Raw genomic sequence first — 72,089 nt, forward strand, 5'->3', positions numbered from 1 at the left:
CATGTGTGTGAAGAATTTTCTTCGAGAGCTGGGTGCCAACAGATATCCTATTTGGGGGGTCAGTCTGGCAACCGATGTCCCGGGAAGGTGCCGGTGGGCGCTGCAAAAACAAAGCTCTCTCACTCTGTCTAACACACACACGCATACACACGGACACAGTGTTTGTACTAAGTAACGTTAGATTTTCTTGGCGTAATAAACAGAGCTAAGATAGCTAACGTTAGCTGGCTAATTACGACATTTGTACTTACTGATTCGATATTTTCTTTCGGGTCCCGAATACTCGGTACAGCTCCCTTCTTTAGTAATATCCTGGAAATCATCCCAGCATTATAAAGTCCTTGATTCTCAATGTCCTCCTTGCAAAAGTGTGCGCTACACACCCGACTCAGAGCAGTTTGGGACAGCATTCGGCGGTCCAAAACGGGCCCTTTCGGTCTCCAAAAACAAACTTGGCCCATTGCTGGCGGATCACGACATCATCAGGAAATGAATGCCAGGCCATATTCGCTGCTTGGCAGTCAGGAACAGCACAACTGAACATATCTTGCCCGTTTTACTCATAACGTTTTTAAATGCTAACCCAATGCTAACTCACTGTTAAACTTCAATTCCACGCGTTTGCTTGCGTACTGCAATCAATAATGGTTGAGTGTGGGCTACAACCATAGAGGGGGCGTAACTATGCAGATGAGAATTCTTCTACGTCAGAGGTACGCGTAAGTTTCAGAATTACTTAGTTCAGCGGAGGAGGATCTCGTGACATCTGAACTGGAGGAATGCACGAAAATGAGAATTAGAGACATAGACCCCATTGATACAAACCCACATTGCTAGAAAACAATGCTAAACACTGGAAAAATGCCATTTATAAGATAGTTCCCCTTTAAAAGGTATACTTTATTGTCTTCATGAGTGAGTGGGTGAGTGAGTCTATGAGGTGTTTCGCATTGAAAAATATATAAACATAAGATAACATGGTTTATTTTTGTCTGTCAATTATGGAAGGAACTACCAGCACACACGGAATATAATTGTATTGCATGGGCAGCATGAGCTTGAGTACTGGTAGTTCTTTCTATTATTGTATTCTTCAAGACTGTGCACCCGGTAAGAGATTGTTTAAAATAGTTTGAGTTGTGCTCGCACCCACCTTAATCTACAAATAATTTTTGTCTGTCAACATGAAGCCGCCACCATGAGTACGGACGCAGAGATGGCCGCTTATGGCAAGGCCTCCATTTACCTTCGTAAGCCAGAGGCTGAGAGGCTTCTGGCTCAGACCTCACCCTTTGATGCTAAGTCTGCTGCTTACGTGGCTGATAAGGATGAGCTGTACCTCAAATGTACCATCCTGAAGAAAGACGGTGCCAAAGTCACTGTCAAAGTGCTTACCACTGAGGAGGTAAAGTAGGCTGAAGTGTTTCATACAGAATTCAAAGCAATACAACTTGCAGATGAGTCGGTAAACTGAAATTGTGTTTCTGTATTTCAGGAGAGAACCGTTAAGGAGGACGATGTTCACCCTATGAACCCTCCCAAGTATGACAAAATTGAGGACATGGCCATGATGACCCATCTCAATGAAGCCTCTGTGTTGTATAACCTCAAAGAGCGTTATGCCGCATGGATGATCTATGTAAGATATTCTCAAATATGAGTCAAAGGTGCAATATTAAATAATCACCCTTAAGATAGCCTACTGTAAATATTTTTGAATCTCTTTCCCCCTTCAGACCTACTCTGGGCTGTTCTGTGCCACTGTGAACCCCTACAAGTGGCTCCCAGTGTACGACCAGGAGGTCGTAAATGCCTACAGAGGCAAGAAGCGTATGGAGGCCCCACCCCACATCTTCTCTGTCTCTGACAACGCCTTTCAGTTCATGCTTACTGGTATGTCCTGGTCATGAAAATCCTATGAATTATTATTTTTGGTTTGGTTAAACAGATAATAAATATGTATTTGCTTTACCTTTCACAGATAGGGAGAACCAGTCTGTTCTTATCACGTAGGTTTCTCATATTGTTAATCAAAAATATCAATATAATCAAAATGATTGCAATTAGTTTGTGAGTTTCTCTTAATTCAATTATCTATACACAGTGGAGAATCTGGTGCCGGAAAGACTGTGAACACCAAGCGTGTCATCCAGTACTTTGCCACAATCGCAGTGGGTCCTGGTGGAGAGAAGAAGAAAGAATCAAAGATCCAGGTAAAATACTGAGAGAATATACTGAAAATGGAAACCACAGACATTTGAACAAAGAGTGGATTGTTAAAATGTGAAAATGTAACTATAGGGCTCACTGGAGGATCAGATCATTGCAGCCAATCCCTTGCTGGAGAGTTATGGTAACGCAAAGACCGTGAGGAATGACAACTCCTCTCGCTTTGTAAGTTGAATCTTTTCTTTTCTATAAAATATAACTTGGGCATTACTTGGTTAAACAATAATAACACTGTTGTGTTCTTCTGAAAAGGGTAAATTCATCAGAATCCACTTCCTCCCAACTGGCAAACTGTCGAGTGCTGATATTGAAACATGTAAGTATAACATTTACTTACCAAATTAAACAAGTGACATTATTAGTAGGCTAGATATTTATTATGACCAAACCTCATAGATCTGCTGGAGAAGTCCAGAGTGAGCTTCCAGCTTCCAGATGAGAGAGGCTACCACATATTCTACCAGATGATGACCAACCACAAGCCTGAGCTGATTGGTGAGCTGAATAACTGATAACTGATATAACTAACCCCTTGAATGGCCCTTCTAAGGTTTTTCTCCTCCACACTGCCTGTGGAGCATTTTTCCCTATTGTTAGGTTTTAGTGAGTTTTTCCTTACCTTCGCGTGGGGTATGTCTGGGAGTGCTTGCATTCTTTCATTTATTTGCATTTATCTTAAATTTTTTGGACCTTTATGGTGTTCTTGTTCTGTTCTTGACTTATTGTTATGTTTTCTTCTTGACTTGTTTAAAGAAGACCTGTACGGCCCATGGGGACGTTAACGTGTGTTGTCGGGCCTTATAAATAAATTTGATTTGATTTGATAATCTTAATTGTCAACAACAATTGTCCATAATCATTTGACGGAAGCAGATCCAGTCTAACTTATTTGATTCTATGTGTTTCCACACCAGAAATGTGTCTCATCACCAGCAACCCCTATGACTTCCCCATGTGCAGTCAGGGTCATATCACTGTGGCCAGCATTGATGACAAAGCGGAGTTGGATGCCACTGATGTGAGTGATGTGTAGTAATCTACCTACAGATGTTCCAACTTATTATATTATTTTATATGTTTAAATGTTAATTTAAGAATAATTACATTACATATTGCAGTTTCTAAAATTGCCATACGATGGTAAATGATAGAGATGTGTTACTATGAATTAACCTGACCCGTCAGATGGTTTGTTACACAGAAGAACCATCTGGGAAGTAAGTAGTTAGCATGAATTTTCAAGATGAAAAGCAAGTCAATACATTGCATTAAAGCAACAGCAATGATCGCTTATCCACTTATACAAAACATTTGAATAAAGAAACCTAGTTGGCCTGAAGGAAGCACTAATGGAGCTTAAATTTAGAAGGTCATTTCCACACCACAATTCTAATTGACAAGAAACGTTGCTGACATATCCATCTTTCTTGCTCTACAAGTGTGCCTTTAACCCCCTAGTCCACAATAAAGCTCTTGGTCACTTGTGTGACAATGTGGTTGACATTCTTATATATTTTTTTCTTTTACTTATTTCAACCTCTTTTCATACAGGATGCTATTGACGTTCTGGGCTTCAATGGTGATGAGAAGAATTATATCTGGAAGCTGACTGGTGCTGTGCTTCACCATGGCAACTTGAAGTTCAAGCAGAAGCAGCGTGAGGAGCAGGCTGAGGCTGATGGCACAGAGGGTGAGTATTAAAACATAGGTTCACTATTTTTCAAACCAGCCCTTATGTTGCTTCCCATCATTTACTGTATAATCATGCATCGCAAAATCTCACTGATAGATTTAGTGTTGAGAAACATACACTGCAGCTTCGCTGTGGACTTATTTACGTCTCAGTCCAATTGGGCTTTAGTTTTATAGTTTAGACCTTCAAAAAACACGATAAATCTACTTTTTGAACGTTTGACTGAAATACAAACCATGCTTTCTATCAGGTTATTGACTTAATATTGTAAATCGATTCCCTTGGCTACATCCATGCAAGAAGCAAACATTGTGTTCCTACATTTTTCTCTCCAAAGAGGAAAAACTATAGTTTAATCGAAGGAAGGAAACATTTACAAACTTTTTAGAATTAGCCGTAACTCCAATGGAATACATACGAGACAAGATACAAAATCACACTCTGTTAAGTCAAGGGAAAGTGTTCAGCCTGGTCATGATATTGATTTGATTTGATATTTTTTATTTTCGTGTCTTACATACAGATGTATGCCCAGCCCATATGGGCTTACAAGACACATAACAATAAGTATATAATAATATACTTTACCAATTACTTAACAAATGACATAGACCAAGATGGCCATAAAAAAATACAAGAAAATACAATAAAACGTAATATAACACAAGCTGTACTCAATGTAAATAAACAGAAAAACAAGGTGAATTCAAATACAATTATATAGGATACAGTGTGTTTTGTCTCAGGTGCCATGCCTTCTCCAAAAATCCTGCAAAACCGAACAACTCAACATACAACTCTCAGACTGCCAAAACAAATCTGGGTTTACAATTTGAATTTTCTCAAATAAAGCCCTCCTCAAAGTGGTGTACAAAGGGCAATAAAAAACAAAATTATATTCATCCTCCACCACTCCCAGATCACACAGAACACACAACCACTCCTCCTCAGGTTTACCCTGGAATCTACCCACTTCCACCGCCAATGGGTAATAAATGATAAATGGGTTCAGATTGGGCAATTATTGGAGGATGCTGCTTATACCTCAAAAACGTACATTCACAATCCATTGTGGTAATATTTTTCATCTTGTTCTAAAATAACAATATATGATCGTTTGATCAAGTAGGCCTATCATGCAGAATTTTTGGAAGAAAACATTTTCAGTGATACAATCCTGACTTTCACACAGGCACAATTGCCTTGGGCTCTGTTTTTGTTCAAGTATTATATTCCATATTTTGCTTTGCTAGTGTAACTCTATGGCATCATGCTGTCTCTTTTCTATGCTGAACCCTAGGCATTATGCTATCTCTTTGCTATGCTAGTGTAACTAATAATAATAATAATAATAATAATAATAATAATAATAATAATAATAATAATAATAATAATAATAATAATAATATTAATACATTTTATTTATATAGCGCTTTTCAAGAACCCAAAGACACTGACAATAAGCAAAACAAATGAACAGAGAAACAAAGAACCACATGGAATAAGCAACAGTATGAATATGCAAGCCATAAAACCACGGGTAACAAGTAACAAAATAAGTCCAGTAGGGGAACAATCAGGGAAGTAAGGAAACCGAGGGGAGATGGAGATAAAGTACGGAAGGGGAAGGGGAGGTGGTAGGTTGGAGGAGGGTGGTTATGGGTAGGGAAGGTTGTATGCTTGGGAGAACAGGTAGGTTTTGAGTCGGGATATAAAGGTGGAGAGTGAGGGAGAGTCTCTGACAGTCTGAGGGAGGGTGTTCCAAAGTTGGGGTGCAGCTCATGAAAATGCCCGGTCACCAAAACTTTTGAGTTTGGATGATGGGACAGTGAGGGAAGCAGTGGAAGAGGACCGGAGGGAACGTGTGGGGTGGTAAGGGAGAAGGAGGTCAGACAGGAAGGGCGGGGGGACCATGCTATGCAGGGCTTTGAAGGTGAGGAGTAGTATTTTGAAGTTTATGCGTTCCTTGATCGGGAACCAGTGGAGAGAGTGGAGGACAGGAGATTTGTGGTGATGGGGCCGGGTGTTGGTGAGGAGGCGGGCAGCTGAATTTTGGACCATCTGGAGTTTATAGAGGGAGCGGGAGGTGATGCCAGTGAGGAGGGAGTTGCAGTAGTCGAGGCAGGAGGGTATGAGGGATTCAGTGGCAGGGGGGGAGGCAGTGTCTAATTTTGGCTATGATGTGGAGGGGAAAGTAGGACGTTTTGACGATGGAGCGGACATGGGGGTCGAATGAGAGGGTGGGGTCCAGGATGACACAGTGGTTGCGAACTAGGGGGGGTGGGGGGATGGTTGAGTCATTAATGGTGAGTGTGATGGGTCCGGATCTGCTGAGGGTGGTTTTGGTGCCGATGATGAAAAGTTCTGTCTTGTCGCTGTTGAGTTTGAGGAGGTTGTGGGTCAGCCAGGTTTGTAGTTCTGATATGCAGGACTCGATGTGACTGAGGGGTGGGTAACTCTATGCCTCTATGGCATTACACTGTCTATCTATGTCTTTTTACTATGATAGTGAAACTCTATGGCATTATGCTGTCTCTTTGCTATGCTAGTGTAACTCTATGGCATTATTTTGTCTCTTTGCTATGCTAGTGTGACTATGGCATTATGCTGTCTCTCTGCTATGCTAGTGTGACACTATGGCATGAATCGTGAATCCAATATTCCTGGATATTTCTCTTGAATGCGTTTTATACAAATTTCAGAGGCTGACAAAATTGCCTACCTTTTGGGCATTAACTCTGCTGACATGATCAAGGGTCTGTGCTACCCCAGAGTGAAGGTCGGAAACGAGTATGTCACCAAGGGACAGACTGTGCCTCAGGTGAGCAAGATACATTACATCCTTCCCCTTCTATGTATTTTACACACAGGTCACAGCAAATATGTTGCTTCACATTTTCCTGTATACACTATTAACAGAATTTCCAAAGTAACATTTTGGAGAGTGTGTGCAAGTGGCAGACTGACAGCATTGGAGTGCTAATGTATGTATATACATGCATTTTAATTAAATCAAATCACTTTTTTCAGGTCTATAACTCTGTTATGGCCCTGGCCAAGTCCATCTATGAGAGGATGTTCTTGTGGATGGTCATCCGTATCAACCAGCAGCTGGACACAAAGATGCCAAGATCGTCTTACATTGGTGTGCTGGACATTGCTGGTTTTGAGATCTTTGATGTAAGTATGCAATTATAGCAATATATGGACTGCCTAATTTCATGGAAAGACATTTCCTCAAGTAATGTAGATTAGGCTAATATATTTCCCCCCACTGACAGTACAACAGCATGGAGCAGCTTTGCATCAACTTCACCAATGAGAAACTGCAACAGTTCTTCAACCACACCATGTTTGTCCTGGAGCAAGAGGAGTACAAGAAGGAGGGTATTATCTGGGAGTTCATTGACTTCGGCATGGACTTGGCTGCCTGCATTGAGCTCATTGAGAAGGTAGGCTACACCATGACGTTGTGACTTATTAAAATATTCCTTAGAATGCCACAAGGTGTGTCTAAATGATCTGTATATCTCTTTTCCACTTTTATAAAGCCCATGGGCATCTTCTCCATCCTTGAAGAAGAGTGCATGTTCCCCAAGGCGTCTGACATGAGCTTCAAGAACAAGCTGTATGACCAACATATGGGCAAGAACATAGCATTTGAGAAGCCTAAACCCGGCAAGGGCAAGGCTGAGGCCCACTTCTCCATGGTCCACTATGCTGGAACTGTGGATTACAATGTCACTGGATGGCTGGACAAGAACAAGGATCCACTGAACGATTCGGTGATGCAGCTTTACCAGAAATCTTCCGTTAAACTGCTGCCTGTACTGTATCCTGCTGTAGTTGAAGGTACGTCATTATGAGAAATTAACTTTTAAGTGTAATTATTAAAATTCTCACTTTGATCTAAGAGACAATTATCTCAACTTCTAAGTACCCTCTGTCATACAACATGTATTTTCAATACTATCAATTAAATTACATTGTCCAACAACTAGCATAATTCGATTTAGATAATAATGTTGAATCTATAAACTGATGATGTATTATCAAATGAATAGAGGCTGCTGGCGCAAAGAAGGGAGGCAAGAAGAAGGGTGGCTCCATGCAGACTGTGTCCTCCCAGTTCAGGGTAAGATCTAACAACAACACTGTAACTTTTTGGAATTAAATACAAATAATTGCTTTTCATGAATAATATTTGTTTTTGATATGTATCTACAGGAGAACTTGGGCAAGCTGATGACCAACTTGAGGGCCACCCATCCTCACTTTGTGCGTTGCCTGATTCCCAATGAGTCAAAGACTCCAGGTACACTAACAGTTAACATAATGTTTGTGTCTTATTATGATGTGCTTTAGTGATTTAGTGTAGTGTAGTGGTAATGAGTCATTACATTGTCGTAATAATCATGAAAAAATCTTCTCTGTAGGTTTGATGCAGAACTTCCTGGTTATCCACCAGCTGAGGTGTAATGGTGTACTGGAGGGTATCAGAATCTGCAGAAAGGGATTCCCCAGCAGAATTATCTATGCTGACTTCAAGCAGAGGTATCCATTAACTCTCAACAAACTTTGAAATGTACAACTACAACTAAAGTGCTGAACATGACCATGAACTCTTTCACAAAAGGTACAAAATACTGAATGCCAGTGTCATCCCTGATGGTCAGTTCATGGACAATAAGAAGGCCTCTGAGAAGCTGCTTGGTTCAATTGATGTGGAACACGAAGATTACAAGTTTGGGCACACCAAGGTAAAGAAAATTCTAAATGTTATTTAACTTCCTTTGATAGCATAGCCTGAGATAAGTCTCAATACTGACTGTATGGAGGGTGTCCAGTATAACCTGATAACCAGATAATTACATATCAATTATTTTCTTAATATATAAAAAAATCGTCGTATTTACATGCCGAATCCAATTAGACTAAGACATTTCTGAGTCGGGTACAGCCCTAGTAAATGGACTGCAATAATATATAGCGCTTTTATCCAAAGTGCTTTACAATTTATGCCTCATAAATTATGTAACCAGACCAAGGGCAATCACACCAGGTTTGTTTAGTCCAGTTTAATGGAATGCTGGATAATTTACCCCCTTGATTCATTTGGGTTGGTGTGAACACCGGAATCGAACAACCGCATCCTGGTCCACCTGTTTGAGGTGGTCTCAGTCTGCTTCCAAGGAAACCCTGAAGTGGTTTGTTTGATGTGTGAAAGCAATCGGAAAAATATACCTCAAAAACTGAACATAATAAGCTGATTGGACAGTTTTCCATGTATTTCCAAATATACACTAATCACAATGTTATTATATTATTAAAATAGCCATATAATGCTGTGATACTAAACCTTGCATGATTCAGATCACAGTATTGTATAATTAATCACCAAAATAAATGTGTCTGATGAAAGCAACAGTGGTGATTGGAGGGTCAGGAAAGGGGGTGAAGGCTGAAATCCATGCCTGCGTTTTATTAAAAAAAGCTGGCATTATCCCATGAATAAAAACCCACAAAGTCATATATGAATATGTCATTTATCTTGTCTCTTATTCAGGTGTTCTTCAAAGCGGGTCTGCTGGGTGTCCTTGAAGAGATGAGAGATGAGAAGCTGGCTAGTCTGGTCAGAATGACTCAATCTCTTTGCCGTGGTTTCCTTATGAGGAGGGAGTTTGTGAAGATGACGGCGACAAGGCATGTTGAAAACAGCCACATTCTAAATACAGTGTTACGTTAAAAAAACATGTTAACATGCTTTTATTAAATAACAATAACTGTTTATTCACAGGGATGCTGTTTATACTATCCAATACAACATCCGCTCATTCATGAATGTGAAACACTGGCCATGGATGAAGGTTTACTACAAGATCAAGCCTCTTCTTGTCTCTGCTGAGACTGAGAAGGAGCTGGCTAACATGAAGGAGAACTATGAGAAGATGACGACAGACCTGGCCACTGCTCTGGCTAAAAAGAAGGAGCTGGAGATGAAGATGGTGTCTCTTCTCCAAGAGAAGAATGATCTGTCGCTGCTAGCGGCATCTGTAAGTAGACTTCAACTGTTTAGAAACTGTTGATGTAAATTATAAACTGTCTCTCTGTTTGTGTGATATAGAGAATAATATTATCATTATTATTGTGCCCTAGGAATCAGATAATCTGTCAGATGCTGAGGAGAGATGTGAGGGACTTATCAAGAGTAAGATCCAGCTTGAGGCCAAACTCAAAGAGACAACTGAGAGACTGGAAGATGAGGAGGAAATGAATGGTGAGCTGACTGCCAAGAAGAGGAAACTGGAGGATGAATGCTCTGAGCTCAAGAAGGACATTGATGACCTGGAGCTCACCTTGGCCAAAGTGGAGAAGGAGAAACATGCCACTGAGAATAAGGTTAATAAGTATTCTCTCTAGCTAAATGATCAAACAATAACAAGATGATCATTCATTTTTGATAACATGATTTGTTTTCCTTATTCAGGTGAAGAACCTGACTGAGGAGATGGCCGCTCAGGATGAGAGTGTTGGTAAGCTGACAAAGGAGAAGAAAGCCCTCCAAGAGGCACATCAGCAGACTCTTGATGACCTGCAAGCAGAGGAAGACAAAGTCAACACTCTGACCAAGGCCAAGACCAAGCTTGAGCAGCAAGTGGATGATGTGAGTTATGAGTTCTATCAAAATGTTGAAGAAAACAAGCAGGACATTTTAGATGAGCTGTCACCAATTTGTCATCAGGAAATGTTACATTTACAGTTTCTTGCTGCCTGGAAATACTTTAACCTGAACACTGGCCATTATCTTTATGCAATTATGTAATTGGCGGACCAGTGTTGTAGACTAATGATAGCTGGATATATGTACAAAGACCTATGTCGAAGGGGCTCTGGAATGTACAATGTATGCTTTTCAACGTTGAACATTAGCGGTGATTGGTGTGATATTTAGAGTGAGTAATTGCCACATCAAAATGTTTGTGGCAAATTTAACCTCTTAACAATCGCCCCCAAATACTTATAGCAGATGCATGAGCCTGGTCTCTTTAAAAAAATGACATTCTGAAGCTTCTGAGACAATAAAGAAAATTAACTTTTAGTGCTAATGAAATAGAGTAACATAGGTCTGAACTTGAGTTGTAGAAAAACTTGTTACTTACGTTTTTCTGTAGTAGTTAGTAGTCCAGAAGTAGGATTTCCAAAAAAAGATTTATGGCTGAAAAAACACCCTGGGTCCATAGCCTGAAGTCTTGTGTAGTACATGTCCAAATTTCATAGAAATCCATTGAAAAATTAGTGATTAGAAGCGGTTTTGGTAAAAGGTGAGAGAGCTCAGAAAACGATTTTCTCATAGACTTCAATGCATTCGATGGAGAATTCTCTTCCTGTTTTGGCTCATGACTTTTCACCTAGATCCCTGATTTTCTCATTCCCACGTGGGGTACCATTGGAAATCCCTACTCATTGGTTACAGCCCTGTCCAATAATGTTCAAGATTGCCAAATGTTTGACGGAGGTAGAGGCTCAGGAGTTGGGAGTGGTATTTGAAAGTCTGCTGTGTACTTCTGCCGTGTACTTCGGCTATCGACAGGCAACAACTAGGGCTTTAATTCGATATAGATATTGTACTATCATAGAGCAAGCAAGTGTCAAGTGTGGTGTCACTTCCTGTTTACAATGACTTTTTCCAAATTCGATTAGGAGTAGCCATCATACAGAAATACCTAGAAACTTTCAGAAATACACTTTTCAAGAAGCTGTGTTCTAGATGCCACACAGCAAGCATTGTGAGAATCAAGTGAATAGTCAGTCTTGGAGGAGTAGGGGTAATTAAGATTCTAAATGGCAGAAAAGGCAATATGGCAGACATGGGTCATCCTACTGGTGAAGTTGTAGAAACGGGATAGCTTGGATGAACACAAAGTCTAGTGTCAATCAGATTTACGGTGTGTATCTTTGAATGTTTGGCCACGATCTGATCAACTGGCATGAAATGTGATGTGATGCGTTGACACACGAATATCTATCATTATGTCTTGGCGAACTATTTATTAACATTTTGGGACGGTCCAACCAATAGACAATAGACATAGCTAGCTGCTTGTTGCATCTACAAATCCTATTGACCAATTTCTAAACTTAAATTCACAGCTTGAAGGTTCTCTGGAGCAAGAGAAGAAGCTCCGCATGGACCTTGAGAGAACCAAGAGGAAGCTTGAAGGTGACCTGAAACTGGCTCAAGAATCCATCATGGATCTGGAGAATGACAAGCAGCAGTCTGACGAGAAAATCAAGAAGTAATATAGATTGGGTTTCACTTATATACTGTACTATATATTTTCTCATGCATGACATAATATACTGTGTGTGAAGATGAGGTAGATACACTCAGAAATATGACTATACTGTTTTTTCTTATGAATCGTATAGGAAGGACTTTGAAACTGCCCAGCTGCTTAGCAAGATTGAAGATGAGCAGTCCCTGGGTGCTCAGCTTCAGAAGAAGATCAAAGAGCTGCAGGTGAATATGATTATATTTTACCTTTTTCGTACAACGTATTCACCAAACATTCGATGGCATGAGTATGGCATTTATTAATTGGAACCACCAAAGTAGTGCCAATAAGTAGTTGCTGTTCTGAATCAATTCCGAAATTTACAACACAAGTTCAAGTTCAAGTTCAAGTTCTTTAATAGTTGTCATACAGAAGTACAGAATACTTTCATACAAAATGCTTCTTACTGTTACGCTCCAGAGACTGTGCTAGACAAGATAGTATCAAATAACATAATAACATAATATAGCATGAATTTAGAAGAAGAAAATGAGGTCACAGTGTTCGGTATAGACATATGTACAATGTTCTGAGTTACCATATAATATACAATACACAATACTATGCAGTGTACTAATGTACAGTACTATCTAGTGCAAAGCAGAAATGGGATGAGGTACAATTTTAGGTACAATTTACAGTAAGGTGTACGAGTTGTAGTGCAATCCTTCATCCATAAATATAAAGTGTGGGGAGTGGGTGCTACAGTGTGTTTGTTTAAAGTGGGTGTGTGCTATAAGTGTGTGGAGTGGGTGCTACAGTGTGTTTGTTTAAAGTGAGTGTGTGCGTGTGGATTTGTGTGCTATGTGCGTTTGGTGGTTGTTGTTGTGTAGTGTTCATTCATTGTTCGTTTAGCAGCCTGATGGCCTGGGGATAGAAGCTTCTTCTGAGTCTTTCTGTGCTCGCCTTGAGACTCCTGTATCGCTTGCCTGACCGCAGCAGTTCAAAGTTTCAAGTTTCAAGTTTCAAGTTTCTTTAATAGTTGTCATACAGAAGTACAGAATACTTTTGTACAAAATGCTTCTTACTGTTGCGCTCCAGAGACTGTGCATGACAAGATAAGTATGAAATAAAAACATAGTAAAAATTAGAAGTAAAAAAAGAGGTCACAGTGTTCAGTTTAGACATATGTACAATGTTCGTAGACGTAGTTACCATACAATATACAATACTGTGCAGTGTACTAATATACAATACTATATAGTGCAAGGCATAAATGGACGAGGTGCAGTTTAGGTACAATTCACAGTAGGTGTACGAGTTGTAGTGCAAATCCTTTATCAATAAATATAAAGTGTAAGTGTGTTTGTGTGATCTAAAGTGTGGAGAGTGGGTGCTGCAGTGAGTTGTTTGTTTGAGTGAGTGTGTGCGTGTGGGTGTGTGTGCTGTGTGCATTTGATGGTTGTTGCATAGTGATTATTGTTCGTTTAGCGATTATTGTTCGTTTAGCAGCCTGATGGCCTGGGGATAGAAGCTCCTTCTGAGTCTTTCTGTGCTCGCCATAAGACTCCGGTATCGCTTGCCTGACGGCAGCAGTTCAAAGAGGCAGTTGTTCGGGTGGCTCGAGTCCTTAATAATTCTCTTAGCCTTCCCCTTGCACCGCTTGTTGTAAATGTTCTGGAGGGTGGGAAGCCCCCCTCTAATTGTGCGTTCGGCTGAACGTGTCACTCTTTGTAGTCTGCTACGGTCTTGTGCAGTGCTATTCCCAAACCAGGAGGTGATGTTGCCGGTCAGGATGCTCTCTATTGTACATGAGTAGAAGTTCCTAAGGATCTTCTGACTGACTTGGAACTTCCTTAGGCGCCTGAGGAAGTAGAGGCGTTGTCGTGCCTTCTTCACAACACTGTCAATGTGTGTGGTCCATGTCAAGTCCTCGGATATGTGGGCTCCGAGGTACTTGAAACTGTTCACTCTCTCAACTGGTGCCCCGTCGATGCTGAGGGGGCTGTAGTCCTTGACCCCCGTCCTCCTGAAGTCCACAATCATCTCTTTTGTTTTGCTGACGTTCAGGGAGAGGCAGTTCTCCTGACACCACTGTGACAGGTTCTCTACCTCTTCCAGGTAGGCCCTTTCGTCGTTGGCAGAGATCAGGCCCACCACTACTGTGTCATCAGCAAATTTGATGATGGTGTTGTTGTTCCGCTGTGCTACGCAGTCATGTGTGTACAGGGAGTAGAGGAGGGGGCTCAGAACACAGCCCTGGGGGGCCCCTATGTTGAGCGTGATGGATGAGGAGGTGCAGTTGCCGGCTCTTACCACCTGGGGTCTGCCCGTCAGGAAGTCCAGGACCCACTGGCACAGGTCATAGTTCAAGCCCAGGTCCCTGAGCTTGGCTATGAGTTTGGAGGGGACTATGGTATTGAATGCTGAGCTGTAGTCGATGAACAGCATTCTCACATAGTTCCCCTGCCTCTTGTCCAGATGTGATGCTGCTGTGTGCAGCACATGGGCTATGGCGTCCTCCGTGGACCTGTTGGGGCGATATGCAAATTGCAGAGGGTCCAGGTTGATGGGGAGGGAGGAACAGATGTAGCCCTTCACTAGCTTCTCAAAGCACTTCATGGCTATGGAGGTGAGGGCTACAGGGCGGTAGTCGTTGAGGCAAGCGGGCGTAGATTTTTTGGGTACAGGGATGATGGTGGACTTCTTCAGACAGGTGGGGATGACGGCCTGTTCCAAGGACAGGTTGAAGATGTCAGTGAATACCGGGGCCAGTTGGTCGGCACAGACTTTTAGGACGCGGCCGGGGATGCCGTCCGGTCCTGCTGCCTTCCTGATATCCACTTTTTTAAAGATCCGTCTCACCTCATGCTCTGTTACCCTGAACACTGAGTCTCCATCAGCAGACCCCCCCCCCCCATTGCCGTGGTTTGTAGGCTGGTGTTGTTATTCACAGCCTCAAACCTCGCATAGAAGGAGTTGAGATCATTTGCTAAGGAGATGTCACTGTTCAGTTTGAGGGGGGTTCCTTTGTAGTCTGTCATTGTTCTGAGGCCCAAAGAGGCAGTTGTTCGGGTGACTGGAGTCTTTAATGATTCTCTTAGCCTTGCCCTTGCAACGCTTGTAGTAAATGTTCTGGAGGGTGGGGAGCCCCCCTCCAATTGTGCGTTCGGCTGAACGTGTCACTCTTTGTAGTCTGCTTTGGTCTTGTGCAGTGCTATTCCCAAACCAGGAGGTGATGTTGCCGGTCAAGATGCTCTCTATTGTACATGAGTAGAAGTTCTTAAGGATCTTCTGGCTGACTTGGAACTTCCTTAGGCGCCTGAGGAAGTAGAGGCGTTGTCGTGCCTTCTTCACACTGTTAATGTGTGTGGTCCATGTCAAGTCCTCGGATATGTAGGCTCCGAGGTACTTAAAGCTGTTGACTCTCTCAACCGGTGCCCCGTCGATGCTGAGGGGGCTGTAGTCCTTGACCCCCGACCTCCTGAAGTCCACAATCATCTCCTTTGTTTTGCTGACGTTCAGGGAGAGGCTGTTTTCCTGGCACCATCCCGCCAGGACCTTGACCTCTTCCAGGTAGGCCCTCTCGTCGTTGGCAGAGATCAGGCCCACCACCACTGTGTCGTCAGCAAATTTGACGATTGTATTGCTACTCCGCTGAGCCACACAGTCGTGTGTGTACAGGGAGTAGAGGAGGGGACTCAGAACACAGCCCTGGGGGGCCCCTATGTTGAGGGTGATGGATGAGGAGGTGCAGTTGCCTGCTCTCACCACCTGGGGTCTGCCACAACTGATTACTATCGATTTTCAATTATACTTTACCCTTGCAATGACATTCATAGCAAGAGAGTGCCACAATCTAAAGCTAGTCAAGATACAAGATACATTATTATTGCCACAGTGTTGGTACTAATCATTTTGTTATGATGTGGTAGCTATGTCCCAGTCCAAAACCACCAAGGCAAAATGTGTAGTACTTTGATTGCCAGCAGGGAGTGCGCTATTTATCGCTTGAGTGCCAGCGCTTTAATCAATGAGAGGGCGAGCACATTTGCAAACGCATAAACTATATCTTAAATTATGGCTATGTGTCTAATACGCCCGACTTGCTTGCAGTCAACATGTACGAAACGTATTGTTTTTTCATCAGTACATTTCCGTTTTATACCGTTTTGAATATGAGTATAGTTTTAAAGATTTCTAGTAATTCCAGAAAAATCCGCGGAAATAGCCATTTACTGGAATACACAAAACACGTTGTAATTTTTTGCCCTATTTATGAATCGTTTTCAAATAAACGCTAGATTATCGATAGTATATGTGTACTTATGCACGCTAGAGAAGCGGGCTGAAATTATCGATTATCCATGACCTGGTCAGCGCTAACGTCATACACGCACACACAGCCACACACAGACACGTTGTGAAATATGTGAAAACATCTGATTACCCCAAAACTGGTAAAATAGATTCCTTACCTCAGATCAGATGTTCTGCAAAAATAGTATTCCAATTCCTGATCGCCATTCCAAATATCGATCGCGTTTATTGATCCAACGTTAGACCTCGAAACAGATAATCCACGCTGCTTTCGTTTGCCTCAATGAATACAATAGTCTCAGGTTACATGCCTGAGAAGTAAAATGTGGGATCCAGAGTTTTTTTTTCTCATGCATTTTCATTGAGTCCATTCCAATGGGTGCAATACCATCCGGGAGAGGATAGGGGGCGGTATTTGCCCTTTTCGAGCTCAGAGACAGTCCCAATGATAACGTGAGGCTGGATTGATGAAAAATGTATGGATATTGCTAATAAAAGAAATAACGAGATTTCTCGTTGTTAGCACTCAACGCATGGCGGCCAACAACGAGATTTCTCATCGTTGGCACTCAATGTGTTAAGATAAGATAAGATATTCCTTTATTGATCCCCTTGGTGAAATTGCTGGAACATTAACAGTAAATAATGTTTCCATTGCATAGGCATCTAATGGTTATGACAAATTGTGTTCCATACATTAGTTAGATCTTTAGGTATTGCCAGGAAAACAGAGATATTACTACGATTTAATTTTCCAAAGTTAAAAAGACCATATTTTCCAGGTTTTTGTGGAAATTATATTATTTGATGATAAGTGGTTGTATGAAAAATGTACTGGGCCCAGGAGTTACAATTGAAATGCCCTTTGTGCAGAGTGTAATGTGTGACACCTCTGTGTTGTGACATTAAAGAGTGCTACACCTGGCTACTCCTTCTTTTTCCTCAATGAACCTATTGTCAAACGTATGAATTGTAATCATTCATCATATGAATTTTAAATCATTTAAAGGCCCGTATTGAAGAGCTGGAGGAGGAGATTGAGGCTGAACGTGCTGCTCGTGCCAAGGTTGAGAAGCAGAGAGCTGACCTCTCCAGGGAACTGGAGGAGATCAGTGAGAGGCTTGAGGAGGCTGGTGGAGCCACTGCCGCTCAGATTGAGATGAACAAGAAGCGTGAGGCTGAGTTCCAGAAGCTGCGTCGTGACCTTGAGGAGTCCACCCTCCAGCATGAAGCCACCGCATCTGCTCTCCGCAAGAAGCAGGCTGACAGTGTAGCAGAGCTGGGAGAGCAGATCGACAACCTCCAGCGTGTCAAGCAAAAGCTGGAGAAGGAGAAGAGTGAATACAAGATGGAAATTGATGACCTCTCCAGCAACATGGAAGCTGTTGCTAAGGCAAAGGTATACTAATCTACACAGTACATACATATACATTCATCTGTAGAACACATGTCTGAAAAAATTACACAACCCATTTAATGTGATTAACAGGGAAATCTTGAGAAGATGAGCCGCACCCTTGAGGACCAACTTAGTGAACTGAAGGCCAAAAGCGACGAGAATGTGCGCCAGTTAAATGATATCAGCGGTCAGAGAGCAAGACTCCTGACTGAGAATGGTGAGGTTATTTTTTTACTCTAGCCTTTATTTTTTACTCTATTGTATCTAAAATAAATCAAATTTCAAAACCAGGTGAGTTTGGTCGTCAGCTTGAAGAGAAAGAAGCCCTTGTCTCCCAGCTGACCAGAGGCAAGCAGGCCTTCACTCAGCAGATTGATGAGCTGAAGAGACAGGTTGAGGAGGAAGTTAAGGTGAGGAGAATCTTCTTAAAAAGGTATGACAGATCTTTTTCTTTGAATTATTATTGTCTCTAATTAAATTGTACTTATTTCAATAACCTTTTTAGGCTAAGAATGCCCTTGCCCATGGTGTTCAATCAGCCCGCCATGACTGTGACCTTCTGAGGGAGCAGTTTGAGGAGGAGCAGGAGGCCAAGGCTGAGCTGCAGCGTGGAATGTCCAAGGCCAACAGTGAGGTAGCCCAGTGGAGGGCCAAGTATGAAACTGATGCTATCCAGCGCACAGAGGAGCTTGAGGAGGCAAAGTAAGTCAATGTTGTAAATTTTTACACTCCATCTCAACAAACATAGTTAATTACATTTCATAACATTGTTACATTTAATAACTGTTCACCAGGAAAAAGCTGGCCCAGCGCCTTCAGGAGGCTGAGGAGCAGATTGAGGCTGTGAACTCCAAGTGTGCCTCTCTTGAGAAGACCAAACAGAGACTCCAGGGTGAGGTGGAGGACCTCATGATTGATGTGGAGAGGGCCAATGGTCTGGCTGCCAACCTTGACAAGAAGCAGAGGAACTTTGACAAGGTACATTGATATTAATTATAATTCATTTTTTGGATACATTTATTTAATTTTATTTGTATACACAAAACAAGACAAACACAATACAGTAACAATACCACAATAATAATAAAAACAATGACATTAGCAATAACAAAAATAATAAACACAGAACATAACATAAAAAAATCAACTTATACTATTACAGACACCACAATAGACACCACAAAAGACATTTCCTCCCCCACCCCCGGACCCCCGGACCCCCCAGGACCAACACCCCGACCCCGCTCCGCCGCTAGACTGTCTTTAACTCTCTCAGCCGCTGAGACCAAAAGTTCAATGCTGGCCTGTCCAACCCCACCCGTGCAGTAGAGATTTCGATAAAAATAATATCCAGCCGTGTCAGAGACCAATTAATCATTGTGAGTTTCTCAGGTTCTTTCCACCTCATGGCTATCACCTTTTTGGCTGCAATAATGATTCCCGCCAGAATGATTATTTGTTGTTGTATGGATGCCGGTAGTAGTGATATATCATTTAGGAGTAGTGTCGCTGCTGTCAATGGGATTGTCCAGTTACATATGTTTGAAAGTGTAGTTGTTGGATTTACAAAAACAAGCTACTGTTGGGCAATCCCAAAACATGTGCATATAAGTGCCAGTGGTCCCCAGAGCGCACAAAGTGCACCGGGAGTCGGCCACCAGTCCGATAGCATACAGCTTCCTAGGTGTGAGATACGTCCTATATGGATATAATTTAAATGTATTTGCTAGTGATTAGGTTTGCGGGAGGCTAATGTAACTAGTCCAAATATCATCCCAGTCAAACTGAGGGTCTAATTCCAGGATGTCCCCTCGCCAGACTGTATCCAATGATACGTTTTTATATGTGGATTTGATTAAGAGTGTATACAAATCTGAGACAAACCCCTCTTGAGGTTGTTCTATCCCTAATTAACCTCTTCCGCCTGTGCGGTCCGGGGGTGGACCGCAAATGACATCACGTCATAAATCAAGTTCTCCAGACTGTCTGACAAAATTATCGTTTCTTTTTTCAAACGTATTCAAGTATAAACATCATAACCATGTCACAACAGCAGTTATAATGTTAGGTTAAAGGTTAAAGTGTTACTAGATAGATTTTAGTTTGAGTTTTTCTGTTGTTTTTATCGCGAAAGTCGGCCATGTTGAAAACATGTCTGTTGGTAATTGTTGTTTTATTGACGCCATTTTGAAGAGGACATCGAGAGCTTTCAATGAGCGTTGGAATTGTCAAAAATGTGAAAAAAAATTCAAAAAAAGCAAATGGATTCTGTATGATTTTTTTTATATATCTTATTACTCTGGATAATATACCACAAAACGTACTGTCATATATTGGAGCACAGTTCGTTTGTCTCCCCTATTCTTAGCATTGAGCAACAATCAGATTTTAAATCAGTTTAAAAATGGCGTCACTCTGGCCAGAATAAGAAACCTACTGTAAATACAGTAGATTTCATTATCTGTTCTTATGCACGCCTGGTGCTACTAAATCCAAATTGAACTTGGGCATTTGAAAGATAAGATTTGGCACAATCCATAAATGTGCAAATTGGCTATAATAAGGTCATTTATAAGCCTGCTATTCTATAATAATATTTCAAATTGCATTGGTCCGGATGGGAGAATTCAGTTCTGTATCTACAACACCTTCTGTTTAATCATCTTCCCTTTATTCATATCCTTAGCTTTTTTGTACACATGATCTGAAGAAGGTACTGAACGAGATCAGTGGCAGTTTTCATGTCTCGTAATTTTTAGCATGGTGTTATTCACTGTCAATATGCAAAGAAAACAATTAATATTCTCCTTTGTTTCATCACAATTTAAGCAAGCCTAGTAATAGACACAATATTTCTGACACTGGGAATACATTCACTGAGGTCCATATATGTCCCTACTGTAGATACCAAGAACATGCAAATGGGACTTGGAGAAGTAGAGCAATATTCCATTTACTTAGGTATGTATTTTAGGTGGATTTTCAGAAAATAGGGCTCCGGGCTTAAGAGGTTAATAAAAGGGTGTGGGTGTAGTGCTTGAGCCCACGGTACCCCATGCGCCCTGAGTGCCGACCTTAGTTGTAAGTAGATAAAGGACATGCCGGGGAGATCGTAAAATTCTCTTAGGTCCTGAAACGCGTGAAGGCCGGATTTATCATATATATCTCCCAGAGTATGAACTCCCCTCCTCTCCCATTGAGGAATATTAACGGGTTTGTACCCAACAAGTAGTTGTTGGTTATGAAAAATTGGAGAGTCGAGGTGCCATGGGCATTTGACAGCACAAGACGTCTGTACATTACGCTATGTTTGTCACATGAGATATTATTGGTCCATATCGTAATTGGCATTTTGATATAGGGGTATTGGAGTATATTACATCTTGTAATCTTTGCGGTGAGACTGCTGCTGCCTCTAAGGAACACCACAATACAGCAATTTCAGGGTCAAACCAGCTTATCAGGGGTCTCAGCGAGAAGGACCAGAATTACATCTTAAAATCTTGGATTGCCAAGCCCCCATCCTGTTTTCTATGTTGAGTGGTGGTTCTTTTGATTCTTGGGCGTTTGTTATTCCAAATACATTTAGATATCATACTTTGTACCTTGCGCCATTGGAGGAGGTAAGGGGAGCATTGAGCTAACAAAATGTATCATGGGTAGTACGTTCATTTTGACTATGGATGCACGGGCCTGTAATGAATTAAGAAGGCTCGACCATCTATTTAATACTTGGTGTATTTTATTATATGTGCCTGTGAAGTTATATTTAGTTTTCTGATTTAGTGTGGGGAAAATCTCTATGCCTAAGTATTTAAAGTGTTCAACTATGGGGATGTCAGCCGGTAGTTGCACCGCTTTGGCCGACTCATTAAGAGGTAAACAAGCTGATTTGGGCCAATCCATTTTGAAGCCTGATAGGATAATTGATGAATTTTGTAAACTAAGTACATTTGCGGTTGATTGGGATGGGTCTTTCATAAAAATGTGTAAGTCATCCGCATAAAGAGCAATTATGTGTGGTGTATCATTGATTATTATAGGGGCGATTTCTTCTGATTCGTCTTGTAAATTGGGCTAATGGTTCTAGGGAAAGCACAAATAGTCCGGGGCTCAGAGGACAACCCTGTCTAGAAGACCTAGTGACCGGGAAGAGTGTGGAGCATATTTTGACTGTCATTATCATTGCTGAGGGTGAGGCATAATGTACAAATTTCTTTCCAAGTCTCATAGCCTCCAGCACCGTCCAAAGATATGACCATTCTAGCCTGTCGAAAGCCTTCATGGCATCCAGAGACAGAACAGTGGCCGGTGTTATATTGTCTTTACTGTTGTCAATTACATGCAATAATCTTCTAAGAGTATCTGCGGCTAAGCGACCCCGAATAAATCCGGTTTGGTCACAATGTACCAGCACCGTCATATACTTCTGTAGGCGGCGGGCCAGTACTTTGGCAAATATTTTAAGGTCGGCCCGAGAAGACTCAGGGGCCTATAGCAGCCACAGTCATTGGGGTAGTAAAGAAATTAAGGCCATATTTACATCTCTCAAGAATCCCCCCTGTTCAATGGTGTGTTCAATCATCTCAAGCAACAATGGGCCCATCTGGTCCTAGAATGCTAAGTATAATTCAGGTGGAATCCCATCCCAGCCGGGTGCCTTACCCCTCTGCATCTCAACAACATTCATTCACACTCATCAACTAAGGACATGTATTCAGAATGTTAGCCTCCACATACTAGGTTACATTTCTTTAAATTGCTTTTCAGGTCCTGGCAGAGTGGAAGCAGAAGTTTGAGGAGGGCCAGGCAGAGCTGGAGGGAGCTCAGAAAGAGGCTCGTTCTCTCAGCACTGAGGTATTCAAGATGAAGAACTCCTATGAGGAGGCTCTGGATCAGCTGGAGACCCTGAAACGCGAGAACAAGAACCTGCAGCGTGAGTCCATTAAGTAAAATAACTGTCACTTAATACCATGATATATGTAGATGAATACACTAGCTAGGAAAGCTGCAATGTAGTATTTCTAATCCATGTTTTGTGGTATCTACAGAGGAGATCTCAGACCTGACTGAACAGATTGGTGAGACTGGAAAGAGCATACATGAGCTGGAGAAGGCCAAGAAGACAGTAGAAACAGAGAAATCAGAGATCCAGACAGCCCTTGAGGAAGCTGAGGTAAATATTATCTTAGATATCTCTACATAATAATAATAATGTTATTTTGTTTGTAAATTTTGTTTTTATAGTTAATCAAAGAATGTATATATATATATATATATCCAATATTACATTCGGAAGTGAACCAGGACTATCTATATATTGGATGTATTTTTAGGGAACTCTGGAACATGAAGAGTCCAAGATTCTGCGTGTCCAGCTGGAGCTCAACCAGATTAAGGGTGAGGTTGACAGGAAGCTGGCAGAGAAGGATGAGGAGATGGAGCAGATCAAGAGGAACAGCCAGAGGGTGATTGACTCCATGCAGGGCACTCTGGACTCTGAGGTCAGGAGCAGGAATGATGCCCTGAGAATCAAGAAGAAGATGGAGGGAGACCTGAATGAGATGGAAATCCAGCTGAGTCATGCCAACCGCCAGGCTGCTGAGGCCCAGAAGTCGCTGAGGAATGTTCAGGGACAGCTCAAGGTACTGAATGAGGAACTTTTTAGTATTACGCTGTCACAGTATAGTCCTCTATATGCTTATTAACACTTTCGCGGCCACTGGGATGCGTCTAATATCACTCTAGACGACCAGCATATGTAAACAGACTTGGGGCTGTTTGTAGAGCTAAATCTATACTTTATAGTATTGCTATCTGTCCATTCTCATTGTCAATTGAGACCATAAACCGTCCCTTCAAAATGGCTTAAAGAAAAAAATAATCATCAATACGTTCTCATTTTATAGCGCCGTGAATATAAACGTTATACGTGATTCCGGCTAGGATATTTCCTGGAAGGCGAGATAAAGGGCTAATAGCTACTAACGTTATATCCAATGGCATTTCCGTTATACATAAGCTACAGTTAAAACTCAAACTGCATATGATCAGCACGATCCTCAAGCATGTATGCAGGAAAGGGGGGGGGGGGCGGGGGACGTCGTTTCTTATTATTGATTACCAATAACCGTGTTCGTCTAAGTAGCCACATACGCTGGCCGCCTGGTTGAGTATCATAACAAGGCCCGATTGGGCTGTAATTTACGTGAAAAAGATCTTACCATGAGCCGGTTGGATCCGCCCGAGCATTTCCCCGTTATCGATGGCCATCTGGTAGATCGATATGTCCATTGGCTGATGATAATTCCCCTTATTGCATAGTGAAATCCGCGATCCAAAACGTATTCCAAGCTACAGGCTGTACATCCAGAATCCAGCTAACTGAAAGCTGCATTGAAAGTCAAAAAAAAGAATGCACCATTCAGCCACAGGGCACACTGCATTATCGCGACAGTGCCACTAAGAGGATCTGGCCGGTAATGCACTTTGTCGAATTCAAAGAGTAGGGTACATCTGCAGTGCAGCTCGGCGACCTTGAATAGGTTATTAAAATGGAATAAAAGCCAAAACAACTTGCCACGGATATATCCGTCCTTCGGTCCTGTAAGCATGGATTCGAAACACAGATATATACGTGGCCCGTCCCGATTGTGTTAATCCGTGATCCAAAATATGAAAGGTTTATATGTATGGCATACCCTTAATTGTTGTTTATATGTAGCCACATTCTGATCTTTTGTGATGATTTCAGTCACCTATGTCTTTTAAAATCAGGATGCCCAACTGCACCTTGATGATGCTCTCAGAGCACAGGAAGACCTGAAGGAGCAGGCTGCCATGGTTGACCGTAGAAATGGACTCATGGTGGCTGAGATCGAGGAGCTGAGAGCTGGTCTGGAGCAGACAGAAAGAGGCCGCAAAGTGGCTGAGCAGGAACTGGTGGACGCCAGTGAGCGTGTTGGACTGCTGCACTCTCAGGTAAACAAACAACATTATCTGATCATGTGTTTATTTGGGTTATGTGTGAGCCATCCTTGACACTCTTATCTGTATGTCTGTTTTTCTTTTAGAACACCAGCCTTCTGAACACCAAGAAGAAGATTGAGACTGACCTTGTCCAAGTCCAGGGTGAAGTAGATGACAGTGTTCAGGAAGCCAGGAATGCAGAGGAGAAGGCCAAGAAGGCCATCACTGATGTGGGTTTACATTTCATATGATAGTTTCTTTATGGCCAAGAAGGCCATCACTGATGTGGGTTTACATTTCATATGGTAGTTTCTTTATGGCCAAGAAGGCCATCACTGATGATTTGCTTTCTTCATGACATTTCAGTCAACAATGTGACATTTTCTCATGACATTTCTAGTGAATACAAATTATTTATCTTATAGGCTGCCATGATGGCTGAGGAGTTGAAGAAGGAGCAGGACACCAGCTCTCACCTGGAGAGGATGAAGAAGAACCTGGAGGTCACAGTCAAGGACCTGCAGCACCGCCTGGATGAGGCTGAGAATTTGGCGATGAAGGGAGGCAAGAAACAGCTCCAGAAACTGGAATCCAGGGTAAGAGAAAATAATAGCCACATGTCAAGATATATATTGTTGAACTAATGTAGTAATCTGTACAATTACAGAGAAAAGTGGATTCTTAATATTTGATTAAATTCTGAAGGTGCGTGAGTTGGAAGGAGAGGTTGAGGCTGAGCAGAGACGTGGAGTAGATGCTGTTAAAGGTGTCCGCAAATACGAGAGGAGAGTGAAGGAACTCACCTACCAGGTATGTCATGTTCACATTCATGACAAGTTGGTCATCATTAGTGTTTCTTTTGACTGGAGGAAAATATTGAACTATTGCTACCTCATTTTGCTGATTCATTTGAATTCCTTGCTTCCATTAGACTGAGGAGGACAAGAAGAATCTTGCCAGGCTGCAGGATCTTGTCGACAAGCTGCAGCTCAAGGTTAAGACCTACAAGAGGACGGCTGAGGAAGCGGTACGTTGTTTTAAGTCAAAATGCTCTACTTGTCTTTCTTCATGCTTTTCATTCTACTCTTAGTATTCCTAAGTAATACTGATCTATGAAACTTCCACAGGAGGAGCAGGCCAATGGTCACCTGTCCAAGTGCAGGAAGGTTCAGAATGAGCTGGAGGAGGCTGAGGAGCGTGCTGACATTGCTGAGTCCCAGGTCAACAAGCTGAGAGCTAAGACCCGTGACTCTGGCAAGGTAAATGTGAATATGTTATCTGTGAATATTCCTACAGTGAATTTTAAGTATGATAAGACTCAAAACCTTCCATTGGATATTGTCTCAATATCTTTATCTTTTACAGGGAAAAGAAGCTGCTGAATAAGCCTCCTACTCTGGAACATTGAAACCATGTTATATGTTGTACAGTAATATGACAACATTATCTACTGTATTCCAATACATGTTGCTTTAAAATAACTTTGTTTATCCTTTGTTTCATTACCATGTCCAACCACACATTTTCTATTTTCTTTGGTCTGTCAAAGCCTCCCAGTTAGCAAAACATACATGCTATTCTAGGCTAAGAATAACAGTGCTATTCTAGGCTAAGAATGAGATAAATAGTGAGCATACAACGCAGGCCCTCAGTCACTGATAGCTGACTTTAGACTGGACTTCACAGTGAAATTAATCATTTAGTACTAGAAGCTCCAGGATTTCAACACTTGTGCTGCAATCAGGGCACACCAGAGGTGTCGTGAGTGCCCACTATTTCCTTTACATATCTGCCTCAACTGCACTGAAACACATACACTAAACCTTTACCCATTCACTCACACATTCACACACCAATGGCGGAGCCAACCATGCAAGGTGCCAACAAGCTCATCTGGAGCAATTAGGGGTTAAGTGTCTTGCTCAAGGACACATCGACACACGCTGCCTGGGAGGAGCGGGAATCGAACAGGGAACCTCCGGATGGCCAGATGACTGCTCTACCTCCCGAGCCACTGTGCCCCACTGTTATTGTACATTGCTATCATACAGTGTCATATGGATATATAGATTGAATATAGTGGTATAATGAGGGTAGTTATGAGTACAGTGTAAGTCAGTTGTAGGCAGTAGATAAGTATGGATTGAGTATAGGCAAGATAGTGCAGACTTCATACGGTATAGGTTGAGTATAGGCAACAGTCCTTTAGATGCGTCTTAATTTTTTTCTTTTACATGCTATAAAACTACAGGTTCATACCTTCAAAATAAGCCATCACCTGTACAAATCATGTCAAACATTTTTCAATCTATGTCTTATGAAACATGCTGATAACACAATATGTATTCAGAGACCTCTTAACCTGCACCCCCAAAAGTGGCCTTTTTAGTTTTCATTTTTGAGGACTGCATACTTTTTTTGCAAACCAAACCAAAACAACATACTTTATACTTATAGCACATGCATGAGCCTGGTCTCTTTTGAAAGATGACATTCTGTAGTTTCTGATTCCAGAAAGTAAATTCAATTTTAGTGCTAAGGTAATAGAGTAACATAGGTCTGAACTTGAGTTGTAGAAAAACTTGTTACTCAGTTTTTCTGTAGTAGTTAGTAGTCCAGAGGTAGTATTTTCCCAGAAGGTGGTATGGCTTACAAATCCATACGGACCCATAGCCTGAAGCCTTATGTAGTACATGTCCGAATTTCATAAAGATCCAATCAGAAATGAGTGATTAGGAGTGGTTTTGGTAAACTGTGTACAAAAGAAAAACTGAATTTTCTCATAGACTTCAATTCATTCGGCTGTTTTTCTCTTCCTGTTTTCACTCGTTAGTTTTTCACCAGATCCCTGATTCATACATCCCCAGTTGGGGTATCATTGGAAAGCCACACTCATTGGCTACAACCCTCCACAATAATTTTCGAGATTGGATCTAGATTGACGGAACTAGAGCCCCAAGAGTCGGGAGTGGTATTTTGTGCAATACCGTGTACTTTGCACAAGCCTCAAATACCGGCATGTAACTCGAGAACCGCTGAACGGATTTTGTCCGATTTTGACGCTATCGACAGGCAACAAAATAAGCCTTCAATTCGATATATATATATATATATTGTATTACAAAATATGCACACCCGAGCCACTAGGGGTCACCAAAGTGCCGGTGGGCAAATCGTCCTCAAAACATCGCGGGGCCAGGACGGTGCCAGTTAAGAGGCTTAAGAGAGAATGGAGCCATTTCTCTTAAAAGGTATAACAACTACTCTACCCAGAAATCAATGTTGTATCCCTCCTTTCCTCACCAATTTACACCTGGCAGCTTCCAGTCTGAGGCCTTTGTTATTCCAATGACTGTCTTGTGCCCCTGCATATGTGACCCGACCTGGCCAAACCCGACTTGTGGCAGTGAGATACAAGCATCAGAAATCGCGAAAATGTCTCGCACTTCAGAAATATGTAAAAATCGAAATATTGCTTTTTTGACTGCTTTGAAATGTTATTTGTCTGTTCCCTTATTTGCAAAACGTAATACAACTTGTAAATTAGTTAATTATTGTTATTTGTCCGACAGTATTTTGTCCCAATGCTCCCCAAAAAAAACTACAGCGCCGGGCTCTTAATGCTTGGGGTGTGGTCTGGCTTGGCATTCATTCATTACAGGTACTTGAGAGGTGTTGAAACACACACTGCTCTGCTTTCATCATTGCAGAGAGAACGGAAAAAGGCATGCATGTAACATTAAGTTACACTTCTTAACGTTATAGCAAAAAAAAAAAACGCCTCTCAATATAGGTCTATATTATTTACGGAGTCGGCCGTTCTGTCCCAGACATTAAACGTGACTCTGCGGCACAATTCCATTCGTGAGGAAGGGGGGGGGGGGGGGGGGGGTATATTGATAACTTCACATTTATTTGGCTATTCGTTTCTTTATATCACTTTATCCATAGGGCTGCTCCCGTTTTGTGTGTTGAGAATCATGGTGTGACATCGTCAGAATATATAATTTACGCTAGTCGGCCGTTTCTGTCCCAGACATTAACACAACAATCTGTTATAAATCACATTTAAAATGTCACAAATTTTATGAGCAAACAAATTCCGTTAGATTGGATTTAATGCTACCTAATGTCATAATAAAGTAATTTAATCGACTACAGTTGACTACTGTTATTGACAGAGGTTCGCGTGAACTATCAGCCACTGCTGTGTGACGAGGTTTGGTGTTTGGTCACCCGCCCGCTGTCTAAACACTCCTGCTTTCCAATTGACAGCTTACACATCAATGCGCTTTGTGAAGGCATGTCCTATTCTACTTCAGTAGAAGTTTATTTTTTCTTACACCCTCTTGCTAGCAACAACTGTCTTTACGAGCTGTTTCTGCATTTTGACAGAACGGCTGAATCTCCTGCGGCTGAGAACAGCAATGTCAGGAATGTCAGAGCACGTGATGCATCTGAACCAATCACGTTATCAGAAATCTGCACCAGCCCAATTAGAGCTTGTTGCTTGTGACAAACCCCTCAGCGCAAGACAGCTGTGACAGTGACTCATAATGATATTGGGGAGAGAGCGACCGTTGATCTGAATGCTGCGAAACCAACAGGCGCAGCATGACAAAGTCTACCTCCAGTTATGCTGCTCTGATTAAAGGTTATGTTAAAGTGGTATGTGGTCCAGTTATGCTGCTCTGATTAGGTCATCTTAAAGTTGTCAGGCTTCAAACATTTTGCAATGTTTTCTATGCTAAATCTTTCTCTTGAATGTAACTAGTAACTGATGTGTTCAGATAAATGTAGTGGAGTAAAAGGTACAATATTTCCTTTGAAATGTAGTGGAGTAAAAGTATAAAGTGTTCCTTTACCTTTCACTACCACACTACAGAAGGTTAACCTTTCACTACCACACTACAGAAGGTTAACCTTTCACTACCACACTACAGAAGGTTAACCTTTCACTACCACACTACAGAAGGTTAACCTTTCACTATCAAGTCAAGTCAAGTCAAGTCAAGAGTTTTAATTGTCACGGCATACAGGTATACAATGAAATGCGGCTGGTCTTGCCCGCGACGATGTGCAATACAGTGGTACAACATATAATAGAATCCAATAAAAAATACAGTGGTACAACATATTAATAGAATCCAGTAAAAACAACAGTGCAATAAACAGGTACATGGTGTGCCATCTCGGTATCTGTACATAGTATTTACAGAGCATATAGGACACTACAGAAGGTTAACCCTTTCACTACCACACTACAGAAGGTTAACCTTTCACTACCACACTACAACCCTTTCACTACCACACTACAGAAGGTTAACCTTTCACTACCACACTACAGAAGGTTAACCGTTCACTACCACACTACAGAAGGTTAACCTTTCACTACCACACTACAGAAGGTTAACCCTTTACTATCACACTACACCTTTCACTACCACACTACAGAAGGTTAACCCTTTACTATCACACTACACCTTTCACTACCACACTACAGAAGGTTAACCCTTTACTATCACACTACACCTTTCACTACCACACTACAGAAGGTTAACCCTTTACTATCACACTTACACCTTTCACTACCACACTACAGAAGGTTAACCTTTCACTACCACATCATTTTTAAATAAACTATCCTGACTTTTCCTTTTTCCTCTGGGTGTTGTGTTTGCAGTGTGACAAGACAGAGTCATTGTCATAACAAAGAGCCTGAGACTGGAATGCTGCCAGGTGTTAATTGCCCCAGAGAGAGGTGGGCCATGGATTACAATGAATTCTGGGTAGTGTTGTAGTTGTTTTACACTGTAAGTGTAAAGTCTTGAAGGCCCTTTTTCTCTGAATACGTTTTGTGATATCACCATGATTCATAAGAAGTAGCTTGAAAAGTATCCCACCAAAATGTTCAAGTGATGGCTTATTTTGAAGGTATGATAATCATTTTTTTCATTTCAACCTTTATTTAAAATCGTAAGCATCTGAGGTTTCCCTCATTTACAGAAACAACGATTGTACAGTACATAATAAAAACAATATTCACAGAAATGTAAACACCAGAGTAAAAAATAAATAAAACACGTTTCAAAATAATTAAAAAAGATCAACTAAAACAGTTACAGGTAGTCACACAATGGTCTGAAAACCATATGTTTAAACATTCCAAGGGAAGGGAGAACCTCCAATTTCAGCGAGAGTTGAAGGACATTCCATGAGTTAGAGGCATCAAAAGAAAAGGCTGACTTCCCTAGCTCAGAACCAATTTGAATAACCCCAAGAACCATCCAGTCATTCAATTGAGTTGAATAGGTTCCAATATTCCAATCTAACAGTGAGGAGATATAAACAGGTTGTTTACCAATAAGGGGTTTAAAAATAAATAAATACCAGTGTTTGTTGCGCCTTTCTGCAAGAGAAGGCCAACCCACCCTATCATACAGGACACAATGTGGAGTATCATATCTGTCACCAGTAGGGGTGTAACGGTACACAGAAGCCATGGTTTGGTACGTACCTCGGTATTGCGGTCACGCAGGGGCGTCATTTTGGCATGGCAAGGTATGGCACTCGCCATACCTTGGCAAATAAAAAATTTAAAAGAATATTTTTTTTATTTTTATTTTTTATTACAATTTTTTTATGTTGATTTAGAATTCGAATGTCAACATTATGAACAAAGCTTCGAACTATTCGGTACAGCCCTAGCATGTTTTGATATTGTCAATTATCTCAGTTTTACTAGGTGACTTTTACTATGCCACACAAAAAAAGGAAAATGGACATACAGACGTTTTTTAATCAAAGGGCAGCAGAGACAAGTGATACAGGGACACAGGTAAGGTCTTACAATGGCTTAGTGATTATAACAGTGCAGTTCAGCATTCAGTAACCCATACTTTTTGTGAATGTGTTTTTGATACTACATTCTGTTGAACACACACCTCAAAACCGTACCTAAGGAACATTGGCAGTTATGATATTACATTTTGCATAATTTTTATGCAAAATATTGTGGTTCCCTGCTTTAGTCTGTTGACACATTTCTATACAAAAAATGCTTGTGTAGTCCTGTGTCATGCCTAAATGTCATATAAGTGAATTGTATAGAAACAACTCACCAAAAGTGACTATTGCGCAACTGATTTGACAAAAAAAATCCACCAAGGGCCTTCACCCCCCACCCTCCCTAATTGCCATACCTTGGCCCTCATTCATCAACGTGGACGTAGAATATGTTCTATTTACACACGTAAGCACGGAATGTAGAACTAGTGTACGCACAGGGAAGTCGGGATTCATCACACGGTGCGTACGCAGGCTCTACGCTCCTCCGTAGAACTTTGTTCTACCGTCAATGCTTGTGCATGATTATCCATATATGGTCATGAAAGTGAGGAAACACTCCCCATGGGATGTGAAATAATGGACTGACCCGAGCGGTACTCTGAGAAACTCCACGGAGAATTCACTGCTGTCGAACCAAGAAGACACTATCGCGTATTATGGGATAAATAAAAGGCGGATTTGTAAACGGTGATGTCAGATATCAACGGCTCCCTAAGACCATTGCTGCAATTCTGCCTGGACAGCTCAAAATACTAATAAAGACCGTTCGTTGACCACTGTTTGGCGTTGGTTGTGTGTCATTATAACCGTGCTGTAATATGAATGCCTTTGTGTTCGATTGGCTATATGATTTTTAGAGGCATCTATTTTGTTGTCGGCTAATAAAGACCGCGCTGGAATATGACTGCCTTTTCCCGTGTTGTTTGATTAATACCCAGGGATTAAAGTTCTCCTCAATTTGATTCCAAATCGCGATGGATCTCCCGTCAATTTTCTACCTGCTGCATATGATTTCTAGAGGCATACTACAATCCATTTTGATGTCAGTATTGGGTAGCCTACATAAACAATAATACGAGAGCTATACAAGAACAATGCATCTTACTGCCATGTATGATGTAGCCTATACGCCATGTGTAGCCTGCCTATATGTGATCAATACAAACATGAACTTGAATTCCATCATGTCTGTATGCGGGTCACTGCGGGAACTCACAAGGCTGTTGTCACAATGTAAATAAGAACGTGCACTGAAAAGTTACAGTATGTAGTTGGTTGATCATTTGTATGACAGTCAGTAAACCCTTGCAAAAAGTATCCGTTTTATTTAATGAATTGAAAACATTCAGCATCGCCTTCCTCCCGGCATCCAGCAATAACATGTATCAGGCAAATGCGCATCGCAACATTGACTGAGTGGAATCCCTTTCTATTCACATAACTGCATTTGTGATGGAGCTTTGACAGCTACAGTAACAGTCTATTGGTCGATCCATCTCCAATATCACGATGGACCGTGCCGCGGTGGCATAGACCCGAGGGTGGAGAGGATCTTGAATGAATTCCATCATCATATATATATGTTGTGTGTCTGTCCACTATGTTTGTTACTTTGTTATTCCCCCCCCCCCCTATCTATGTAAAGCGACCTTGGGTCTCTTGAAAGGCGCTATATAAAATGAAGCTATTATTATTATTATTATTATTATTATTATTATTATTATTATTATTATTATTATTATTATTATTATTATTATTATTATTATTATTATTATTATTATTATTATTATTATTATTATTATTATTATTATTATTATTATTATTATTATTATTATTATTATTATTATTATTATTATTATTATTATTATTATTATTATTATTATCATCACATCTGTGCGGGAGCTCACAAATAGACTGTTAGTCTCAGTGAAGTTTCAACGGAGGTCATCTATTCTAACCAACAAATTGAAGTAGAAAGCATTTCGTGACCAATCTTATTTGGAAACATGACACACAAAATAATTTGCTTTTTATTCGAAACAATATCTAATCGCGTTTGGAGGTTGGTGTTTTGCGTCTGCCCCCCCGTGCCAAACAAGCAGGCCAACCTCTTGTTCGCGTGTGAGCCCGTTATAATTACACTACTGTCGCTATTTTACAATTAACTATAATGAATTACGGGTCATACAGAAGTTGAACACTAATGCACGGAAGCTTATTTCCGCCTTGAAACTAATGCAGGACTGAGGAGTGCTTATGCGTAGTAACGATATTCTACCACTGGGCGCGAGGTACGCCAGGTCCGACCTGTGCGTAGATGTAAGCACGGAGTCAAGTTCAAATCGAAATTGATGAATCCCACTCTTTGCTTAGAAATGATCGTACGCACAGGGTAAGCACAGATCTGTGCGTAGAACACGTTGATGAATGAGGGCCCTTGGCTTTTACTGAAACGACGCCACTGCAGTCACGGTTTGGTACAATTTCAGTACAACAGGAAAAAAATATTTATAATTATTATTATATATTTATAATAATTATTATAATTATTATTATTAAATATAATAATATTATATAGGCTTGCCGTAGTAGTCAGTGATACTGGTGTAATTCTGTGTTCAGGCATCCACTGAGTAAATTAATTGCCTACTGCACCTTTAACAACAACATAGTTTCAGTTTCACTTATAGAGAGGATTTAACTTCACGTGAAGCCGAGACTGAATAATACTAGAGAACAGATGACATGTTACACAACAACAATGGCAGAGGATTATCAATATTTTGGATTTAAACGCAGTAGCAGGCAGCAGCAACTGGAGAGGAGCTCAGATGATCTGGTTGTATGTTGTGCTTTAATTTTTCTCCGATCAGCTGTGAGACGCGGTCCGCCAGAAAAGGTTGACGTGTACCAGGGGCGGAGCTAGGCGGTGGCTACCTGGGCTCAAGCCCCGGATGTATTCTGAAAAGCCCCGAATCTATTTAACATTTTTTTTTTTTTTTTTTTTTTTTTTTTACAATTCATCATTGTTACATGAAAATATGTTTGCACCAGATTTAGCAGAAGCTAATTTCCATCTGTGGTCTATCCAGCTGCTAACTGTATTTGAGTGAGTTAAGTCTTGGTGTTATGGTAGACTCAGACCTAAGCTTTAAATCACAATCAACAAGTTGACAAAAACTTAATTCTTCCACCTTAGAAACATAGCTACGGCCATTTATAAATCAAAAGGACACTGAAAACCAGATCCATGCCTTTATCTCAAGCCAACTCGACTACTGTAATGCACTCCTTACCGGCCTCCCGAAAAAATACGATGATAACTATTTTATTGCAATGCACTATTGCATTATTTTATTCTATTTTACTAACTATTTTATTGCACTGCACTATTTTACTTTGTATCAGTGAATCATAGACGCCTGGCCATAAGAGCATTCAGAGCATCTCTGCTCTCCCACTATTGAACTTGGGGGAGCAAAGGTATGATCTTGCTCCACCACTTTTTGATTATATGAAAAATATGATATATCCCCCCCCAATATATAAATCTAACCATAACTACGTTATGGTTAACTGAGTTTTATAGTGAAAAGAGCAGCTTTATTGGTCAAGATTGTAGGCTCTATATTGCAGGAAATTGCACGTACAGGTTCATTAAATTCAAAAAAAATCTGTCGTGGCGGACCCCCTCCAAACCACCCATTGCCTGCCAAAAAAAAAGTACAAAAAAAAAGTAAAAAAAAAAAAAAGGGTAAAACAAATAATACAAAAAAGGGGCCCATCTGGGCTAAGCCCCGGATCTCCTACAATCCTAAATCCGCCCCTGACGTGTACGTGTGTTCGCGCGTGCGCCTGTGTGTCTTTTGGTTAACATTATTGGGCGAACAAGAAAACGAAAGAAAACTGCTAAATTGTAATGACCCTGCTGTGTTAAACATTTAATTAATTCATCATGGTTTTGTTTTAGGGACAAATAGGTGGTAGTAAACAGGGGAGGAGGAGGGGAGAGCTGAGTGCAGAGTGTCAGTGCGCGCTGTTGTTAATTCTGTCCGCTTGTCATCTGAGACGTATTCGGCGTATGGCTGCACGTACCGCACCGTGACGGCCTTACCGTAAATTCGCGGGACGAATACATGTACCGTTACACCCCTAGTACCTACACACACCAAACTTTCCACATTTCTTCCCAGCCATATTATGCTTCTTTCTATAGAAAGGTTTGTTGATATATATCATTCATAGCCGGGTTTATAGTACATTTTATACCAACACTTTTTTAGTACCCTGTGAGACCCTGTGAGACCCACGGTTAGTAAAATTACAAAATCACTTTTAGCCATTTAAAAAAATTATGTTTATTTAAAAAAATGTAAGCACATGTATAGTCAATTGGTCCTATTGTTCAGCCTCACAATGCTATTTGATAGTAAATGTGTTAATATGTCCCACCCTCTGGCCTCTGAAGTTGCTAATGTCTTTTTAATTTTGGGCCTCACAGGGTTAACCTCTTAAGCCTGAGATATACAGTAAAAGCATTACGTTTGTTTACCAATTATTTTAACTGTTATTAGTGAAATATAAGATTATAGAAATCTCAGGGCATTGAGTCGGAAACCGGCGCATATTGACAGGAGGAAGTGGCACAGCCAAAAGTGAGTGTAGTCTTTTGAAGGAAGAGACTCAGGGCTTTCGAATTTCGAAAAACTACCCTACCCAGCTCACACCAGCCCCTGTCAATCATCTGACTTCTGGATTAACTTTTTTATTTCTCTTATTTTTTGTGATTATCTCCCACAAACCTGAACGTTATTGCCATAAAACAGAACACAGTTAATTTCTCTACCTTTCTGTGAACGTCTTGTAAAAAACGGTGTTGCAATACGATGAAAAATGGTGGAGAAATTTACATTATAAAAAAGATGGCAGAATTCAGTACTGTATCTACAAAACCTTCTGTTTAATCATCTTCCCTTTATTCATTTGCTTAGATTTTTCAGGTCTGGTCAATTTTGGTGTTATTCACAGTCAAAGATTATTATTATTATTTTTTTTAAATAGAATTGATATTCTCCTTTGGTTAATTACAATTTACTCAAACCTAGTAACAGACACACTATTTCTGACACTGATCTGTTACGGTGGAGGTAGGTAGAATACAGTTTTGCAGAAAGGGAAAGGTATGGAGGACGCAGAGACGAGGTTGAAGCTTGGAGAGGGAGTTTACTGTAGAATCCAGTGCAATACAGAACATACAGAAACTACTTAACAACCTACTCAACAAAACAACAAACACTAACACTTACTATAGGATGACAGCACAATACGGCGTGGACAGGAAACAGGGAAGGAGGAATGTCGCCACAAGGAAGGGAGGACAGACAGACACCTAAATACCCCAACTAATTAAAAATTAGAAACACCTGGCCAACACAGAAACACAACAACCTAGACACCAGTCAATGACAAACACAAAAGCAACTCATAACAACCCAAACAGTACACCAAATCACACAAGGGAAGGGAAAGTCAATGACAGCACACACCGGGACACCACATTGATCACACTATTAATTAATGTTAAAATAGTAGTCAGGATGTCCAGTGTACTGGACCGCACCGTCTGCGGATGGCCACCAGAGGGTAGGAGACCAATGTTAGGTAGAGAGCCACTGTTGGGTGGAGGGCACTGCCCAGTGTTAGGTGGAGGGCACTGCCCAATGTTACCATCCTGCCCAGTCCAGCCAGGACCGGGCCTAGGATCGTGACACTGATCCATATTATGTCCCTAGATTCAGATACCAAGAACATGCAAATGGACCATTTAAAAAAAAAAATGTTTATTCTACGTCCTTATGGAATGAGTGACATAAAAAAGAAAAGAAAAAAGATTTTTTTTTTTTAAATTATAATTATTTTTTATGGATGGAAGAGCCGCACATTGACGGGCAAAGAGCCACCCCTGCGCTAAACTATCTGTATAGGAAGGTGAGGAGATGTATATTTCCTTTGTGGAATTCTTGTGTATGAGGGTTTATTCTTTACAATATCCAGTTGTCATCACATTTAGTTGGAATAACAATAGTTGCTATTAGTTATTTGATCATGGGTAAAACAATTAACGGCTGAAGCATAAACAAGAACTGTCATACATATAAGCATAGGCCTATATATAACACAAATTATATATAAATGAGTACACTATTTAGCCACTATGCGAGAGAGAGAGAGAGAGAGAGAGAGAGAGAGAGAGAGAGAGAGCGCCCCCCGTCTGAGTTGCCATAGTTGATGATGTCACACACACTAGACTAGGATGTCAACACACGGAGCCTGGATGCCCGATGCATGAAGCGATATAAAGAAACAAATAGCCAATAAATGTGAAGTTATCTTTGAACCCCTGTTGTCAAGCCTCGTTAATGCAGACCAGAGAAAGACTTTCGTCTTGTTTACATCAGGGTCCCCCATTTTCAATTCATCATAACATGATATGTGACATACAGATAGACACTGCTACATCTATACATTTATGACATACCAGATTTGCAAATACAGTACTGTTTGTGATACAAAAAAAGTCTAGAAAAGAGAGTATATACATTTGACGTAGAACCGTACATTAGGTGGGGTGGGGGGGGGGGACTGTACATTGGAGGTGGTTGGGTGGGTGGGGTGGGGGGTTGGGTAGGAGGGGTGGGTGGGGGATACTGTACAACTGTACAAGCAAAACTGTACATTGGAAACGTCAGCTGAGGACGTTTAGGCTGCCGAGGACTATGATGGTCCAGTTCTACACTGCTATCATCCAGTCCATCCTCACCCTCTCCATCATCACCTGGTTCCCTGCAGCCACGGTCAGGGACAAGGCCAAGCTGCAGCGGGTGATACGATCAGCGGAGAGGGTGATCGGCTGCCCCCTTCCCTCCCTTGAGTCCCTACATTCCTCCAGGGCCTTGAGGAGGGCGAGGAAGATCATAGCAGACCCCGCCCACCCGGGTCACGACCTCTTCACCATGCTCCCCCACGGCAGGCGGCTACGACTTCCCAAGACATTAAAGTCCCGCCATAGACTCAGCTTCTTCCCCTCAGCAGCTCGTCTGGTAAATGAGTCAGGTGTCCCCCTGCTCCCCCCCCCTCCCCTCCCCCCTTTATGGCGAGCTGCTAGGGCTAGACCTCTGGACTTGAACTGTGCTGCACTGTTTCCATGTCCCCTACCACTGCACTTTACTGTCTTATTGTTGTCTCACTGTTCTGTCCTGTTTTGCACTTACTTATTTATTTATCATTATTATTATTATGTTGTTCCTATTTGTGAAAATATCAATCATGCACTAATGTCAAATGGGAGCATTTCTATGTTCCCCGGGTCCTATGTTCCCCGATTGATTGATTGATTGATTGATTGAAAATTTTAGACCACCAGCCCTGATTCCAAACTCTAACCTTAACCAACTTCGAAAGAGGGCCTAAGCTTAACCAGTTCGAAACAAGGCGGACATTAATAATTAATAAAATAATAAAAATGTATAAAATGTTCAATCAATTAATCAATCAATCGGGGAACAAATGACCCGGGAAACATAGGACCCGGGGAACATAGGGATGATCCCTGTCAAATCACGTTCCTTTTTGTACCTGTACAAAATGGTGAATAAAAAAGCGGAGCCTTCTGTAATCCACAACCATCTCCAGTGTCTTGAGAGCGTTGAGTAACATGTGTTGCTGGTACTCTGATGTCTGTCTAGCCTTCCAGGTGGAATTTCCTTCACAGATCAAATTTCACCCATTTTGGTCTGGATTTGGAGCAAATACATCAGTGTTCATCCCATTCATTTGGGATTAGGCATAATAGTGTATAGGATAGGAGTGAAAACCTTGAATGTATACCATTTTTATACACAATATCATCCATTCTGTAATTCAGCAGATTTAATTAATTTGGATCAATTATTATCGGCCATTAAAATCATGTACATTATTCTGGTGTTTTTGTATTGCTTATTAGGAAAAGGTTGAATGAAGTGTGTATTTAATCTAAATTGGTTTTTAGAATAATACCATAATGGATATTAATTAATTAATTCATTAACACTTTCAGCATCAATCACGTAGAAAGTCGGGTTATCTCACCAACGGTTGAGTGCCAAAACCAGAGAAAAGTCGGGTTTTTGATCGTTTTCATAGTTCATTGTTTTATTTCTTTTCAATTTTAATATTCTATACACTCTCACGGACCTCAGTGTTATCATTGGAACTCATTCTGAGACCTCGAGAGTACAATACCGGCCGAATCCTGCTAGGTGGCAGTATCGCCTACCATTTGAAACCTTATCTCACACTGCATGTTAAATTTTATATGGTTCGGGTGGATAATTTGGACCCGGGCAAGTCAAACGCTTCATTCGAGCAACTTGGAACGCGTCCAGCACACCCATTTCATGTCAGGGACCCGATGGACATCAATACTGGAAATCACGATCAGACAATTGGAATATTCATTTTGGAATACCTCCTAGCAAAGGTAAGAACTATATGACGTCAATCCTACTTTGATCCTACAATCGATTGCAACGACCATATGTCACGTATTCCAAAATGTATGCCAATGCTGACGATCACAAAATGACCCCCCCCCCCCTTTGATGCCTTCATGATGAAACATAATACCTATTATATACCTTTCATTTGGAAATAGTATCGTGTCCAGGTGAGCAACGCGAACGACTTTCGGAAAAAAAAGGCTGACAAGGAACTAAAGTCAAGTATCAACACATAAACTCCAACCATTTCAAAATGACACTAGACGCATAGTGACAATTCCTTTTTTGGCTTTATACCAACTGCTGCATTGGGACTGGTCAGGTCAGGCTGGGGCAGCAGGAGGTCTTTACAGTGCAGTGTGTGAATCAATTACAAATGTATCTGTTGTTTGTTTTGAATAGCTCTCACCTTCTGGATGCTTTAACATTGCCAGTCATCTTCAATTGGTAATTTATAACTTAATGTTGTGGCTGTGAGTAAATCTTGGCAGTGCTACTTGTCTCCGATGTACAGTAGCCTAACCTAAGCTCCTCAGGAATGGTTCCTTCATGCATTTTATGGCACTTCTTTGACAGTTGATTTTATCATCTTGTCAAGTTAAGATGCTTATGTACATGCTCAGAAATCAATGCCACAACATCCGTCTGTAGTTACAGCAGACAGATGATGTAATTAATGTCACTTTTATTATCTCGAGGTCGAGGGTGACATTTACTATAGACATGCCTGCAAAGTTTGTGTTTCTTATTACACGTGGTCATAAGAACTCCTGGTCATTTCACAATGAAGTACTATATATTTAACACTTTACTACCGTTTCCTAACAACCTTTATTGAAGCTGAGAAGTGGGAGGTTTTAATGAATAATTATATCAGAGCTATTTATTTGTTTATTTGTTGACGTTTGCGACATTTTGGTTTTATTCATTTATTTACTGTCACTGTGTTTGTTATTTGTCCATTTATGCAGAATTGATCTAAGATAAATACTTTTTTCTATTGTTTAAAAGTTCCCCCCCAGTCAACAAATTTGTTTTATAGTTATTCTTTTTATTATCTTTTTCCCCCCTCCTTTTTTTCCGATTTTTCTCCCATCCCACTGTTAGTCGTTATGCCAATTCCCAACCCCCTTCCTGGTTGTTGCGCACCCCCCCCTACTGTTGGTCCGGGAGGCCGGAGACTGTCACATGCTTTCCTCTGACACATGTGCAGCCAGCCGGCAGCCAGCCTGGCAGCGCAGATTCTCACCGGGAGAGTGTAACGTGTGGAAGGTCACACTACCTCCCTCCAGATCCTACCCTCGCTGTGCAGGCGCCCCGACCGAACTGTAGGGGTTGCTGTCCACAACGCCCAGGACCCACCCATCAGCTTTCCCACCCCTAACACTGCCAATTGTGTTAGTATGAACGACCAGCCAAGCTGATAGCAACGCCGAGAGCTGGATACATTTGTTCTTTAGTTAACTCCTCTTGCATGTCTTTGACTATACAGATTCTTATTTGTCAGAACCTCATTACCTTCTCAGGACAAGAGTGTAGGGATGCTGTTAAGCCATTTTCATAGTTTATTGAACACCAATACTTTGGTGGAACAACCATAGCAAACAAATAGTTAAAAACACATGTGGAGGGGATGCAAGTCATTACCAGGGCGCCCAAGTGGCGAACCATGAAACGCGCTGCGTTGCGAAGCGGCCGACCCGTGTTCGATTCCCGGACCCGGCGTCCTTTGCCGAATGTCTTCCCCCCGCTCTGTCTCCCGTTCTTCCTCTCTCTCTATATCTCTCTCTACCGGACTGCCCGGTAGTAAAAACAATAAAAATCGACCAAAAACATAAAATGAAAAAGAAAGTCATTACTTACTTGATCACTGTTTACGCAAAATGCTGGAGAGGGGGTGTCGCATTCACTCCTGTCCGTGGGTGTGTGTGTCTTTCTAACAGTGTCAGCCATAATTACTCCAGCGTGCAGGAATCATTGGAGAGGGGGTATTGCAAGCACTCCTGTCCGCGTGCGCGTGCGTGTGTGTGCGTGTGTGTGTGTGTCTATCTGTCTGTGTAATCGTATCAGCCATAACTCCTACAGTTCTGATCAGATTTGGATAAAACATAGGCTGACTGCATTAATTAATAATTTTTTTATATAATCGTCGGTTCATGTGAGTATTGTATTTGAATTAATTTCCTTAATTTCCCATTGAAATCCATAATGGGGGTAAGCATAAACGCAAGGGGCTCTGCTAAACAAAGTCAAGCCTAGACTCCTATAATCAGCTCTCTGGCAACACTTTACAACAGGCCAACGCCAGATTCCGCCCCATATTGTAGTTGAAGACGTGCACATTCCCAACAAATCTCTTAGTTACATCAATATTGTGCTGTCAGAACAGTTTCTTGTTTGTAGGTTAAGTATTTAATGTTCACTATTGGCCAATTGTCCTCTGTCACCTTATCATAATCAAGGAACATATAAGCATTGAAATGCCCATGTGAAATGTGGATCATAAATTGAGAAATCTAGTGATCTATGCACACATGTATCCCCCCCCCCAGCAAGTCTCTTAGTTACAACAAGATTCTGTGAAGCTTCTATCCCCAGGCCATCAGGCTGCTAAACGAACAATAATCACTATGCAACAACCATCAAATGCACACAGCACACACACCCACACGCACACACTCACTCAAACAAACAACACACTGCAGAACCCACTCTCCACACTTTAGATCACACAAACACACTTACGCTTTATATTTATTGATAAAGGATTTGCACTACAACTCGTACACCTACTGTGAATTGTACCTAAATTGCACCTCGTCCCATTTCTCCATTTCTGCCTTGCACTATATAGTATTGTATATTAGTACACTGCACAGTATTGTATATTGTATGGTAACTACGTCTATTCTGCATCGAACATTGTACATATGTCTAAACTGAACACTGTGACCTCATTTTTTTTACTTCTAATTTTACTATGTTATTTTATTTCATACTTATCTTGTCTTGCACAGTCTCTGGAGCGCAACAGTAAGAAGCATTTTGTATAAAAGTATTCTGTACTTCTGTATGACAACTATTAAAGAAACTTGAAACTTGAAACTTGAGCTAGGAAATGTTGAGTTTGAAGGTGAAGTATTTTGAATGCTTGTTATTTGGCGATACGAGACAGTTTCTCAAAGGTACTGTAGGGGCTCCAAAAGAGAGAATCCTAACCAGAGATCTTATTTTACTTGGTTACAAATTAAATATGAATACTGACATTACCCAGATGGGTATGCTTTGCCTGCTTATGCAAGTGTAGGCATGTGTGACGCTCCCTTCTAGTTGTTTTAGTACGGACTGGCTTTTCAAAAGATATACTTGACTTCATTAACTTTAATGTGTTCAAAATATTATGATTTCTCACATATGTCAAGTGTCAGGAAGGAAATCTAATTCTAAAAGAAGAGTCTCAAATTACAGTCTGTAACATATGCACCAGTTGGTAACCCGTTCATCTTTTTAACTTCACACCTCGTAAAAATCTGCCATAAATCATAGTATGTCTGTGAACCGGCTATCAAAAAAGGTTGCGTCAAAATTATTCTAAAATAAGGTACCAGTTGTGAAATCATTTTGTGAAACATTACAATATTTTTTTGTAACATTTATGTAAAGCTATGATTGATATAGACTGTTGACAATAACACAGGGCACAATAAAGGTTTATCTTACAGTACCTTAATATAAATGATAAATAAAGGTTTATCTTATTATCATATCTTATTCTATACACCTGCTATTTACACCACATTTCCCCCCCAATTCTGCAAGTATTAACATGAACTTGAAACAGTAGAAAATGAAGACGATAAACATAAAACCTAATAATGATCTGTAATCAAGAAAAGTGAGTAATTTGTAAGTTAAAATGTGTGTGGCATGTGTTAACTTGTTACCTCATGGAGTCATAAATCTTGTCAAATGCAAGCCAAGCCAAAATAAAGGTCAAGTTCTCTTTGGGAGGTTTTAAATATATGTGTAGACACCTGAATATGTCTGACAATAATTCAATGTGTCTAACGCTAACTCCTTGCATTCCCTGTGTTCGCGAGGACGTTGTGTAACCGGCTGACCGCTCTTGATCCCCCCTACCCTAACATTGACACTTAACTTGCTACATCTCTTGACCGGTCCCTATCCTAACATTGACACTTCATAGTGGGACAGGATACAGGTGCCGCCAGAGGGAGCTGGTGGTTACGTTGGGCAGGGAGACACAGGTGAAGAAGGATGGGCTCAGAGCGCGGTGCCGAGGGAGGGACTTCCTCTTCATCGTTTTCCACAGAGGGAGGAGAACGCACGGAGCTGGAGCTCCGGAGATTCAGCACGCGAGAGATAAACCCAGTTACGAAGCGGGTTATTAATGAGTATGTGATAGCTTAGCGTTTAGTTAATGCGGAAGAAACATTGTGAATGAACCAGCAGACGAGCGACTGCCGAAGACCAGGTGGTAGATATTGTTGTTAGCTGTGTATATGCGTTATGACAGGGGGTTCACCACGACCCACAGCTTAGCTTTGTTTAGGCTAGCACCACAGTTTAGCCCGCGTGTCGGCCCACCCCTTCAGCCCAGCAGCGGACGTCACTACACTGCACGCTCCTCCAGCCCCTCCGACTATTACCCCAGCAGTCACCTGCCCAGCGTCTACCCAGCCCCGCTGCCTGTTATCACGGGATCTCCCGACAGCCATCTTACCACCCGGACGGTTGGTGGTGAGAGCAGGCCCGCCATTTGGAAGTACAGCGGCGCTCTGAGTGCTGAAACTTTACCGGTAGACATTTTCTCTGTGTGGCGCGTGCTCTCTAGGGGCAAAGATAAACGTGCTTTGAACTGACGCTGGCAGCAGTGTTTAGGGGCGCCCCGACCTTTTATTATTTTGGGGAAAAGCCGACTATAGATAGGACTTTTATTTGATAACGTGGGCCCACTGTCATTTTGGTTTGAGTGTAATAATAACGTGTGTTTCTTTATAAAAAATCCCATTGAACTCCTTTACTCCCTCCCCTTTTCCCCCCACCTACGGAGAAGCGGAGCAGTAGATAACCCTTACAGGGAAGAGGTTATTACTGTGTCTAGCCCAGTGTGGGAATAACTTGAGTCTGTAATATAGAGCGAGAGCACTAGGTGCCCAGTGTGGAAATAGCCTTTATACTGTAGGTATGTGATAACGTGTAACATGTATCAGACTTAAGTAAAGGAGACGTAAATGGGAGCACTGTGTGTGTCTTTAATGTGGATTCTGTCTAACCCTTTTCTTTCCGGGTAATGCTCATTACAGTTTAACCCTTTCCCCACCCCCTGCCTATAGTTCATTGTGAAAGGTCTCCACTCATCATTAAGGAAGGGTACTGCTTTGGGGAGCGAATATATCATCCATCTTTACTGCCATCGGGTGTGGGAGGGCCCAGGAAGTATTGGGGGACGTGTGGGTGTGTGGGGAGCTACTGCTGATCGCCCTGGAGGGCAAGAAGGACCAGCGTACCATCCCTAGGTCAGTGAATCTTAGGCCCCATCCACTCCTGCTGCTCGACCTCCACTTCAACATTCCTGGCCTACAGTCGGGGACCCAGCTGGACCCAGCTCTGCTGCGTTCTCGCTACCAGGTGGCCGTGTACAACCACTACCATAAAACAGGGATAATCCACCCTGCTACATTTGGCGTCACAAACAGGATCAACATCCTAACTCACTTCCTTGAAAACGGCGGCGAAAGAAGAGGTGCCCCAGGAGAGGCGACCAAGCACCCAGCACGCCTCCCCCGAGGTAAAAGAAGAAGAAACAGAGACAATGCAAGACTTGGCCGCACAAGTGGAGGCCCTGAGGGGTCGGTTCCACGACCAGGCAGGCCTCCTGGACCGTCAGGCGGAGTACCTGGAGCAGGCCCGGATCGACCAGCGGGAAACCCTCGCTTTAGCCAAGGCCGTCCTCGAGAGAAACGCTTGTGAACCCCAAGCGACCCCCCCGACGGTGTACGTCCAACGGGAGCGAAAATGCAGCGAGTTCGGGGGGGGGGGGGGGGGGAAGAGAGGGGAGAGCTGTCAATAGAGGACTGGATCCGGGCAATGAAGTCGCACTGCCGAGCGGGCAAGGTGCTGGCCGAAGACCAGGCGGAGGTATTACAACTCCACCTGAAAGGCGAGGCTAAACAAACCGTGCGGTTTCATGATGGAAGAGCCCTCCCCGGACCCAGAAGCCCTGTTCAAGGTACTAGAAGCGACTTACGGGGACAAAGCCCCTGTCAGCGTCCGTCTGGGGGACTTCTACGATTGCAAGCAGACAGCCGGCGAGACCTTAAGACAATTTGCGTACGACAGCGGCGGGCACCCACGCGGGTCCCAGACACCGCCACCCTGCTCCAGGAACAATTCGTTCTAGGCCTAAGAGACGACGCACTGCGATGGGAGATGATATCAAAGAGAGAAAGGGACGCTGACATTCCTCGACCTAATGCTGGCCGCGATCGACTGGTCCAAAGAGGAGGAGACACTGTCCACCGCTAAGAGCCCCACCCGGGGCACGATACACGCCGCCGCTGCGGAGGGACACGAAACTGTCGACGTGGCTGCACTACAGGACTCCATCCGCCAGCTGGTCGCGGGCCAAGAGCTGCTCCTCCGGGCCCTGCAGTCGGAGCGAGACGGGCCCCAAAGAGGCTCCCCTGGATGCCGTCCCCGGGGAGACGTGCCCGCTACCCCGCGTAGACTACCCCGCCGGAGCGAGGATGGACGACTGATCTGCTACGCCTGTCAGCAGCCGGGACACATCAGTAGAGAATGTCCACTCCAGGCCGGCGGACCGCGCCAAGCAACTTCCCCTGCACCCGAAGCTTCGGGCTTTCAGGGACGCCTATCTAAAACACGAGGGGCAATCGACGCCATTGAGGCAGGAGCCGTCGACGCAATAGCCACGGGCCCAGATACCCAAGATGTGTACGGGGGCTGTTACACGCTAGACGTACAGATAGACGCCGTCACGACCTGCTGCCTCTTAGACACCGGATCCGAGGTTACTACCATGACCGAAGCCCATTTCAACCGGCAATTCAAGACGAATAGACTGTCCTCCGCCACCTGGGTCACCCTCACGGCCGTCAACGGCTTAGAAATCCCTGTGGTGGGGTGCCTTTTCGCTGAAGTGGAGTGTCTAAGCATGAAGTTTCCTGGAAAATGTGTGTTCGTAGTAAAGGACGACCCCCACTGCAGCTCCGCGGGAAACGCCGTCCCGGGACTCCTGGGGATGAACATATTCAGCGGGGTGTATGACCTCTTCGCCGGAATGAAGGGGATAAGCCCAACTGGTCGCCATCGCTCCAACGCCGGTTAGACAATGTCGCTGCCGTTGCGCACGAGGAACAGGGGTGCATCGCCCCGGGGAGGAGGGGGTACGTGAAAGTGGCTGGCCGAGACCCGGTGGTCATTCCCCCCCGCAGCGAAGTGGTCGTCCAGGGCCGCTGCGAGACGTCGGCGAAGATACAACGCCCCGTAATGCTCGAGAGCACACCGAGTGCCAACCTACCGCATGGCCTAATGGTGGCCAACGTGGTGGCACACGCCCTAAATGGAAGGGTGCCCGTGCGCCTGTTAGACCCTGACCGACACAGCCATCGTGTTCCGGCCCCGGTTCTCCATCGACGACGGAGACTACGGAAACACTTACACGATCACTCACTACATCCCCACCGGGGGCGCACACCCCATCAAACAACGGCACCGCCGGATACCGCCTCACATCTTTCAGGAAGTGAAACGACACGTGCAGGACCTGGTCGCCCAGGGCGTCCTAGTGGAGAGCTGTAGCCCATGGGCGTCGCCCGCAGTGATAGTGATAAAAAAAGACGGCTCTGTGCGATTCTGTTGCGACTACCGTCGATTAAACAATGTGACGCACTGAGATACATATCCTCTACCCCGTATAGAGGAGTCCCTAGACGCCCTCGGGCAGGCCAAAATCTTCTCATCCCTCGACCTCACGGCTGGCTACTTCCAGGTGGCGGTGAAGGAGGAGGATCAAGAAAAGACAGCTGTCACGACGCCCTTCGGCCTCTACCAGTGGACCCGTATGCCCTTCGGGCTGTGCAATGCGCCGGCAACGTTCCAGCGGTTGATGACCGCGGTGTTAGGGGACCTGGCCTTCGATGTCCTGTTGGTCTATCTAGACAATGTGTATGTGTTCTCACGAGACTTCGAGAGCCACTGTCAGAAGCTGGACCTGGTGTTCAGACGCCTCCGCGAACATGGCCTCAAACTCAAGCCCCGGAAGTGTTTCCTCCTCAAGGCGGAAGTAAAATTCCTGGGACACATTGTATCTGCGGCCGGGGTCCAAGTCGACACCGACAAAGTAAAGGCCCTGGAGGACTGGCCGGCGCCACGCTCGGCGAAAGAAGTGCGACAAGTGATCGGATTCATGTCGTACTACCGGCGATTCGTGCCCCACTTTGCCCAAGTGGCGCAACCTTTGCATGGACGGACCGAGGCCTTCCAATGGACTCCAAAGTGCCAGGAGGCCTTCGACCACCTGCGAGGGTGCCTAATGACGCCACCGGTGTTGGCATATCCGAACCTCCAACTCCCCTTCGTAGTGACCACGGACGGAAACTACTTGGGGCTGGGTCAGAAGCAAGAGGGCGTAGAGCGCGTCATCGCCTTCACGAGCAGGGGCCTACGAGGGTCCGAAAGAAACGACCGGAACTACAGCGCGTTCTAGCTGGAGCTCCTCGTCCTGAAGTGGGCGATCACAGAGAAGTTCCGAGACCTCCTGCTCTCACTGGCAATTAATGTGTTAAAGAGTCACACTCAACTGTACACAAAAAATATTGTCGTGACCCATACATTTCTATGGGCCACTACTACCAGAGCGACAATGGGTCGGCCCCTGTCAAACACGACAGTTAACTGTGCCAAATGCTCCTCACTGTGGAACATTTGACACCGTTGTTTAAAATAAACAACACTTCCCCGACTCTCAGGCAAATGACCTCTCTCCAACACGTACACAGCTGGACTTGGATGGAGCGGACCTGGTGGAAACACCCAATCTGGTTTCCCCACCAACTGCCACAACCACACGCCACTCATCCTCCACTGAGGCGTAAGGCCTAGAAGTCAATCCAACCACCAACAAAACAAAGGGCTCATTTCAACAGGTCTCTCCACCGATACAGACCTGTCAAAAAGAGGCAATAAACTGGAATCAACATGAGAGCTAAGCTCACTGCGCTCAGGACAGAAAACAGGAAAATAAAAAGAAACACGTCTTCCTGGCACCGCCACAGAGCCCACCTCACCGTTCAAAATGGTGGCACAAAAACTAGCATTGTCAGGATCCAAAATGGTGGCACACACATCAACATTGGCAGGATCCAAAATGGTGGCACACATCAGGCTATGTTGTGCAGGTTGCTGCTGTACAGGACACAGGTAACTAGGCTGACTAGCATACCAGAATACCCAGTGCCTGTTAGAGTCCCAGATAGCAAAAGATGTTAATTCAATGTTGAGTTATGGTCAAAATGCTTGATTTTTGGTTAAGGTCGACGATTGATGGTGGATCAACCATTAACCGATGAACCACTTGACCAATGTTGAAAACATGTCATTGAATCAATATTGTTTTGTGGTTGAATTTTAATGATTGAAATGCCAAGATCTAATAAATGTTGAATCAACGTATGCTGCTCAACATGCTGTCGTCATTGTCTCATCACCCAGACTGCACTGCACTTGTGCCCCGCCTCCCACCTGTGCGGCAGCTTCCTGGCAGCTACCTCATTTCTCTCTGCATCGTTAAGACTGGTGAGTACTGCATGGCAATAATGTCGATTATGTTGTATGTTGTATGTTGTATGTATGCTTTCGATTGCAAACGCCAGCGGAGTAGTGCCGTGTTCGTTTTTACATGGTAGAGAATATTATATTAACCGTTATGCATGCAAGCGGAAAACGTTTATTTTGTACATTATCTAACGTTAACACGAACCTAAACTAACTTTAGGTTAGTTGTAACGTTAATTTAGGTTCGTGTTAACGTTCGATAATGTACAAAATAAACGTTTTCCGCTGCTATAAATATATGTCTATATATGTCTATTTTTTCATTTTCCAGATTTTTCCAGATTGTGAAAGTACAGAATGTAAACTTTCAAATGATGTGTCATACTTTGAAATCTGAGAATGTTATTATTGTGATGTGCTAATTTTAAATCTTGTAGCAGTCTTTTTTCCCCAGAGACCTAAGCAGAGAAAACAGCTCTTAAAGATTTGACACCTTTTGCCAGGATTCTGCTGGGCGTAAACAATACCTCCCAGCCACACCTCTCCCCTGAATAGTATTAACATAATTAAGTGCTGTGACAGCCATGCTGACAGATCAGATACAAAATCAAACATTTTGTATTGTAGTTGTAACTGAGGGGTACAATTCCCTGACTGTATTGATAAGTATGGTATCATTAAACCACTACCGCTTTATGTACTTTAACTACTGGCCATACAGTACACGATATCTAAATATGATGAACACTTTCCCACAATGAAATCGCGTCCACACAAAGGTAATAATCAAATATTTAATATATAGCAAAAGGTACATATAATAGTTACTATTACATTTATGATTTGAATGCAAATGAGTACTCGTAGGCAAATCAACACTGAATGTCCAATCTCTGGTTACGCAGGAAGCAAGTATACAACCTGGCTCTTAGGGAATTATAACGATGGCACACTTAATGATTATAGCTGGATATACTGTAGGGGTCCTCCCGGTTGTAAGCCGGTAGGGGGGGTAGGAGAGCCGTCGGCAGTATCCCGTCTGGTCAACGATGTCTAGGGAGACTTCAAGTACAGAAGACAGTGCAGTAGAATCTTGATCCACAGATGAATACACATTGGCTCTCTTGTAGGCTGTAGCTGTAGCTGTAGCTGTAGGTCCACGATGAAGAAGAAGCGAGGCGACCTCAGTCTGGTCTGAGCGCCGTCTCACCTTGACTCCTCTCGGGGTAAATCCAACACTCACCGGTGTTGGCGATTATCCGCTCCACAAATCAAAGTACCAAAGCAAATATATATTCCATGCCGCATAGGGCTCAGCAGTCGTCGGGTAGGTAATCCAATGTACAGGTCGACTCGGTCCTCGCCTAGAACTCCTCGGATGAAAGCACCACGTGTGGTCCGCCCAACCTGGTTAAGACTCCAGACAACACGAGGAAGCGACGGGGATGCTGCTCACTTTAGAACTCTAACCGCACGATGCACCATACATAATAGACTATTATTACTTAATAGAAATACGGTGCCAAACTCTGACAATTCAGCTATTAATTCGCACGAGGTCTCAATGCTATTCTAAGGCCAAACAGGCCATACTACACCGCACGCGGTATCGTGGGGTGAGGCTTCACGTTCTGTTACTTAGTTGGGTAGAAGGGTAAAGGACTAAGGGATAAGAGGACTTCTACATTTACTTGCGCCATATTTATATGCACGGTGAACAAATAGTGCCACTCTCCTTTCGGTAGCCGTATCCCTGCGCAGAGCCGGGGCTAGTAGAGACATGTCTCGTCGGTACCATTGAACTTGGCTCCAAGGGGCTTGTCCCCTGGCGCCAGGTCCTTGTCCAATAAGAGAATGAACTATTATGGGCTATAGTAGACTAAAGGGATATTCCGTGTATATGTACAAGGAATATACAAGGGATATCAAACGATATACAAATACTATTCAATATATATCAATAAATAAATATATATATTCGGTTTAATCTGATCCTTCGTAACAGCCGCCCCCTAATTAGTCCCACCTAATTAGCTAAGCAGAGACAGATTAACCGCACTGTCCACTACTCAATGTCCGCTGTGAGGGTCAGTCAACTCACAAAGTCATAGGGTCATGGTCGTCATCGATAGTATCGGGGAGCCTTGGCAGTTCTATTAGCCTCGCCACGGGTCGGGTGTAAGTCCACCCTTGGACGAGCACTTCAGCTGCTCGGACATTTCCATCGGCACCGGTGATCACTTTGCTTACGCGGCCAGCCGGCCACATAGCTCGGGGTAGTGACTGGTCGATAATCATGACAACTGTTCCTTCTGTCAAATTGTCTCTCTCTTTTACCCATTTCTGGCGGGTCTGTAGAGACGGTAGGTAGTGGAGTAGGAAGCTGTTCCAAAACTTGTCAGCCAGTACTTGACTGTACCTCCACATTCTTCGGCCGTTCGCTTCTTCAGGCCTGTACATTGTCTTCTGGGGTAGCGCGGGGTCCAGCCGCACCATCAAGAGTGTGTTGGGGGTGACTGGGTCGACATCTGCTACATCACTTGAGACGTAACCGAGGGGCTTTGAGTTCAATACTCCCTCGATCTCCGTGAGGACTGTCATTAAGACTTCTTCCGCCACGGTCTGGGCCCCAAGCACGGCGTACAGGGCTGTCTTTATGGAACGTACTTCTCGTTCCCAAGTTCCACCGAAGTGAGGTGCGTTCGGGGGATTAAACTGGAAGTCAATCTGGGATGGAGCGAGGTGGGTCTTAAGTTCTGGGCCCATAGCTTGGAAGCTCTCTCTCAGCTCTCTTTCTCCGCCTTTGAAGTTTGTCCCGTGATCAGACAACAATGTAGACGGTTTTCCTTTCCGTGATGTGAATCTTCGGAAGGCCATAAGGAATGAGTCTGTGCTCATGGTTGGGAGGAGTTCGATATGTATCGCTCTGGTGGTCATGCATTTGAATACAATACCCCACCGCTTCTCGGTTCCTCTTCCTTTCTTTATATACAGCGGGCCGAAACAGTCCATACCGGTGGAGTGAAAAGGCTTGTCGCCGAGTCGGAGGCGACAGGGAGGTAGGTCAGCCATCCGGGGTATACTGGGCTGGGCTCGCCACTTACGACAGTCTAGACAGGTTCGCTGGAAGCGCCGCACTGCTTCTCTCCCTTGCAGTATCCAATAACAACGTCTGATCTCCGCGAAGACTCTCTCTGCCCCTGCGTGGTGCACATCCTCGTCGTATTTCTTTATGATCAGCTCTGTGACCTTGTGTCGGCTGTTCAAGACTATCGGGTACTTGACGTCATCCGGTAAGTCTGGGGCTCTCCGCAGACGACCACCCACTCTGATGAGACTATGGGCGTCGCTCTCGGGGGCTAGGTGGAGCAGTCTGCTGTCTGATGGGACGGGCTTTGCTCCCTGTAGACAGGCTAGCTCATCGGGGAACGAGTCTCTCTGGGCTCGTTGTAGTAGAAGAAGTTCTGCTTCTTCGTAGTCAGCTGCTGAAATGTCAGTTGTGGGCTGAACCTCTGGGTGGTGCCACAGAAATGTCTTTAGCTGCGCACTCTGTAGGGTGAGGCAATCGTCTAGATCGGGGTCTGTGGGGACGAGTGTGTGTGTCAACCCACAGAACATAGGTTTCTTGTTCTCTGCCTCCTCTTTACTCGCCTCCCGTGGGGTGGGTGTAGGCCACTCTTCTTCGGGGAGCTTGAGAAACTCTGGTCCGTCACTGTAGAGGTTGTGACGGGTGAGGTCATCCAGGGACATTCCCCGGGTGATGACGTCAGCTGGGTTGTGTTTGGTGTCCACATACCTCCAGCTCGCTACTTCTGTTAACTCTTGAATCTCTGTGACTCTGACTCCCACGAAGACCTTGTATCTGCACGAATCAGACCGGATCCATGTGAGTACGGTCGTGGAGTCTGACCACAAGATTGTTCTTTGCACCGGGATGGTGAGTTCACGTTGGATTAACGTGGCGAGCTGCGCTCCTGCTAGGGCTGCGCAGAGCTCTAGACGCGGGATATATTGTTGCTTTCGTGGGGCTATTCTTGAGCGAGCCAGGATGAAAGCAGTATGTATTTCTCCTCCCTCCTCTCGGGCACGCAAGTAGGCCACCGAACCGTAGGCTACTTCGGAGGCGTCGCTGAATACGTGCAGGTCGATCTTGCATGTCTCTGGCCTCACTGTGGGTGGGAAGTAGCTGCAGCGTATATTAACACCTGGGAGTGAGCGGAGTTCCGTCTCCCACTCTCTCCATGTGGATGCAAGGTGTTCGGGTATGGGATCGTCCCAGCCCTGGTCCTTGTCCCATAGCGCTCTTACAATCATCTTTGCCCTGGTGGTGTAAGGTAGAATACATCCCAACGGGTCATATTGTCTGGCGTGTGTTCTGTATACACTCCGTCTGGTGGTCGGTATTGCCGTCGACCTTCCCTGCTCCTTGGTCAGGGGTTTGTGTCTATAATGGAGCGAGTCTGTTTTGAAGCGCCAGACTAGTCCTAGTGTCATTTCTTGGGCTTCTCCTGGGATGGTCGCCATCCAGGTGTCGCTGCTCGCTGCCTTGTCCTCGGGGGAGAGGCTGCGCAATACTGGGGGGTCGCTGCTGGCCCGCTGCCGGAGATCAAAGCCGTCTTTGATCAGGGAGGCGCGGAGCAGCGCACGACGTCGCCAGTCAATTTTCTTTATGTGTCGCGCTGTGATTCGCTTGTTAATCTCAGCGCGGTACACAGCTTCTTGAGCGGGGTCTTTGGCTAGGCGCCGCTCTGTGTTCAATAGATACCGCTCCGTCGCCTCTTTTGTGTCGTGAAAGGTGGGCATTCCCTCTCGCCTCAGGAGTGGAGTTGCGTATCTCATCACTCCGTTGACGTTGACTCTCTTTGTCCCGTGCTCGAGGAGGGCTATAGCGTAGATATCTTCCTTAGAACGGATGTCTTTCTTTTCGTTCTTAAAGGGCATTGTCTCTAGTGTCCATAGCCTCTCGACATGCTGCAGGAGTGTGGTGTCTCCTTCTGTCGCTCTGGAGTGGAGGCAGCTAGTGGCTGCTGTTCGGTTAAGAGACTTGGCGAGGGGGCCTTGTAATGTCCATCCTAGGCGGGTCTCGACTGCTGCAGGGCAACCTCTGGGTCCTGTATGGACCCGGTCTATCGGGACTATGAGGTCTGCATGGTCGGAGCCTATCAGCAGGGTCGGGGTGGCACCGTCTATGAGCGAGATAGGGAGTTGACGCAGGTGCACATATTTATCCATCAGCTTGGCGATGGGGTAGGTGTACTGCGATAGTCCTATTTCTTGGCTGGTGAAAGCATTAGTAATCCTATACCGTCTCTCGGGCTGCCCGCTTGCTGCGATAGTGAAGGATACATTCTCGCCCTTTATCGTCTTTAGATCTCTTCTTATTGTCCGAATCGTCATCTGGTTCTCGCTCCCCCGCAGCCCCAGCTGGGCCGCAGCGGACGCGAGGAGAAGGGTCTTCTCTGACCCGTCATCAAGGACGGCGTAAGTGTCCATGACCTTATCTTGGTAACTCAGTGTTACGCGGACCACCTTTAAGAGCACCTGGGCACCGCTGCTGCTAGCGGGGTCAATGTACATAACACTTGCCTTTGTGCTGCTGGATGGTGCAGGCTTTCTTTTGTTACTGTCGTGTAGGACATCTAGGTGGGCTCCGTCACACCGACTACACCTCTTCTTGAGGCGGCACTCGGCTGCCATGTGACTGCGCGCACATCGGTAACAGCGCCTGTTGGACTTTATCCAGTGACTCACTTCTTCAGCGGTCATCTTCTTGAACTGGTCACATTGTGACAACCAGTGTTCCTTCTCGCAGTACGGGCACACCATCTTCCACTTCTCTTTCATCGAGGGGGTACTGTGGTTCTTGCTGCTCGGTACTGATTCTGATTGGTGCATGACAGTCACCGATCTTCGGCCATCGTTTGCTCTCCTAGGTCCCTCTCTGGAGCTTGGTGTGCTCCGCACGAACGTATCCAGCCGTAGGCTGCTGACTTCTCTCGCCAGGAAGTCGGCTAGGTCTAGGAGGGATGGCTCGGGACCGTTAGGATCACGGTGGTCTCTTTGCCACCTGAAGCGCTCCTGTCGGTCGTGCACACCCTTTTCTCGTTGCGCCCCCAGCATCCCTACCAGGGATTGTACTTTGATAGACAGGTCGTCTAGTGAGCGATTGTCTGTTGCTGGGGGTAGGCGGTCAATATGCCTTATCTCTTGTATTACGTAATCCCATATACGTCCATATCTTTGGTCTAGAGCCGCTGTGTATGGGGTAGTAGAGGTGGCATAGGCCAGCGCTATGTTGTGCGCTCTGGGCACTTTCAGGTGCTTCAATAGGATGGCATACTTGTGGCGTTCATCAGCTACATCCACCATCATTGTCTCTAAGCACATCCGTAGCTCCGTGTACTGTGCTCGGTTCTCATGGGTGAAGTCTGGAAACGTCGGTGTGCCAATGTATGACGCCGTGGATGGCTGGCACATCGGTAAGCGTTGGAAGAGAGGCCTCCTGGGCGAGTCTCCTCTTACGCCTCTCGGTGGGCTGGTACTGGCAGGGTACCATGGCCCGCTGGTCCAGGTACTATTCCTCGGGACTGGTCGTGCGTCATGCTCACCCGTGAATAGAGTCTGGGGTCTGTAGCGCAGAGCCGCGGGGGTATAGCCTGGGCTGTACTGGACCTCCTGGTCCTGTGGAGTAATGTGCTGCTGTCGGGCTTGACTCTCCTCTTCTCCCTCTTCTTCCTCTGCCAGGTCTTCTAGATCCTGTAGTCGTCTATTTAGCCTCTCCGCGGTGTCCGCCGTTCCTTCCTTGTAGCTGGGTCTCACTTGGACCGGTCGGGGAAGGAGTTCGGAGGGGGGTGTAGGCTCTCTCTGGTGGTCGGGCTCAGGGTCGCTTAATCGGTTAGGGGAGGGTGCCCTTGACCCGTGTCTTGACGAGGCCCTGGAACCCCTTGTGGAGGGAGGGGGTGTTGCCCTGGTGATCAGCTGCTCCATTAGCTGCGCTTGTAGTCTGTCGCGCTCGGCTTGTAGTCTGTCGCGCTCGGCTTCGCGCTGGATGAGAGCGATGTCGCGCTCTGCTTCTCTTTGGGCACCGGCAGCGGCGCGCTGGGCTTCGGCGGCGGCGCGCTGGGCTTCGCCGTGGTCTCTTACCATATTCTCTTCCGTCTGAAGGCGTCTCAGCTCCAGACGTATGCGCTCTTCTTCGCTCCGTTGCTGCGTTGGAGGCGTTCTCTTTCAATGGTAGAATGTTCGCGCTCGCTAAGCGTCTGTGCTTGGAGTCGATCGCGCTCCGTAGAGGCTGCTAGGCTGGTGAAGAACGCCTGTGCCAGCATCCTCTCCGCCTCGCTGGGGGAAGCCGCTGGTTGAGGTGATCCGCTCCTGGCAGTACCCGTTGGGGATGCGTTCCCCTGCGGGGAGTCCTGGAGCTCTATCTCCTCGGCGCTCTCCTCATCTTGTTCCGTGCAGAGTTCCATCTCTGGAGGGTTGTCTTCCTCCCGGAGCTCTTGGGGGACTACTTCTTCGGTCTTGGCGGGGGGTAAAGTCGTGTCAGTTCCCTCCTGGTCCCCACCGTGAGCTTGGTCAGTTACATTAGAACCCACTAGGGCCTCTGTGGTCGGGGTATACTGGTTGATAGGGTCGGACATAATTTTACTTTCTACTTTTACCGCGTTTACCGTTTGTAGAAGGCTAGGTAGTATACTGGCAGCGTAATCCTCTAAGTACTGAGGTGGCTGTCGTCTACGCTGCGGGCGTTCTACTTTAGGAGGACCGTTTCGTGGAGTGTTCATCATAGGCCATTTCAATATTAATACCACTATATTAATATTACACTAATTACCCTCCAGCTCGAAGGACCAATTGTAACTGAGGGGTACAATTCCCTGACTGTATTGATAAGTATGGTATCATTAAACCACTACCGCTTTATGTACTTTAACTACTGGCCATACAGTACACGATATCTAAATATGATGAACATTTTCCCACAATGAAATCGGGTCCACACAAAGGTAATAATCAAATATTTAATATATAGCAAAAGGTACATATAATAGTTACTATTACATTTATGATTTGAATGCACTTGTAAGGCAAATGAGTACTCGTAGGCAAATCAACACTGAATGTCCAATCTCTGGTTACGCAGGAAGCAAGTATACAACCTGGCTCTTAGGGAATTATAACGATGGCACACTTAATGATTATAGCTGGATATACTGTAGGGGTCCTCCCGGTTGTAAGCCGGTAGGGGGGGTAGGAGAGCCGTCGGCAGTATCCCGTCTGGTCAACGATGTCTAGGGAGACTTCAAGTACAGAAGACAGTGCAGTAGAATCTTGATCCACAGATGAATACACCTTGGCTCTCTTGTAGGCTGTAGCTGTAGCTGTAGCTGTAGGTCCACGATGAAGAAGAAGCGAGGCGACCTCAGTCTGGTCTGAGCGCCGTCTCACCTTGACTCCTCTCGGGGTAAATCCAACACTCACCGGTGTTGGCGATTATCCGGATTACAGGTCCACTCGGTCCTCGCATAGAACTCCTCGGATGAAAGCACCACGTGTGGTCCGCCCAACCTGGTTAAGACTCCAGACAACACGAGGAAGCGACGGGGATGCTGCTCACTTTAGAACTCTAACCGCACGATGCACCATACATAATAGACTATTATTACTTAATAGAAATACGGTGCCAAACTCTGACAATTCAGCTATTAATTCGCACGAGGTCTCAATGCTATTCTAAGGCCAAACAGGCCATACTACACCGCACGCGGTATCGTGGGGTGAGGCTTCACGTTCTGTTACTTAGTTGGGTAGAAGGGTAAAGGACTAAGGGATAAGAGGACTTCTACATTTACTTGCGCCATATTTATATGCACGGTGAACAAATAGTGCCACTCTCCTTTCGGTAGCCGTATCCCTGCGCAGAGCCGGGGCTAGTAGAGACATGTCTCGTCGGTACCATTGAACTTGGCTCCAAGGGGCTTGTCCCCTGGCGCCAGGTCCTTGTCCAATAAGAGAATGAACTATTATGGGCTATAGTAGACTAAAGGGATATTCCGTGTATATGTACAAGGAATATACAAGGGATATCAAACGATATACAAATACTATTCAATATATATCAATAAATAAATATATATATTCGGTTTAATCTGATCCTTCGTAACAGTAGTAGTAATATAACTACTAGTCTGAATAATGTATATTTCAGTTATTGAATTGAAAACCTTTATTTATGTATTCCAATATCTGTTTTATTGATTAATGATATATTTTGAAAGAATGCAGGTTATAGCTGTATAAAACAAATGTCTGTCCCATTGGCTATAATGATTTTATAAAAAAGAGAGATTAAATGCATGGCCATATATGTATACATTCATGTGACATCACAGCATATTCTTTGTATAGCCCAGTGTTTCCTGAAAACAGATATGTACAGTGTTCAGGTTATACATCTATCATTACACAATTACAACCAAAATAGGAAGAAATTATGTTGACTGCAGGGAATTTTAATGCATAGTTGGTAGAACTGGCCAGCGGAGTGATAGACACAAGCCTCATTATTATCATTATCAGTCTTTGTTACCACCTTTCATGTGACAACTGGACGAAAATCAGCAGACAATATCAAATCAATTCAAGAGGTTTATTAGTCACATACATACCAGGGCATACAGTGAAATGCGGGTGGTCATGCCCGCATCGATTGTGCAATAATACTAATAATAAAATACATAAACAGGTAATAAGAAGGCATAAGATGTGCATGATAAAAATAGACATGCTAATACAGTTTCAACTCTGTCATTATGCTATACTACAATAATCTAAACTATACAAGAACCACATCGGTTCTTTCCTTTAAAGTGACCTTTCCATTTAGTTTAAAGTGATTTTTTTTTTTTATTCATTGCATACATACCAGGGCATACAGTGAAATGCGGTTGGCCATGCCCGCTACGATTGTGCAATAAAACAATAGTAATAATAATAAAAATATAATGTACATGTACCGGTACACAACAATACAATTCTTCTATGTCCCTATGCTATACTAGTACTACTATACTATCAAGTCAAGTCAAGAATGCAATAATAAGAATCCAATAGGATGAGAATGCGACATTGTGCAATAATACAAGTAATAAGAATAAGACATATCAGGTATATGTACATGAGTTTTACAAAAGCTTTTACTCTACAAGAACCACTCCTGTTCTTGTTTAATTTTTTTAAAGTGACCTTACATTGTGAGCGTGTGCAGCATGAGTGTGTGTGTGTGTTCATGTTAAAGTGACTGCTAGTACAGTGTGTGTGTGTGTGTGTGCTCTACATCCATGTGTCTTCTCCATGGTATCTAACATCGTACGGTCTTCTTGTTCTGAGGTGCTCTAGACGTTGGGAGTGGGCATGTAATGTCTTTTGCGTCATCAGAACAGTATTGTCTTATCTCCTTATAAAGATATTCCTGTCGGTCGTTGTCTAGACCAGGTGGGGGGAGGACAGGAAAACCAGAGATGGTTGGGTAGCGTTTTGGGTCTTTCAACAGCTGAAACGTGAATGGCTCTGTATCGTCACAGTGTAATTTCGCCGTCACCATGCCAGGACTGTTGGCATCGAAGCTGAAGTGCTGGTATTTCTTTATTTGTGGGAATCTTTTGAAGAAGCCTCCCAGATGTTGTTGCCAGTCGTAGCTTGGAACATACACTGTGCCATCTTCGCGACCGACAAGTTGGGGGATATTGACTCCTTTCACTGCAGAGCTTTTCCTGACGATGTCTGCGATGCCTGCCAGGGTGTCGACCGCAGTCTTCCTGTAGACCTGCTTTATCAAACCGAAGCACCAGTCGGGGCCAAACTTAGTGTGGCCTGCAATTAGGAAGTGGAGGCCAAGCTGCAGCTGAAGTTTGTGAATAGTACGCCACGCAAAATACCACAAGACATAATTGTTTTTATTTTGCCCGGAGCAATTGTCGCAGTGCAGGTCCACTGATTTTTCTCCAACTCCATAGTTGGTGAAGAAATGATCCACATAGCTGATAACGGCATTGCTGCCTTTACCAGTTGACATCCCTTCATCAATCAGGTAATTCACCTGCTTCGTCAGCCCTTCACAGTGGACACCGAACAGGCCACATTTGCGCGGTGTTTGAAAAAAGATGGGACCCACTTGAAAAGGGTGAGATGGAAAATGAACCTGACAGAGAAAGAAGAAAAAGAAAAAAGGACATTGAAATAAGGGAACAGGGGAGGAAATTAGGCCACTTTACTAGCCAAATGCAAGTATTTTTTATGTTTGGCGAGTGATTCATGAAAAAATACTGCTAAAACTATAAGGAACTATTTTTACATTAAAACTGAATAAACTATAATAACAATAATAAACCGTATTTGTATAGCACCTTCATTCCAAGAATTGCAGCTCAAAGTGCTTCTCTCTCTCTCTATTCTCCTCTCTTTTCCTATTCTCTCCTCCTCTCTTCTCCTCTCCTCTCTTCTCCTATTTTTCTCTCTCCTCTCTCCTCCCACTCTCATCTCATCTACTCTCTTCTCCTCTCATCTCCCATTTTCTCTCATCTCTCCTCTCCTCTCTTCTCCCCACCTCTCCTATTTTCTCTCTCCTCTCATCTTATCTCCTCTCTTCTCTCTCCTCTCCTTTCCTCTCCTCTCTCCTATCCTCACTCCTCCCCTCTCTTCTCCTATCCATGTTTCTCTCTCCTCTCTTCTCTCCTCCCCTCTCATTTCCTCACCCCACCCCTTTTCTATTCTCCTCTCCTCTCTTTTCTCCTCTAATGCTATCTCTAATCAATAGCATGACGTTCCCTACAGGGTCCTACAGTCACCAAATACACTCCAAATACAACTCAAACGTTCCTGTAAGTTTTCCTTTAACAACAAAAAGCAACATTATATTGGATATTCACCTGCTGTGCGTAATCAAAGCTGTAGTGCATCGTGATATCTCTGCTTGCAGGTGGGGAGGGGCCTAGCGACAGATCCATGTTCGCGCATGTGCTCTTTGTGGCCGCAGTCATCTCCTGCAACAGCTCGCGTTCTCTGTCAACAAGGGCCAGATGTTTTAACTGCACCTGGATGAAAGCATGAATGAATGAAAACGTTATTTAACAGATTGCAGAATGGGTACAACACAGTACGGCTCAATACACACACACACACACACACACACACGGCTAATGAGGTGGCAGTGCTCAGTTATCCTCAGGTTATCCTAATGTCATGTGTGTTGAAGCTAGGGCTGGGCGATATGGCCTAAATATGATATCACGATATTTTCTGACCTTTCGGCGATACACGATACACATCACAATGTTTTTCTTTTTTTCCCCAAACAATTCATTATGAGGCTTACCAAGACAGTATTTGAGTTTGCAAGCTAACATTAAAGACAAAATAAAATACCCATGCATTTAACATTTTTATATTATATATTAGATTTAGATTATTGGATTATTAGATTATATATTGCATATATTTAGCAATGAGATATTATATGATTTAGATATGAAATATGATTAATTGAAAATGGGGGACCCTGATGTAAACAAGACGAAAGTCTTTCTCTGGTCTGCATCCCCTTAACAATTGTATGTATTGAGCTGTACTGTACCCATTCTGCAATATGTTAATAAAGTTTTAAATCAATCAATAGCATTTTAGCATTTTTATGAAACTACTGTATATTTGTATGTCTCTAAATGTTTTGATGAATTGAAAATGGAGGACCCTTATGTAAAAAGGCAAAAGTCTTTTTCTGGTCTTCATCCTCCAGTCCACTGTTGTTGTATTGAGCTGTACTGTATTGTACCCATTTTGCATTCAATCATTCAGCCGGCAACAGAATAATTTTGATTGACAGTCGAGTCTGCCAATTACGTCACACCGCTTGCACCAATCGGCAAGCGCTATGCGTTTTTTACTTCCGCTTTTGTCCGCCATTGATTTTGACGAGAGCTCAGCTCAACGACAACAACAACAGCTCCCTGCGGCCAACGAGTGATTACCAGCGCACCGCAGCATGAACGAGGCATAATGATTTTACTGCAACAAATGTTATAATAAAAGCCTTTCCATACATCTGTCTGATTGAAAACGTTATTAACAGACCGCAGAATGGGCACGCACAACTCAGCACGGGCTGAGATATGAACAGTAAAATGCTTGCTATCTATGTCGTCATCGGACGTTGCTATGTTTGGGTAAATACGCTGATGTTATTGAACGTGTAACTATATAACGTTAATGCCACAAAACGAATGCTTTTGTTAATAATAAGTAGTAACTTTGATGCAGTAGTGTGTGTGTGGGGGCGGCGTTGTTCAAAAGTTTGAACGGGTGTGGACCAGATTGACGCGACACAATCCTCTTGTGTATCGTTAATGAACTGTACCCGATATTTATATAATATCGTCATATCGCCCAGCCCTAGTTGAAGCAACATAGATGTAAGGCTGTAAACAAGCCACTATGGACGGGGGTACAGGGGAATAGATGGTGGTAAAAAACAGTCTGTAGTGTAGTAGTGAAAGTAGACTGTACACACCTGGAGTTTCTCCACCTGCAACTTCTCTGGCCTTCCCGCGGCTTGCTGTAATTGGTGATTGTTGGAGTAGCATTGAGAACACAGATCTGTCCTGGGTTTTGTGATCATTATCTGCGGAAGGAGTGCTTTCCACAACCGAAGGAAGGATCTCTGACCAACAACACGAAATCCTGAAAAGACAAGTGTTTTTGTTAGATTGGTAGAATAAGAAAAAGTGGGAACCATGTGTGTGTGTGAGAGAGAAAGAGAGAGAGCAAGGGGTGGTTTTGTGACATACCTTCTATACTGCTGTAAAGGCGCCACAGGGAAGCTTTGGTCAGATTGGTTGGCAGTAACTTTGCAGTGAAATCCTTGTGACCAGCATGACGGCCAGGCAACACAATCGCATGGAGGACAGCATAGTTGATCAGAAATTTCACAACCCTTTTTACGTCAAAAAGAGACAAAAAACGCTTGTGATTTCTCGGCTGTTTCTTCCTCTCCCGCGGTGTGAGGCCATCTGTCTTGTAGTGTTTGAAAAGGCTTTTGAGAAGCGCATCACTGATCCTAAACAAAAATTTTAACAATAGGGAAGAGAATTAATGAATGAAATACACACATTGTACACACTGTATCTGTATGTCATGTATGTCATATATTATGTTATGATGAATTGAAAATGGGGGACCCTGATGTAAACAAGATGAAAGTCTTTCTCTGGTCTGCATCCCCTTAACAATTGTATGTATTGAGCTGTACTGTACTGTACCCATTCTGCAATCTGTTAATAAACTTTTCAATCAATCAATCAATCAATCAATCACTCTTGTTTATATTCAGGTGTAGTTTTTAAGAATCCCTATCCTAGCGATGTGCATTACAAAATGGCAGCACAAAAACTACACTACCCAGAATATCCAAAATGGACGCCCTCGCAGGGTAGAATAGGATTCGACGACTATCTCTACACTTTAAAACCTATTTAAACCTATTTATTGCTATTGCTAAACATACATATACGTCCAATACAATACATCTACGTCCAATACAATATACAAGCATAAAGACACTTACCCATAAATGAAACAGAACGTTGGACGACAGACAACAACGTCGTGAAATCTGTATGTTGTCCTCGAAGCCACACGGACAGCGTTTACTCTCTTTGTACTTTGCGTCTTCTCTGAAACATTTTGGCATGTTCCAATAATGGACAACAGACACATGTCCCTTTCTCTTGGTGTCAACGACGCGGTGTCCAATCGGTTTTGGTAAATTAGCTCAACCGACAGTTTTTTTTGAACAAGACAGGGCAGATCGTTCTGAATTTTCCTTTCGGCGCGCCTGGCACTTGCAGTCGAAAGCGTGTATCTTTCGGAGTTCCTCTTCTATTTCGCCCTCCACCGTTAAACCAGACATCTTTTCAACTGATCGCATGGTCGATTCAGCTGAAAAGCCCAATGCTACAGTTTCAACGCAAATGTCCCCATCTTCCTCTTCTGTTTCAGCATCGTCGGTAGGTTCGATTGGATCTGGGACAATTTCACCTGCACCTTCGGTCTCCTCGTCGTCGGATGAAAGAGCTGGTGGCCGCTCACCTTCGTTGTTGTCACCGAAGTAGTCCGTGATGTGGTCACTCATTAACGCCGAGGAGTCTATACTCATTCCATCTCTTCCTCTATTAAGAGCAACTGATAATCTTTGTGCGGCCATGTCGATGTTATCTAAGCAGCAAACAAGTGTTGTGGGCTACAGGTGCTGTATAAACACCACACAGTGTGGGGGCATACCTCACATTAACAGCAGCCTTTCACATGCAAAAATAGGACAGCCCGAGGGAACAGCCCCCAGAGCTTCGTGAGAGACGATCAGAGTCTGTCTCAAGGAGCCATTTTTAAACACAATTTAAACACAATTAGAGTTATTATATATGTTCGCTGTTATACTAAATATGTTCTTCAACCCTCGAACTGTAAGTATATATATAAAAAAAAAAAAACGGAAATGAAAAATAAAATAAAATAAAAAATACTTTCCCTTCTCGTCAGGAACCTGGGTCGCCGAGTTGTAGGCGCGCACGCTGGGCGGGGTCACATATATGCTTTACCATCCTGTTCTGTGTTAGCTCCGGTTAGCTCAGAGCGTCCAGTAGTTAGTAGTATATTATCAATACCAGCCATTGGATTACTGTTTTCTAAATTGGGGAGGCTTTTAATCGTCAAGGTAAGAGGATTTTAAGTCATGGTATCCATAAACTTCAATCGGTTCGGATCCTTTGAATGAATGAGAATGTCAACAATCACGACGACACGTTGAAATCACTGACTGCACTCAGAGAGGATTGGTTAGGCAAAAAATAGTTCCAAGTATATTTGCTTATAAAACGTAATTGTCTAATTCAATTATTTTTTATTTCTCCACGTGGTGAATACACAGGTCACAACATGTTTACATGAACGTTTTGGAGTTGTATTTGGAGTGTATTTCGTGACTATATACAGTGTAAGGGAACGTCAGGCTCCGGATCTCCCCCACTTCCAGTGATGAAGCTCCGGATCTCCCCCACTTCCAGTGATGAAGCTAAGCTACGCTAACGGAGCGACTTTTCCCAAAGCTAAATGCACGCACAGAGACAAAAAATGTATGTATCTTCTTGTCTAACTCCAGGGAAGATGTTAAATAAGCTAATTTCCCAAAATGTTGGAGTTTTCCTTTAACAATAGGGAAGAGAAATTAACTGCGTTTAAAAATGTGTCAAACGTTACCTTTTGTGGCTTATTATCCCAAATAATAACAGTTATTGAAATAATTCATACAGAACTCTGAACCTTGAATCCCATTATAATCTTCCAGGAAGTGTAGTTCAGAAAAATGCCCACGGTTAAAAATTTCCAAAATGGTCGCCCTCTCGGAATATACTTCAGCAAATCGAAAAGTTAAATCTATCTAATGGCACTTTTAACCTATTGCTAAACTAACGTATTGATGATAATATACATTCTACATGCTTTTGTGACATGTTTGTGATGTTAATACTTGAATACGTTTGATATTAAAAATGCAAATTTTATGCAACACTCGGATGGAACAGGTTAACCTGCTGGTTGTGTGTCCCATTCACAGCTCAGTAAAAGAGAAGTGCTCCATCCATCTCGACTCCCGTGTCCATTATTCACACAGGACAGAAACACAGTGGTCACATTTGCTTCACTGATTCTAAAAAAAAAATTCTTTTCTTTAATAGGTTGAAGGTTCATCATCCTTACACAGCTTGCACAGGGAGAGATCTTATGTCCCATATGTGATGAACAGAAGTAAGCTCAACACTGCAGTGATGAGTGAAATTATTGGTTCTGTGTTTCAGGTTCATGGTAGAGGGGTCTACAGTCAAATTGTGAACTTATCATTTAACAGCATCATAATTTTTTTTGTTTGCTGTTTAGTGTTAGTCTCCTTGTATTTAAAGAAGGCTAGATGCCGCAGAGACGGAAGACGACACACTGGAGTGGCAGGAGAGTCCAGGCTGATGAGAGGTCCCTATGTGTACGGGTGGCAAAACAGCGCCAGTGTCCTCTCCATTCACACTCCACTGGGAGCAATTAGGGGTTACAGGGGCACTGCCATGCTAGACTAACTTAGGTTATTTGGATTGAATGTTTAAATTATGTATAGATTTTGTAAAATATAATTTCCCCCAATAGTATTGAGTTAACCTATGATTCCTTCCTATCCCTAGGTGTGTGAGGTGGGGCCCAGCAGACATACCGGACGGGGAGACAGAGGAAGCCTTGGGGGCTTTGAAAAGGGATCTGCGGAACATCTACTCAGGCATGCAATCTACTTTACTTTTGGTGAATTGACACATGAATAAACATCCCACATTAAGCAAAAAGGCCACCTTAATATTCAGAATGAGTAATGATGAGATAGCATGAAATTAAAGGTTTGCCACTCAATTTCCCAGAGGTGGCGACATCAAATTTAATTGTTGTTACTTGGGTACTCATTACATGTATTTGTATGTCTGTACACAGAGGAAGGGATGGGTGGGGCAGAGAGCAGAACTTCTGATGGAGAGGACCTACGTCATCCTGCAGCGGTACTTGAACAAAATGCCTGCATCAATGATGGTGGAGCTGAACGAGGAATGGCCTTTTCTCTTCGCTCAGACAGGGCTTTTCTCCCACTTTGGCCTCCTGACAGACACCGATGCCCTTCAAAAGATCCAAGATGCCCTGGGTCAGAGAGGACGGACCATCCTGCAGTTCTGCCAGAAACTGGACAACCCGGAGATCAGGGAAGTTCTGGCCAGATATGATCCAGAGGCTTCGAAGAAGACTCCTTATGGTGTACTTCAAGGAGCCTACGGAGAAACTGCTGCTCGGAGTTGATATACGTTTTATTTATTTAAATATTAAAATATTTGAAATGCTAAACGAGTGATTACAAACCCTACAAACACTGTGATAGACCCTCTAAACCCTGATAGACCCTCTAAACACTGTGATAGACCCGACAAACACTGTAAACACTGATAGATCTATCACAGTGTTTAGAGGGTCTATCACAGTGTTTGTCGGGTCTATCACAGTGTTTAGAGGGTCTATCAGTGTTTAGAGGGTCTATCACAGTGTTTGTAGGGTATATCACAGTGTTTGTAGGGTCTATTACAGTGTTTAGAGGGTCTATAACACCCTCTAAACACTGATAGACCCTCTAAACACTGTGACAGACCCTCTAAACACTGTGACAGACCCTCTAAACACTGTGACAGACCCTCTAAACACTGTGATATACCCTCTAAACAATGTGATAGACCCTCTAAACACTGATAGACCCTCTAAACACTGTGACAGACCCTCTAAACACTGTGACAGACCCTCTAAACACTGTGATAGACCCGACAAACAGTGTGATAGACCCTCTAAACACTGTGACAGACCCTCTAAACACTGTGACAGACCCTCTAAACACTGTGATAGACCCTCTAAACACTGATAGACCCTCTAAAGACTGTGATAGACCCTCTAAACACTGATAGACCCTCTAAACACTGTGACAGACCCTCTAAACACTGATAGACCCTCTAAACACTGTGATAGATCTATCACAGTGTTTGTCGGGTCTATCACAGTGTTTAGAGGGTCTATCAGTGTTTAGAGGGTCTGTCACAGTGTTTAGAGTGTCTGTCACAGTGTTTAGAGGGTCTATCAGTGTTTAGAGGGTCTATCACAGTGTTTAGAGGGTCTATCAGTGTTTAGAGGGTCTATCACAGTGTTTGTAGGGTCTATCACAGTGTTTGTAGGGTCTATTACAGTGTTTATAGGGTCTATCACACCCTCTAAACACTGATAGACCCTCTAAACACTGGGACAGACCCTCTAAACACTGTGACAGACCCTCTAAACACTGATAGACCCTCTAAACACTGTGATAGACCCTCTAAACACTGTGATAGACCCTCTAAACACTGTGATAGACCCTCTAAACACTGATAGACCCTCTAAACACTGTGACAGACCCTCTAAACACTGTAACAGACCCTCTAAACAAGACCCTCTAAACACTGTGACAGACCCTCTAAACACTGTGATAGACCCGACAAACACTGTGATAGACCCTCTAAACACTGATAGATCTATCACAGTGTTTAGAGGGTCTATCACAGTGTTTAGAGGGTCTATCACAGTGTTTAGAGGGTCTATCAGTGTTTAGAGGGTCTATCACAGTGTTTAGAGGGTCTATCACAGTGTTTGTAGGGTCTATCACAATGTTTGTAGGGTCTATCACAGTGTTTAGAGGGTCTATTACAGTGTTTAGAGGGTCTATCACACCCTCTAAACACTGATAGATCTATCAGTGTTTAGAGGTGTCACAGTGTTTGTCGGGTCTGTCACAGTGTTTAGAGGGTCTGTCACAGTGTTTAGAGGGTCTGTCACAGTGTTTAGAGGGTTTATCAGTGTTTAGAGGGTGTGATAGACCCTCTAAACACTGTGATTGATCTAGAGGTGCATGGATACACATTGTATTGTCTAGATGGTGTCAGGCTAGGCGATTGCTTCTCTTTCCTGTCCAGTCTAACTGGATGCTGACTGTAGCTTGTTACTGTAGACCTACAGAGTGAGTAATTGAGTGATTAAAAAAAATCACACTCGTGTGAAGTGAGGGGTGCTCTTATCATCGTACATCATCTCACCTCTCTTCCTCACTTTTTTATTTTTGTGTCTATCAGCTGCTGCTCGACAGTTTGACCCCAAGCTGACCGACCAGGACTACAGCGAAACTGTCAAGAAGTGGCTTCGTTATGCGCCAGACCGGGAGGGAGGCATCTCAAGGAACCGAAGTGACCCAAACTTAAGTCAAGCGAACCAGAGTCAAACTTAGGGTACCCCAGCACACACTGTTTCCCTGGTTCATACAGTACAAGGAATTACCCTCATGGACACTGTTCTTCCATGGACAGCATCTACTTGAATGACTTGCTGCTTCAGCCTGTTCTTGGAACCGAAGTGACCCAAACTTAAGTCAAGTGAACCAGAGTCAAACTTAGGGTACCCCAGCACACACTGTTTCCCTGGTTCATACAGTACAAGGAATTACCCTCATGGACACTGTTCTTCCATGGCCGGCATCTACTTGAATGACTTGCTGCTTCAGCCTGTTCTTGCAGTGTTTTTATTTTATTTTAACCTTTATTTACCCAGGGTAGGTTCGCTGAGCACGGATGCTCTTTTTCAGCTACGCCCTGCTTCACATTCACAGAGTTCCATTCACACCTGGGAGCTGCCCAGTACAACCACAGTCTGACACTGTTGGCCACTGAGCAACTCCACTGGAGCAGTTGGGGGTTTAGTGCCTTGCTCAAGGGCACTTCAGCGGTTGGTGTTAAGGGTATGGGAGAGAGTTATAAAAATAAAAAAAAATAGCTTTTCATTTATCAATTTATTTAACTATTAAACAATATAAAACGAATTGGCCATAATTGATTGAGCAAACTAATGCTTACTGCTGTAACCTACTAATAACACTTAAGTAAATCTGAAGATTATTATATAGCAGATGCCTTGGAGGATAAGTCGTGGACAACTGTAGATCATCTGAGCTCCACTGTGTTTAAATTCAAATCCTCTGCCATTGTTATTTAACCCTTGTGTCTGAAAACTAAAGTATTATACTCTTATTAGGGGACTAAATAGAAAAACTCCATAAAAAGATTATGTTGAAATAATTTCCCACTTTCTTTCCATAAATATTTCAACTTCAGCCCTGATCATAACCATTTTTATATTTTTTTTGTAATGAAATACTCCCACTTTTCTGAAAAGAGTTGTTAAATATGACAAAAAAAACAATATGTGGTGGTTATGATCAGGCTGAAGTTGAATAAACAATTTATGAAAGAGAGTAAAAAAAAATACAAGATAATTAAAAGATTATGCCACATATTATATTGGCTACAAACATAATCACTGCAAAGTTATCAAACAAATAAGAATCTGATCAGACACAAGGGTTAAGTTGTTGTTCCCTTTCTAATTTCCTCAAAAACATCTAGTCTAGTTAATGTGATCAATATTATTTGACAATTGATGCTTTTTGTTGGACATTTCAGTCAGTGAGCTCATACTTTGATCTCATAAATTTATAGTTAAAATGATTGAGACAACGCAATCTTGTCTTCGTTGTGCATGAATGCGTGTGCTCACCACACATGATACGTGTGTCAATATTCTGGCAGTGGCTATATATAGTATTGTTAATGAAAGGTCTGTTATAAGGTCTGTTATTTAATGTTTGTGTAAAAGGTTAACTGGTCACTGTGGAAGTATGATGAGACCCTCTTGAAAGAAAAAAATAAATTTTTATATTAAAGCTATGTTGTCATTTTTGTTAACACATTTTTGGAAATATGGTCATATAAGAATTTTGAACAACAATAGTGTGTTTAACAGCAGGAAACAAACATGTAATGTTATGATGTATACATATCAGCAGCAATATTTTAATGTAAAATGTACATTAATCAGTATTGATTCCTTAACTTTACAAGTTACAAGTAGATGTACAAGTTACAAATGTACAAGTAGATTACCATTTAGATTATGGCTGAATAAACATTGATGCCTAACATTGATTCAATATAAAATCAACTAAAATGTCCATGTAGATTACCATTTAGATGATGGTTGAATCAACATTGATATAGTATCAGTTATGGTTGACACCTAACATTGATTCAACATGCAAGTCATAGACAACGATTTGTATAATTTCGATGTCAGGCTTCAACATAGATTCAATATTTCTGCCTAACCCTATTTCAACGTTGATTCACTCATTTTTTGCTATCTGGGGTGCCAGTGTGGTCATGTGAGTCAAGATCAGAACTACTAACTGACATACTGGGATCATCACTGCTAACAAGTGAGTCATCATGAATATCAGAGCTACTGTA

General features: G+C 43.2%; 1 protein-coding gene across 1 annotated transcript; it reads left to right on the forward strand.

Moving 5' to 3' along the window:
* Positions 1-1,198: 1,198 nt before the first annotated feature.
* LOC311236966 (myosin heavy chain, fast skeletal muscle-like) lies at positions 1,199-26,272 on the forward strand (the record flags this gene model as incomplete). Its single annotated transcript, XM_084324772.1, has 39 exons — positions 1,199-1,405; positions 1,496-1,639; positions 1,737-1,893; positions 1,982-2,009; positions 2,105-2,213; positions 2,302-2,394; positions 2,482-2,545; positions 2,626-2,724; positions 3,144-3,247; positions 3,781-3,919; positions 6,625-6,743; positions 6,953-7,102; positions 7,204-7,374; positions 7,474-7,774; positions 7,987-8,057; positions 8,150-8,237; positions 8,359-8,476; positions 8,559-8,682; positions 9,489-9,625; positions 9,720-9,975; positions 10,079-10,321; positions 10,410-10,586; positions 12,074-12,219; positions 12,353-12,443; positions 17,528-17,917; positions 18,008-18,134; positions 18,209-18,327; positions 18,423-18,619; positions 18,712-18,895; positions 22,688-22,853; positions 22,969-23,093; positions 23,254-23,562; positions 24,695-24,898; positions 24,991-25,116; positions 25,312-25,482; positions 25,592-25,696; positions 25,818-25,913; positions 26,014-26,145; positions 26,252-26,272. 39 exons carry the CDS (start codon positions 1,199-1,201, stop codon positions 26,270-26,272), a joined length of 5,808 nt encoding a protein of 1,935 aa, XP_084180898.1.
* Positions 26,273-72,089: the final 45,817 nt, after the last annotated feature.

The sequence above is a fragment of the Notolepis coatsorum genome, assembly GCF_963971535.1.
Source record: "Notolepis coatsorum genome assembly, chromosome: 11".
Lineage (NCBI taxonomy): Eukaryota > Metazoa > Chordata > Actinopteri > Aulopiformes > Paralepididae > Notolepis > Notolepis coatsorum.